Genomic DNA, 61,279 nt, shown 5'->3' with positions numbered 1-61,279 from the left:
ACCAACCCCACCCGACGGAGGAAATTTACTGCTTGTCTTACCAGTCAGGTATGAATTATGGCTCATTCAATTATGTAAACAGTTCAGTGTTTCATAAATTATTGAAATAAGATCTTCTCCGGAAACGTTCTTGATTTGCAGGCATTCTGGGACTCATATGACTCTGCAATACATACAAATCAATCACTTACAGATGTCCAGAGATTTAATTATTTGAAATCACTTCTTAGAGGAGAATCGCTTCATACAGTTACAGGTTTTAGCCTAACTAATGCAAATTACAAGAAAGCAGTCTCACTTTTGCACGAGAGGTACGGGCCACGTGAAAAAATTATCCAAACTTACATGAAAGCCCTTCTAGAATTTCCCGGCCCGAGCATTTTAGGCTCTTCGTCATTTCTTTGACGCAACAGAAACTTATATTAGAGGTCTTGACTTATTGGGACAAAGTGAAGATACTTACGGCTCTTTATAGTACCTGTGATGTTGAATAAACCCAATTACAGATGAAATACAAACCCCTATGAATTATCCAGCTACGGCGGCATTTGTTACTAATAACAAGCCAAATAATCACCGTGGTGTACAGTCACCGAGATTGTGCGTGTTCTGCAAAAAACCTCACCCCAAATGTAAGCTAATTCACAGTAAAGACAAGTTCAGAAAGAATTGACAATGTGAAACGTGATAAATTGTGTTTTAATTGTTTGGGGAAACATAGAGTCGCTGATTGCAAATCCAAGTTAAGTTGTAAGCATTGTTCAGGACGTCATCATACAAGTCTGTGTTCGCAGAAATCCGTAAGCGGAAATGATCAAGAAAAGAAGACAGTAAGCACCAATGAAAAAAAGAAAGCAGTAAAGAATGACGCGTCTATATTACACTCCGCAAACACACATATAGTTGAACCTGTACTTCTAAAGACAGCTATAGCCAGCGTACAGTCAAACTTCACAATCTGTGACGCAAATATTCTTTTCGACGAAGGGGCTCAAAGGTCATTCATCACAGAGAATTTAGCCCAGAAATTAAACATTGTACCCACAGGAACAGAGTCGCACTATTTATCTGGATTTAGAGATAAAATAAAAAAGGTTCGTCATTTACAAACAGCTACCATATCTTTATAAAAACAGATACAGACAATATACCTATTGTTCCAAAAAAAAGCCGTCCCATTGAAAACATACCCTAGAAGAATCTGTGACATCCCGTACTTGAAAGGACTGAAATTAGCTCATACGTTGTACAAAGACGAATCCTTTGACATCACTCTTCTCATAGGAGATGATTATTACTGGCAGATCGGGCAGGATAAAGTGATCAGAGGAAATGGACCTACGGCAGTACAGTCAAAAATAGATTATCTCCTCCACGAACAGTTTGAAAATAGTTCCTCCGATACATACATTATGAATCTCATGACAACACATATCAAGGAAGAGGTAGATCTGGAAAAGTTCTGGAAAGTGGAGAGCTTAGGTATAGATATAACAGAACAGAACAAAGGTTATTGAGAATATTTAAGCAAATACCAGAATTCGTGTATCGGCTACAGTAATGAAGAGAACAAATACATCGCTAAGTTGCCATGGAAACAAAATCACCCCTCTCTCCCGACAAATGAATACATCGCCCGCAGAAGAACACAGAATGTAATATACAGACTCCAGAAGGAACCAATATTGTTACAAGCTTACGGAAAAATAATAGAAGACCAGGAACGCCGTAACTTTATAGAAAAGTTACCATATGACGTCACCACTCCCATAAGTTACACTATATACCCCACCATCCCGTAAAGAAAGATTCATCAACAACGCCTATTAGAATTGTATTTGACTGCAGTTGCAAAATTTCAACTAATTCCGCAAGTTTAAATGCTTGTTTAGAAAGTACACTTCCAGTATTGAAAGACCTGACGTCAATACTTATACACTTCAGAGCAAATCGTCTGCTGTTACTACGGACATTGAGAAAGCCTTCTTGAATATTGGACTTGATGCAGACGACCGTGACGTCACAAGATTCTTTTGGTTGTCAGATCCAGACGATCCTAGCAGTGCCTTGCAGACTTACCGGTTCAAATCAGTGTTATTTGGAGCCACTTGTTCGCCATTCATACTAAATGCAACCATTCTCAAGCATCTCTCTACAGTAAAGTGTGACTTCACAAAACAAATTTCAAAAGATTAATATGTTGATAACATAATATCAAGTGTGCCTGATAAAGAAACCATGATGAACTTCTACAAATGTAGTAGGGAGTTCTTTCAGAAAGCTGGATTCAATAAACGGTCCTGGGCATTAAATTACGAGAATTTACGAGATATTGCGAGAACAGAAGATGTTATTGATGAAGACACAACGACAAAGGTACTTGGAATGCGATGGGATTCTGAGAATGATAAATTTACCTTTCCACACAGAAGTAATATGATAAGTACTTCACATCCCTTGATTAAAAGAGAGTTACTGAAATAGTCTGCTGCTTCCATATACGATCCTCTAGGAATATTGAACACATTTACTGTTCACTTTGTTTACAGTCACTATGGCAACGTAATTTAGAATAATGAGGCGAGATCTTACCTGAAGATGTTACTGCATAAATGACTCGTATAAAATCGGATATTGAACAAGGAATACTAACTATGGAAACAACTAGATACTACTTCTCGGACAGCAACAACACTCATGCACGTAACATTCACATATTCACAGACTCAAGTATGAAGGCCTACGGGGTGCGCATACATCGTTTCCGGGAAGGAGAGTTCATTCGTTATGGCAAAAAAAACAGAGTTGCGCCTATCAAGAAAATGACGATACCAAAACTAGAGTTGATGGCGGCATTATTTGGTGCAAAACTTGCAGATCATATTACAAAGAGCTTGGAATGTGAACATGTGACACTGTGGAGTGATAGCCAAGTAGTTTTAAGCTGGCTTGTGTCTTCAAAACAACCTGACGTTTTTGTGAAAAATAGAATCAAGCAAATCCATGAGTTGACCAGTACATTCAAGTGGCGATATTGTCCCACAGATTCGAATCCGACTGATTTACTATCTAGAGGTGTTACATTCAACAAGTTCCAAGACAACAAACTATGGATGCACGGAACGGAGTGGTTAACGGCAGAAGATACCTTACCAGTATTTCACATGACGCTGTCATCTGTAACAAATAAGAGCAGAAATAGAGAGAAACGATGTGATCCACCAATACTAGAAGAAACAGAGAATGCCTTATGCATATGGTTAAAAGATGCGCAGTGTACATGCTTTCCAGACATCTACCTAAATGACACATTGAACAAAAAATCCAGCATCGTAAAACAACTAGACATATACATTGATGAAAAGAATGTTATACGCTGTGGCGGTCGTATTTCAAATGCACCCTTAGATGTTAACAGTAGGTTTCCTTTTCTGTTACCGAAAGATCAAAGATTGACAGATTTGATCGTTACATCCGCACATAGAAGGCAATTACATTCCGGAACTGAGAGTACAGTTACCTTCCTCCGACAAAAGTTTTGGATTCCTAGTATACGTCAAAAAGTGAAGTCAATAAAACACAAGTGTATTATTTGCAGAAAAAATACTGGCAAACCTTATCATGTCCCCAACGCCCCAACATTGCCGAAAGATATAGTATAGGGAGGACCACCATTTACAGTGACAGGTGTTGACTTTTTCGTGAGCTTTTAATATAAATGTAAAGACGGTTCTATCAGACAGGCATACATTTGTTTATTTACATGTGCTAATACTAGAGAAGTACACCTGGAAATTGTACCGGATATGACGATAGATTCTTTCATGTTAGCCTTTCGTCGATGTATCAGTAGAAAATCAACACAAAAAATCATGATGTCAGATAATGCATCAACTTACATCGCAGCCGCTAACATTTTGAAGACCAACTGTACAGATTATGGCATTACTTGGAAGTTCATACCGCCACGTGCCCCTTTTTACGGAGGCTGGTGGGAAAGATTAATTGGATTGACTAAGACATGCTTAAAGAAGGTACTAGGAAAAACACTTGTGAGCCTGGAAGTTCTACAGACGCTTATTACAGAAGTTGAGTGTATCATTAATGACCGCCCTCTTACATACGTATCATCGGATCCATTAGATGTAGACCCACTATCACCATCCCATCTTCTATATGGTCGAAGAGTTACTTCCCTTACAATTCCAGAAGACAGGCCTACTCTTGTTCGTGATGATCCTACTCACGAATCAGTCAAACGGTTGTCAAACTTTAAATCAATAACATTACAACATTTCTGGACCAGATAGAAGGAGGAATATCTCACATCCCTCAGAGAATACCATAAACTCCACAATTGTAATCAAGACACACCCAGAATAGGAGATGTGATGCTTATCAACAGAACGAAATGGCCTCTGGCAGTAATACAGGACCTTATTACTAGCGGAGATGGCTTGGTGAGAGCTGTTAGAGTTTGGACCAGTAATGGCGTGACTATCAGACCCATTTCTAAATTGTATCCAATGGAGAGGTGTGATGAACATTTATTGTTATTTACCAGTGCTCGCGATTGCAAATTCATACATTGATTGACATTAATAGTGAAGTTTTAAGAACCAGTGATTTGATACTCTATAGACTTATACATTTTTTTTTAAATTGTCATTTATTTCGCGGCCCAGAGTGTTAGATATTACGCGTCTTATTATTATTATTAGACGTCTTATAAACATTGACGCTGTCACGGTACATAGCATTTTATCGCGACGTGACGTTGACGTCACTTTTGTTATATTTTGTACATTTGAATTAAGAGTTGAAAATACAGTCGTTGAAACCAGACGTTCATATTCAGTTGTTAATGTCATCCCGACAAACAGTATATTTTGACCTACTGCCTGACAAATTCAAATATAGGTCTGTAGGTCAAAGAGTAGTCTAGTTTCTGGTCAGGGATGCTATTAATGATCAAAGTCTCTGCGACCTTAGTCTTTGATCTACGGACCGTTAAAACAAAAGAAGTGGTTCCCTAGTCATGATCTAGCTCAACACCAAATCTAAAGATTGTTGGCCATATTCTTTTCTATTTATCTGTCAGACAAGATGTCCATGGTGACTTTAACATAGGTGTCATCAGCAATGACTACGGGCAATATCCCTATTATGTTACATATATCAAGGCTACTTTTCAAGTAATTGATCGGACAATTCAGACGTAACATACATTCATACTTACAGGCCTACCCTAAAGTATGATTTCAATATTAAGTGGGGATGTACAAAATTTGCATTGTATGATACACACCAATCAAAAGATACTCTTTCAGTTCACATAGAGTATAGAAAATATGGCAAAGAAAGTTGAGTATGTAATGATCCAAAGACTAGAGTCCGGCAATATATATAAATACAGACTGCTTTAAGAAAAGTCTGACACTTCAAATGAAAACGTGCAAAAAATTATAATGTCAAAGGTGAATGTAACAAATCAAAATGATAAACATGTAATCTACTAAATTACAGATGGACATTACCTACATCATCATTAAAAGTGTATATAATAAGAGTGAATAATAGATATCATAAAAAAGTTTTTGTGCAGAGTAAACTTTAAAGGGATTGCATTATTGAAATGAGCAGCAAATAAATATTTGATGATTTACAATGAGACAACACGGAGGTACAAAATTCCCAATGGCCCTAACTATAGCAAACTTATTAAATTAAGCTTCGAATACAGTGAAAGATGAATGTAAATAAACTAAAAAACCAATTGAAATAATTTGCGAGAAAAAAATATTATTATAATAACTCTACAATTAATTTATTTCTATTCGAAATTCACAGATGGCTTGTGTTCAACAAAAGGTTGCGATTCAGCAGGTATGATATCTCAATAGTTTATATTCAAGTTTTATGCCGTAATGTTTGCAAATTATAGAAAAGTCCAAATGTTTATAAAATTATCATAGTACATATCTATTCGAACGTATGTTCCAAATTAATGGAAGGTTCAATATATATTGCTGTTGTTTTAATATCATGAATTTTTATCTTAACTCAATTTAAAAAGATTTTCTCAAATCAGAAGAACTTTGAATAAATTTAAACCAAATACAAAATGTTTGTAAAATGCTATAAACTATTGTTTTAATCAAACATTATTCTGTATAATTTAAATGACAAAGTTAAAATGTTTTGGTAATAAGACTCATTTTTATAAATCGTCCAATCTTCATAACTTATATACTGAATATTAGCTTTATACCTACTGAACGATATATAATATCGATTACAGCAGTATACCTGTTATATGTGTGTCGTCATTTTATAGCCGATCGAGTTCTTGAAGCAATGGACACTGATGTAAATCCATGTGACAACTTTTATGACTTTGCATGTGGCAAATGGTCTAAAATGAATTCGATCCCCGAGGGTTCGTCATACTACAGTACACGCAGAGAAAAGAGCGAATCTAACCTATTGATTATTAAATGTAAGTAATCAAAATCCAAACGAAAATTACCTACTGCATATTGTAAAGTGAAAGAATTCTAGTTAAAATGTACCTGAGTCATGATAAAGTTGTGTAAGTAATTTCGATGATCAGAAGCAAATTACTTATGTTATGACTATAAACGGGACAATTATAAAGTACAAGTTTATAAGGCCATGAAATAACCATTATAAAGAAATGTAAGGAAATAATGTTAAGACATAGGAGTGGACGTAACAACGATAATCAAATGCAAGTTATTTTCAAAGTACAAGTTTATATGGTCATGAAAAAATCATAATGAAGAAATTAATGTCATGAATTAGCGGTGGGCATGACAATGGGGAACTGATGTTATCACATAGAGGTGGGCGTGACAATAGGGTACTGATGTCATGACATAGGACATAGCGGTGGACGTAACAATGAGGAACTGATGTCATGACAAAGCAGTGGGCGTAACATTGGGGAACTGATGTCATGACATAGCAGTGAACCGCCTCCGTGGTCGAGGGGTTAGAGTCGATGACTTCTATTCCAGTTACCTCTCTGGCGTGGGTTTGATCCCCGGGAGATGCTTTGGTAGTTAAGCACGGAGGAAGGTAGTCTAGTACTGGTGTAACTCTCCAGGACCAATGGTTAGGAAACTACCCGCCTATATGACTGAAATACTGTTGGGAAAAGGCGTAAAATGAAACAAACAAACAAAACATAGCAGTGGGCGTTACAATGGGGGAACTGATGTTATGACATAGGGCATAGCTGTTAATAATGTGGAACTGAGGTCATGGCAAATCGACGGGCGTAGCAATGGGGAACTGATGTCATGACATAGCGGTTGGTGTAACAATGGGGAGCTGATATCATTATATAGCGGTGGGCGTAACAACGGGGAACTGATGTCATGACTAATCGACGGGCGTAGCAATGGGGAACTGATGTCATGGAATAGCGGTTGGTGTAATAATAGGGAGGTGATATCATAATATAGCGGTGGGCGTAACAACGGGGAACTGATGTCATAATATAGGGTCGGTGTAAAATAGGGAGCTGATATCATAATATAGCAGTGGGCATAACAACGGGGAACTGATGTCATGACAAATCGACGGGCGTAGCAATGGGGAACTGATGTTATGACATAGCGGTTGGGTGTAACAATAGGGAGCTGATATCATACGGTAATATAGCGGTGGGCGTAACAACGGGGAACTGATGTTATGACATAGCAGTTGGTGTAACAATGGAGAACTGATGTTATGACAAAGCATAGGGAGCTGATATCATAATATAGCGGTGGGCGTAACAACGGGGAACTGATGTTATGACATAGCAGTTGGGTTAACAATAAGAATATGATGTCACCGAATAGCGGTGGACGTAACTATTATAATAAATTTCAAGATATTAAAAGTATTATAAAACAATGGTTTTAAACATGATTTTAAAGGGACTCCATTGAGTTACAAAAGCCTAAAATCATAACATTTGAATTGAATTTCTTACATAAATGAGCTGGGGCACTTTAAATATAAAATTATGCAAAGAAACTTAATAAATATACTTTAAAATAAATTAAAAATCATATTGTTATGCTCTTCTTAACCCGATTTGAGTGAAAAGCGTTTAAACGAAGTGCGCGAATGATCTGAAATTTTGCACAAAGATTAGTGGTCTGAACCTACTTCAAACGTTACATTTATCAGGAAAAATATATTCAGTCCCATCATGTCAAAAAACCTCATTGAAGTCCCTTTGAGCTGAAAAATAAAGATTTTTACAATACAGTTGTTTTTATCATTTGTATGTGAACCAGTTTTATGGTAATTTATGTCACCTTTTTAAGAATATAACATTTTGTTTAATATAGTATGATTTGACACAAAACTTTAACGAATTATTCTATTGTTTGAAGCTGTGTTGGAGAAAGAAATAAGTCCTGGTGATATAGATTCTGTTGTTAAAGCAAAGAAATTTTACAAGTCATGCATGGATACAGGTATGTATTAATTTAAGTTTGATAATGAACTACACATATTTTAAATAAAAGGTACAATAGAAAGCAATGATTGTTGATACCAAAATATCAGAAACAGGTGTCAAATTCTATTTAAAGGTGGATGTCTGCAGATGTATTATAACATGTAATGTAGAAAATAAAGAATCTCAAATGCTGTGCTGTACTAAATCAAAATTAAAAAAAACAACAATTACACTTGTAAATTGTAAATGAACCTAGGGTAAAAAACGCTCCAGGAAAAATAAAGAAGGGATAAGTCGAAACAAACTTAACAAATATTTGCAGGATCAGTTTGTTTGAATCTATTGAATCTTATATAGCTTCATTGTTATCGAAAAATATTGTTTTTTTATTTATACAGAATGCTATTAAATATGTTAAATACGTACTTAGGTTATAAATCCGTAATCCTGTCTCATAATTAATCAATTACATTGTAAAATCGGTTTTAAGATAAAATAGAGAAGCTTGGGAATGCTCCTCTACACGAATATATGGAAAGTATGGGTGGATTACCAATGTTGGGGGATGCTCCAGGCGGTAGATGGGATTCAAGTTCTTATTCATTAGAGGATCTTCTTGTTAAATCATTCCACATGACACCTTCTACACCAATGATTCATCTTTCTATAAAGGATACAAACAAGAAAAAAGATCGATTCGAACTCCAAGTAAGTTATAATACAAATAAACTCATTTCAGAAAGGGGGGCGTTTGATGTCTTACGGAATATTTTATTTTGTATAAAGATAGGTATTTTATCCGGAATAAAGTTTGAAGCCTAAGATACTATTATATTGTATTATCTATCTGTCGATAAACGGAACAAAAATAAAATGAAATTACTCACTACAATTGAATTGAACAAAATTTAGCATATATATCACTAAAATGTCACTAAAATCGGATACAGAAGATAATTCTTATTTCTACTTGTGTCCGTGCTGTCTTGTGCCCTGTCCTGTTTTTGTTTGGGGTCCGTCTGGGCTCCTTGCCGCTGATTCTTGTTGCTGGGTCATATGCGGTTGCCTTTCCTTGTTGATCTTGTTTATCATATCTAAAGAAATAGCATTCCATTTTAGTGTGCATTTTTCACCGGTAGATTTTGAATTTTCTGCCTTTACAATAACATTGTTTTACATTTACCATTGCCAAACATGAAAAGGCTTAATCAAACCGAGCATGCAACTTTTTCATTTTTTTTTTTGGACTTCGGGGGCGTTCTTTCAACATTCTATTTTTTGACTTCGGGGGCGGTCTTTCAACATTCTATTTTTTATATTTTGTTCGATATTTCTTTTTTTAGATATATTTAAAGATTTAACAAATCTATATATTTAAACTTTAGATCGATCAGCCGGAAATGGACTGGTTTCTGACAAGTCAAGATTCTGAAATATATCTTAATGGTTACGAGACTTACCTAAAGGAAATGTTTCTAGCTTTAGGTGCTAATGAAAGCATAGCAGCTGTTTACGCAAAGGATATAGTTAATCTTGAAGTTGATATTGCAAAAGTAAGAAGACATTTATCACTTTTGTGTCGATATTTCAATCGCATAAAAAATAATGATAAAAATAGTTTTCAGGATTTTTACACAGTAAACAAATATTAAGTGTTTTTTAAATATGAATTAAATCATTATTTTCAACGTTTCCATTAATTAACATATAAAGGATAAACTAGACACGCTTTTGAATTTGATAATATGATATAAATATTTTTCTAGTTTTTAACAAATATAGGATTACATTGTCATTAGCTGATTTTCATTTTTTTCAATTTGTAAAGATTTTAATACCATTTGGAGAAGGGACCAGTGGCCGTCTTACAGTGAATGAACTTCAAGACTTAGTTCCAACTAAGGTAATATATTCGATATGTTGGTTATCTTATTTCATTTGTGTCACAGTGTGCTTGTGTAAGTTTTCTTATATTATTTTGCTTTTTATTTTTATATTGTGCTGTTGTATTGTTTGTACTGTTGTTCATTTAAAGTCAATTTTGTAATTGAAATTGCATGTGGCCATTTTCCAATTTAAATTTCCTGCTTGATTATGCAAAGTCATGGGACAATATACCGCTTTTCATGGAATGGCACGAACATTGAAGATTCAATGTTAACCGCCATATAAACACATCTGCAGATGTTTCGAAATAAAACTTTTTTGTCTGTTCATATTTATTATTGAATTCTGCTTAAACCGTTGCTAGGGATATGGATGGTAACTTGCACTTTAGTACTGTCCGGGTAATGGCTCAATCATACCGAGCCTGCAACATTTTCAATTTTGCATTGTTGGGCTTTCTAAATGGATTCTGCTTTCCTCTCCTTTACACGTTTTAAGAATGCAAATAAATTGTCTTACCGACATGCGTAGAGATTTGTTCCAGAAAGTGCAAAATTATTGAATGATAGAGGTGGAATAGATCTGTCATAGTCAAGTTGAATTTTGGCATGGTAATGTTATCAGCAAACAGATCTAGCGATGCTATAAAAACCTAAGGGTGAAGACTCATGGTATGGCGCTTTGTCTGATAAGTGTCTGCACAAGTCACACAAATCATGCTTTTGGGGTTTTAAATGGTGCAAAATAGAGAGAAATAGAATCCCTAAAGAAAGTCTAAAACGGACTTGGTTTTTTCTTTGCACAGTTGGATCGATCTTTCAGGTCAGAGACAACTAACATAGTAACTTAGAACTATCAATAGATTATTAAAATGTTTGATATCAAGAAAATGAAAATATCAAGCAGTCAAAATTCTGGACAGACTTGCCCTTTTCTATACTGGTTACAAAGAAAAGTTATTTTTTATCATAAGCTATCTAAACACGGAACATATAAGTTTGCTTTTATTATACTATTAGGTAAACTTAACAAAAGTAATAGAGAGCATCTATCAGTCTGGTGGTTTTTCTCTCGACCGATCTAATAGAATTTGGATATTTTCACCAGAGTATTTTACCCGTCTTGGGAACATAACAACAAAATATCCAGAAAGGTAAGACACTTTCTATTTCTGCTAAGTAAAATACGTTATCTCTTCTGTCCCTTCGGGAGCATTGATTCCGACATATCTATTGTGAAATGTTGAATATCGCTTAGACGGGCGTATTAGGCCACTAAAGTTATGAGTATCTGTAGCCTAACGTCAAACAAATTGCAACACAAGTTTTTTTTTGATTTTTATGTTATCAACATGTATCAATGTACCTTACAATAAAGCCCGGAAAAAATCAATCGGAAACTTGACTTATGGCAGGAAGTTTACGAGTACCTGTCCCAGGGGTAAAATTTATGATTAGATATTGATGTCTTAAAATGTGGCGAGTTTCTTGCCTTTATTTGTTACAAATGTGTAACTGAATCATGACAGCCTGTTTCATGGTATTTGTGAAAATAAATTCGTGTAAAACAATAAAATATTACCCCACCCAGTTGAAAAAATGATACAAAACTTTTGTTATAATATATCCATTGGAAATATTTGGATTACACTGATAAAATATTTACATTTTAGAGAGTTACAAATAAAACATACATTAAAAGCCTATGTAAATAATGAAACGGATATAATTTAAACGTTTTAAAGGTAATTGTAATGGTTGTTACAGCAATTACATTGACATAAATGTAGTCAAGTATTTTTACTTTATAGACAAACATTTAAAAACAATACAGCTAATTTGCTGATTAAGCAAGGCTTTAATCCATCGATTCAATCATTGCACTACGTATTAGATACTTCACATTAAAAATAAGTTCTAATAAAACATGTTACCATGTACTTTAACAAATTTGTACGTTACCAAAATTACAATATTTCATAAACGACACGAAATGAAATGCGACCAATAGAGTTTTGTCACTTAATTCACTGTTCAATTTCGAAATCTTAACATTAATAAATAAATTTCATTTATATTGTTCGATTTCATTGCCTGTAATAACTATTTGCCTGCTGTTTAAACAGCCCACCGCCTACAACCTCCGCATGCTGATGAACATTCAAGCCCGTGCTTCCTACAGGAGCATCGCTGAGTGGCACGGTTTTCACAGTTGCATTTAATAATATTCAACATTCTTTCTGGTGCAGCCGGAAGATCCGTTTTTAGAGGAACTAGTTTATTTCCACTTTGAATCCATCCCCATTGCAGAGGATCAAGATCGTGACCAATCCATGTTTGAACTTGATGGTTAACTCTGTAGCTGTGGTATTTTGCAGCAGCAGTAGTAGGGGGTATAGTTCTCACTTGAACAATGTTTTTACTTTTTGCAAATTTTGTCACAAATCTTTGATATCGCAAATGATCTAACGATTCCGTATTTTTTCCATTTTACACCTTTATTAAAGCCATTACACCCGCGCTAGCAACTTCTTCATGTGTCGCATCTTGTTTCAAGAATATGGAACTTTGTTCTTGTAAACACATATCTGGGGCTAATTTTATCATGACTGTACCCTTACCAATACCAAATAGCCTTGATGTAGTGTCACAATCAGGTTATGCATGTACGAGAATTTTGCATCAGACCAGGAAACTCATTTCGGAGTGAACTCCACCCAACCGCAGCACAATAGATTTTATTTCGCAATTGTTTGATTCTTGACAATATTAAGTGCTTTCCAGTAAAGGGGTTGGTCGAATGTAAGGACTGTTGAAGTGCCGTGATTTCGTGACTGCTTGGCGACAAAATGTTAAGTTGAATCTATGCAAGAAAGGTCTCTTGAGTTCATATCAATCATAGGCATAAACAATATTGTTGATTCACCATAATAACTCCCTTGTTGTATCATCTGCATTGTTCCTGACCACCCTGGTAACTCAACTCTCAATGAACTTGCTACTTTCAGAATAAATTCAAGATCTTCTTCTTCTGCATCTCCGGAAACTTCTTTCAGATGTCTGAACTTGATTTCTTACATGAAACAGTTTGGTTGCTTATAAAACTGTATATCAATTTTCGCTGTTTGTATAACATCTTCACGTGAGACATTAATACGTGGTATCACTTGAGTACACTTAAGTTTTGGTGTTAATGTAGCTTTTATTCCCATTCCGTGAAATGTATGCAATCCATCTATTGTACAAATGTTATGACCCACGTTGTCCGCCATAAACTGTAAAAAATCATTACTCATTGTTTGTATGTTTACACCATGCGTCACTGCTGCACTTCTTTTATATGTACATACTTCCTGATACAACACACTGAAAGTTAAAAAAAAGTATAGATATGTGTTACATGTTTTGCATAAAAGATTTTCTTTAAACCATAAAAAATAGTACCTGGTGCAATTCATTAGAAATGCTAGGTAATTGATAGCAAAAACACCTTTAATTATAGCTTTTGTTCTAATATGGAATATTTACTCAAATACTTGTTTAAAATTTAAAGATCACAAGTACAAATTGACTCATGTTTCATATATGTATGATTTTGACTTAAACTGTTTTATTTTAAGCTACCTAAGTTATTTAAGCAATCAACCATAACCGTAACCCGTAAACCTAACTGTAACGGGCATACTAAATTTAATTTTAAACGTCTTGGTGTTGCTGTCTGTACTATAGATTGTCCAATTGAAGCTATTTTCTTTTTGCCTTGTTTATTGTCAATAACCTTTTGCAGAAAAAGATGCAGACTGTCAGGTAAGTAATTTAAATTTGAAGACAATGATTTAATTAATGTTGCTGGAGGATAAATATCTTCCCTTTTCCATGTTTTTATATCATTTAGAATTAAGCAGCTGATGTTATGATTGCTTCTTTTTCAGACATACATTCATCATGTTTACGCTTATAAAATGAGTGAAGGATAGCATGTGCTTCACTTTTGAATGTCAGTACATCGTGTTTACCATTAACTTCAGCAATAATGATATTGTCTCCAAAATACTGCAAGAAATTTCTTCTTTGTATATACAGAGCTATACGAGTGATTTCTGCACTTCTCATCCATAATGTTCACAAAGTCTACTACAGTTAGTTATTCATTTTCATGCATTTCAAAATATTTCATAATTTCTAAAAATGCTTCAGAACTTGCTGTATTAGATGGCCTTTCTCTATTTTTTCTCAGTTTTTTCACAAGTCAAATGTTGAAACTTTTCAGGAACGTTTTTAAATGTTCGAAAGTTGCTGTTACAACTTTTGTGATAACGAGCTTCAGCTGCTGGGAGGTCATTTACACCTTCAGTTCTTCCAAGAATCTCACTTGCCCAGTCATCGTTTTTTGTTTTACATATGCCCTTAATTGAGTCTTGAAAGTCAAAGGTTTCAACCTTATGTACAGCATCGCCAAAAAGCTTATTTTCGTCCCACATAATACACAGTTATTGTCATATACACATTTACTTCCAGCTATTTTCCTTGTTTTTTGACTTCTTATGACATTGTTCGTGACATCAGAAAGCTTTCTTTTCTTATCATAGTCATAGCAATAATCCTTTCTACAATCTTCTTGCACATACTGTTTATGCCTTACATCTAGTCCGTCATCTACAGAGGGATAAAAAAGAAATATGATAATAAAACAATCATTTATTCTTATTATTATCGTGTGCTAAAACACATATTTGCATGATTTTAAGAAATATTTCTCCACATATGTTTCCGTTTAAAAAAAACTTTTTTTCTTTTTGCAACGTACCTTTTGTTTTACTTTGGGCAATTTAAGTGTCAAATCCTTTTTGTGTAAATTTCGCTAATCGGCGACCATCATTCGTCTTACATAGTACACATAATGCTTTCCTCACTGGAATTGTTGTGTAACATGTTTAAAATATCAACATAGCACATTCACTGAACACATTATATCTTTAAATCATAATAATTACTCGAAAAGTTACAGTGATTGTGAAAAACATATCTCTCTCTTTGAGATCTTCCTCATTTTTTAAGTTTGCCCTCCGTACAATTATTAATCAACTTATTAACGATATCTGAATTATCTATCTTTTAATAAATTACTTTTTAAAATTTTAATAATACCTCATTTCTTTTTTTGAACCCTCCATTATCCCACGAGTATCTTCTATCCAAGAAACGCTGGAAAAAGAGTCAGAGAGAGATTATAATTCCTATGCCGGCAATATTTTATAAGTTTAATATGTAAAATTTAAATATCATTTTGAAAAATGTGATAAATTACGAATAAATATTATTCAAATGATAATATACAGCCCTCAATTTTACCTTTAAAGCTTGATATCCAAGGGTAAATCTACTGACTTGCAATGTGGAATCACATGGTATTTTTTCAATCCAACCTTCGCTATACACATTCAATCTGAAATAAATTAAAAGTTTCACTAAAACAACTCAATAAATAACCATTAACAATTTCATTTTTATACATAAAACAAACAAAATTTGAATAAAATCCATACGTTATTACTAGGAAGATATTTAGGGTTTCGTGCTTTTTTGACCCAAACACGCTTCCGTAGTTTCATTTTTTGCGCATTCCAGGGTAACCTTGACATTTATTTTTTTTTTTTTTTGGGCTTTATTAACATATTGTAACCATAATAGGGTATTCAATGTATGTTCAAATCATAGTATTATGTTGAAAATTAATAAATACATATAGTTTGATCGACAGCTGCGGCAATTTATAAACACGCGAAAATGTATTGCAAACATCGTTATATCACGTATTTGTGTATATTTGGGGCTAAAAGGTGTAAATTGAATAAAAAGAATGTAAAAATACATAAATATAACTCACATAAGCTTATAATAATCCTATCCAGTCCAAAAAATGGTTTCAACTCACTAAATACAAATTTCAAATCGCGCGCTCTCTAAACTTATGTTTACTTCGACACTGGTTACAACATAAAATGCCGTGTATGGTCTACATACAGAGCCACATTAAAAATCGAAATAAACGCATCATTTAAATTGCGTTTTTTACGAAAATCTTTGTTCCGATTTTTTTTCCGGGTGTTTACTTGTTTTGAACAATTCATTTGACAATAGAATTATGTATGTAAAAAAAGCTTGTGTTGCAATTTGTTTGACCCCAAGATTTACTTTGATCTCACTATATGAGAAATTATCAAATAATCAAAATGTGTAAAACATTTTTTGAAACCCTTGTGACATTTATATTACATTTGAAGACATTTGGGCTTCTTTGTAAACTTAACATGGCAATTTTATCACTTGCATGCCTATTTTATTACAACAAAAGGATATCTATTATTCCTATATTAGATTTAAAACAACCTTTTGCTTTAAAACAGAATGTTCTTGATACATTGCTACCTTGTTTTATGGGGTTTTTTTTGACAGAGTAATTGCTAGTTATATTGTGGTTAAGACAGCCCTGAGTCAAGTGCACTTCCTACCAAAAATATATACGGATATTTTGGATAAACTGTATAGGGTATGTACCCCATGAAAAGTATAGTTGAGTATCATTTGTTTGTATTTTGTTTTATCTTTAATAACTTAACGTGTCATTCAAAATATAATGAACATAGTTTTGGTTATCAATTCAGAAATATTCGATATCGTTGAATTTTATCTAGGAATATTAAGCAAGCTACGCTTTATGTTAGTGCGTTATTAAAAATGTACAATATTAGATTGAGAAAACTTAATTTTATCAAAACGTTTAGATTTAAAAGACATAAATTCCGTGAATAATTGTCAACGCTAATAAGGCGACCGGACCGGCACCTTTTTTATGAAAGGTATACACACTTACATTTTAATACATGTTAAACGAAATTATTCATAAAATAAAATTAAATAAAATTTTGCCTTCTTTCTACAATAAATGAAAGATCATAAATTCAATTACCTAATAATTAGGTTTATGTTAATTTCTTTTGAAGCTTTTTCTCGTATTTATCAAATTTTCAATAGCATTTGTTCATATTTTTTCACATTAATACAGGTATTGGGTTTAACATTACGTTCAGAACAGAGATGGTCGTTTTGTGTATCTACATTGACAGACAGGATGCCATATGTATCTGGTAGATTGTTTGTTCGTGAAGCTTTTCTAGAAGAAGAACAGGCTTATGTAAGTTTAAGATTCGAGGTGATATAAGTGTTTACTTCACTTCATGAACTTCAGCGTAAATAGAATCAAACAAATTTTTACAATTCATCATATTTTTATGTTTTAAAGTATTATGTGCATAAGTCATTTTCAAATAATTTTGAAGATAATATAAATGAAAATCATTACTTTTTAAACGCACACAATCCTTCAGTGGTGTGAGAGTCATTTTTATAATATTAGTTATTCTTTAGTTCTAGATTTCATTTTACATATATGTATAACTTAATATATTAATCATAGTTTCCTGTTGTAACGTTAGTTATTAAGTCATCTAAGCTGACAACGTTCATCGTTTCCATCCAAATAAAAATGAATGAAGTGCTCTGAAAGTTTAAGAGTTATTTATGACTTGAATATGACTGAAAGTGTATAAAGCTATATATCTGCTACAAATATTGTTTAAATTTTAGAAAAAGAATACTTCCAAAATGCTTGTATGACAAAGAAATATGGTAATGTATTGTCAAAAAGCAAATGGTGCATGCAAGAAATCATTGCTAAGTGGTTAAAACTTTACTGATATAGCAGCATAATATTTTGTTCCGGAACATTTTATTCTGATTACAAACCATATGCATTCGTGTTAAATACCAAAGACATTTGATGTTTCAACTCTTTTGAGAATCGATCCTTCGACTGTGGAAACAATATAATTTTACTGTGAACAGTGATAAATTTTATAAAAATAGTTCATAAGATATAGCTTTAAATTCAAATAATAAAACTAATATCTGAATGGTTTTGTTATAACTCGGATTAAATCCCAGTATATGGCTTGTATACGATATGCCACTTTAAATGTCTTGATTCTGTGCTCAATATTTTACTTGCACCTGATTGAAAACAAAGACATTCAGACGTGGTTAAGCAGTAATAAATCGAAATATACGACGGATGAGACAACACAAATGAAGAGTTACATTTCATTTCACATTTACCCAAGGATTGTTGTACTTAGATAATTAAGATATTAAAGTAACTTTGAATTGAATATATTTATACCTAGTATTTAAAACAAACTAGCTTTTCTACATCTTTACATTCTTTAGTTTTCATCCACTCGAAAGAAAAGGATTTTCTTGTTGATCTTGTTTTTCATACTTTATGTATATTTTTTTCCAGATGTTAGATGTAGCAAATCGACATAAGAAAGTTTTTATGGAGATACTGAACAGACAATCATGGATTTCAAATAAATTTAAAAAGCAGTTGGTTAAAAAGGTAAATATTGAAATAAAATATTATTTTTTACAAATGGTGATTTTGAATAAAAAAGAAATTGTTTTTAAGATTTCTTCATATAGCTATACGAAAAAAAAGTCAAATAATTACATTGACATTAAAGTCACATTTTATGTTACATGAATGAAACTTTCCTCATTGCGAGAACATAAAAAACTTTATTTTAAAGGTATATTTAACACCGATGCTGAAGATACAATTAAATAATTATTAAAGTATGCCTATTCAAGACTTGCTGCACCAAAACGATTATCGGACCTGGGAAGAAAAATAGGACCAGATTGATAAAAAAACTGTGTTCATCTTAAAAGTGTCAAAAAACAAAAAAATGTAAATAATGACCCCCTTTAAAAATATACTGTAAGTTAAGAGATGGCCGGAAACTCCAGATTCGAGCCTACGAGCAAGGGATTCATTTCCTGGGCCGTTGTGAAAACAATTTTAAAAAACCTTTATCACTATTTCACGTTTGTATTAAGCTTCCAAATGAGACCGACCCCAAGTCTCTAGCCCTTCTCGTTCATGAAATATCTATCAGGAAACGAGCGAATTAGTGCTAAAAATCCTTGGTAGACGAAATTGCGGCACAACGTCCTGGTATGTTCATTCAGGTTCATACATATAAAACAAACACAAAACCACATGTCAACTATCGTATGAATGAATTATACTATTTTACTTTACAGTAGTTATTTAGAATATATTAGACATATATTATGCCTACTTGAAAAATTAAAAAAAATACACATGAAGAAATAGTTAAAACAATATTTTGTTATCTTAAGTTGTGCACCTGATAAAACAATTTCTTTATAAATTATTTACGGAACTTAAATGAACTCGAATGAACTCATGTAATTGCAGGCGGGAGCAATGAAATTCGAAGCTGGTTACCCAAAGCTTGTTGACAATGATCGTGCTCTTAATAAAATTCATAAACATGTAAGTCATATAACCAAAGAAGAATCACTCAACTTTGAAAATGCAATAAAGACTTCATATATAATAAGACAGTACAATATTTTCTTTCTTTTTATTTAATTTAACGTTCTCTTTTGAACCTCTAAGTTGAACGGCGTGTTTGTATGTTTTTGTTGTTGTTTTTACAATAGATAAAAAAATAAGTAAACAGATATTTTCATAGTATACATTTATTATCGGGTTTTTATCAATTTTATTTATTTAGTTATCAAATTTATCATGTTATGATTTCTTTTTCATAATAAAAATTTAAAAAAAAACTTCAACTACAATATCTTCCTTGCGAACCAAAAAAGTATGCAATTTCGAAATTGGTTACTTAGTAACAGTTTTTATCGATTCAGATATACTATGCAAAGATTTGATATTAGAAAACATTTAAAAAGTGTCTTTTTCAATATAAAAAAGCATGTTTTGACCATTCACGAAGTAGATATGTTATGTTTAAAACTCTAAATTGTATATGTGGTCACAATTTGAATATATAGTGATATTAAAAGCAACTGGAAGTTTTTTAAAGGATGTTCCAACTTTGTTTGATGCGTAAAAGGGAACGCAGCTTCCCATTCAAAGTTTATTCATACTTTTATTAAAATCAGACATAATTTTTTTATCATTATTCAGTAAAATAGTATAGATTTCAATAAATTTTTGTGTAACAATACTATACTCAAGGATGATTCATCTGTGTTGTTATATTCAGAAATACAGAAACGAATCTTTCCTGATTGTTATGATTTGATTTTTACAGTCTTTTTCTGTTAATCTGATATAACAGTATACTGCGTACACAATTATATCTTTAAGGAATGATAAAAGAAAATTAATAGAATTACCAGTATTGGTTGGAAAAAAGTCTTTTCATATAGCACTTACATTATTATTTAGAACAAAATATATTACATGTTGAAATTATCAATATTATGACGTGTCTCTTCTTTTTAACAAAAATAGTTTACAGTCTATGATAGTGACCCGTACAAAACTGTTGCAAGCATGGCTGACGCAGAAATGATTCGAGCAGCTGAGTTACTGAAACGAGATTTCGACGACAATGTGTAATTTTTATTTTATATAGATTTTTTATTTTCTTATAATCCTAAAAACAAAATAATGAAATATTATATAAACGCATGCATTTTTTTTTAGAAATGAACACCTCAAACTGCTAATGATAGTGAAATTATTTTGACTGAGACGTTTAATGTTTGACAAGTTTTATTATTATTATACAAATGTAAAGGCAAAAAAGGAACGTCATTTATAGCAAAAAGCCTTTGTAAAATGCAGTACATTACCATATCTATATAATTTAATAATTGTAATATACAGCTGGGAACCATTGATTCATATTCTCAGAGTAAGGTAGAATTGCAGCTTCTTTATAGAGAGAAAACCGGCAGCACGTATTTACTGTATATTTTAGTTACTCATTTGCATACTAAAAGTGTATGTAATGACATGAAGTCTTTGCAGTCTTTTATTAATTAAAGAACAAAATAGTTTTAGCACATTTAAACATGTTCACTAGCATAGCTTGACGTGTTTATCTAAGGCCGTACGTGGCAGATCTGCTCTGAAATAGAAAATAAGAATCCCTAAAGAAAGCCCAAAACTGCAACGTTGAAAATATTGCAGGCTCGGTTTGATTGAGCCTGTTCATGGACGAATTTTAGACTGATTTTACGGAAAGATATACAATTAAGCTCAGGATTACCTTTACTTAAAGAAAATAACATAACTCACTTAACATGTGGAGGTTTGTTCCAAAACGATTTTGTTACCACCCACCCCCCCCCACCCCCAAGAACACTTTATTAAAATTACGTTTATTTTAGACGTGGTAGGAAAATTGTAAAACAATTTTGACGATTACACTCTAAGTAAATTTCACAAAATCATAACAAACATTGCTTGTCTGAAATGGGTTTACTTAATAAGTATCAAGGAGATCAAAGATGCACGCATTATAACTGGGTCTATAAGCTTGTTTTCCTTTCAATATTGCTGTAGACGGATCTTCCTTTTTCTCAATTTTTATTCAACTCATTAAATAAATGTAATTCAGAATCAAAAAAGTGTATTTGCTAAATTAAATAAAGAAAATGCCATTACAGATGATATTTGTAAATATATCGTAAATGATAATGTAACTGTGCAAATCAATTCAAAATTTAGTCAAGTCGTAATTTTTGTCTAATTGCAATTTGTTTACGACACATTGCCAATATCATTTGTACATTTATATGAAGCAAAAAAAGTAAACCATTGCCAATATTATTTACAAAAGACAGTACGATACCCTTAATTGTGCTTGATTGCAAATTTATCATGAGGTCGGGTTTCAAATTAGTTTGAAATACATTAAATTGCACTAGTTCGGCTCGATAACCTCATTGTTATCCTAATCGAGAATTTCAATTTTTATATGCAGTTCATTAAAGGACGGTGTAATGGTCAACATTAATTTATAGGTACCATGAAGAAAGGGTCAAAGGTGTATTTATGTTGCATAAATTAATAAGTTTAATCAGAAGGAAATATAAATCATTCATGTATTACTATTTTATGTATACAGACACTTCACTCTGACTATCATAAGCATCTGAGGATTATTATCCAAATTGTTTTTATTTTGATTAAATCGTTGAACATAAGATCCATTTGTCTGTATTTTATGAAAATATTTTGGTATGCTTATAAATAAATATAATTACGAATGCTATTAAACAGCAAAGAACGAATAAGACCATGAATATACATGTATTTTTGGAAGAAGTCCATGATATTTTGTTATGGCAATAAAATGAATAAATGAAAAGTTATACTTAAAACGACTATGAAAGGACAGCACAATTTCGAATGTGTTCAATACTATTATCTTTAATGTTAAGGTAAAGACGGAAACGATAATTGATAAAATTGGAGATTGCGTCTAAAACTTCATACTTTCCTTTTTTTCAGGTTTATAAATGCTTTCATTTGATATATGTACTTTCTTTTTTCTTTTAGATGGAGCGAAACACCCGTTACTAACAATGCATATTATTCTTTAAGCTTCAATACAGTTGGTAAGTGTGTTCATAGTAATTAAGAGTTTGAAGTTACAAAACTAAAAAGGTTCAGAATAGTTCTAAAGTGTCCAAACAATAAAACGCTCATAAATAATAATTAATTTTAAATAATTAAATATGTAAAAAGAATAAAATGTACCTAAAATATATTTTGCTGCTTTTTTAAGAAGGTTTAGTAATTATTTCGCTCATATACGCACTTGCTTTTGCAAAACTTTAAAACAAAATTGATTCAGGTTAACATATCGGTTAGGATTTTCATAAAGAATAGCAAAGCAAACTTAGACATGCCAATAAAACATTAAACTCTTGAATATACATCCAGAATTAAAGATATATATAAATAAATGAAACATTTAAGAATTGCGCACGGTTACACCTTTCCCTAATTGAGAACCTTGAGAGAAATATGGAAAAAATAGTTATTTATTGATCACATAGCACCCTGAAATTAATACACATCGCACAAAAGAAAAATAGAAAATGTATATCCGACATAAAAACAGTGTAAAGGGGTTACACTTACTTTTGTCAAAGCAGCAGTTTGTTAAATATTATGTGATTTTAATTTTATAGATACTTTTAGTTTTCATTCACAGTACGTGTTTTTGTAAATGTTGCAATTTTTGTCACTTGTTTTTATGTACATAATGGACAGACATTTTCCACAATACACGTGTGTTTAAAATCGTAGAAAGGTGTTTCCAAATTTCTAAAAGTGTTATATACCACTAGTGACGCTGATAAAACTAGTATTTTATAATACTTATCATTTTCTTTGATATTTTACATTTCATCTTGGAGAATGAACGGATGTTGAACACATTTTATCGCCGATTTTGACACACTTGGCTAGAGTTCATACTGTTATAACAACTGATTGTTTTAATGTCATTAAATAGCACTTTCGTAGTTTATTTTTATGTATTTGTTTGAGTTCGTTTGAACAAAATATACATTTACAATCAATAAATACTATATAAATTATAACATCTAAAAGGATTTACAAATCTTTTTATTTATTTATATCAAGTTGTTTATTTACCTACGTAGTCCAAACAGAGTTAAATTAAGAATTGAGAGAGCGGTTCTGATCTTAAGTCACATGTAACCTTTTTTTATCCTGAACGAAAAAAAAGAAATCATGCATATAGCAGAGTGCAATTTATTTCAGTTCTTCTCGCAGGGCATCTGCAACCAAGGACGTATTCACATGACATGCCTGAGTAAGTATAACACTATTTTTAAAGATAATTTTGTTCCATCCCTTGCTGGATGGTAGTTGTTTTATTATTCAATCCATTCTTTTGCTAGGCTAGATTACAGTTGTTTCTTGTTTAATCCCTTACTGCATGTACTGGATTGTACTAGTTTCTTATTCCAGTCTTTCAGTAATTGTTTTTGCTAGTTTTCAATAATGCCCCCACAAACGGAGTTTAGGGAGTTTATAGGAGTTAGCTTGTTTGGTCTGTCTGTCAATAGTCAGCCAATACCTCCACTTGATGGTTTGCGGGCGATATGGGTAATTGAAATCAAATGGGTACATTTGTATATAGTAACTTTATGTTGAAATCCCGTATTTCTTGCATAGCAAACTTGCGTTTCCGTTAGTTTTACCCGTGCAAAACAACAACGTCACTTTAACGTGTTTTAGAATGAAGCTATGTGCTAAAGATGACGTTTTATCGCCGTTGTTATTTAACTTGTAAATTTTTAAGATATTGAAAGAAAATAGTTATGGATGAATGACATTAGTTCAAATGAAAAATATCTTATTTAGGTATACCATTTTAAATAAGATGAATATGTCAGAATATGCAAGAAAAATATATGACATATGTTTGGGACGGATATTACGATCCCAACAGTAACATATTATTGGGAATTGCTTTTGGTCAAGATCAAGGTTACTGTTACTTAAAATAGAAAAATGGTTTCCGGACAATAACAAAAGTTAGAAATGAGATATTGTAGTTAAACTTGCAAACTTGGTTTATAGCAACCTTAAGGTCACTGTCACTATAAATAGAAAAAAGCTTTCCGGACGATTAATACAGTTAGAGATAAAGTTTGGAATAATATTATAGGAAGCTTATTTAAAAACTAAGGTTGGGATTGCTTTAAGAACCTCCCCGAAAAATGGTTTCCGGACAAAAACTAGTGTTAGATATGAAATATTCTGATCAAAGTTGGCAAATAGCAAAAACATATATAAAGACTAGTGTTTGAAATGGTTTTGGATCCCCTATGTTCAAGGTCACTGTTACTTTTTACGAGCTCAACGCAACATAGAAGATAACGCTGCAAAAAATAACAATTTTTATTTAAAGAAAATCAGTTATTTACAATAATTCAAAAAAAAATAAAAGTAAAGTTTAGTTTAAACAATATTTTTATTTCTATTTTACAACATAAATATATACAGTAGGCATATACAATCACACTGATATATTTCGTGGATTGGAAAACAAGTCAAATGTGACTTATGTAAATTCCTTTCCACACATAATGTACTTGCAATAAAATCAGTTATTTACAATAATTCAAAAAAATATGAAAGTAAAGTTTAGTTTAAACAATATTTTATTTCTATTTTACAACATAAATATATACAGTACGCATATACAATCACACTGATATATTTCGTGGATTGGAAAACAAGTCAAATGTGACTTATGTAAATTCCTTTCCACACATAATGTACTTGCAATAAAAAATATGCACATATTTGGTTAGAATAATACAGAAAAGGGAAATCAGATAAATAATAAAAATGATTAAATTTGTTAGAACATTATTATCTACAGTAGTAGAATAAGAAAACTTCTGTTTCAAGATTATTTCATAATATTGGGAGATTACTCCAAACAATTTCTATTACAAAGTTAAATATTGTTTTTAACTAGTATTAAATTTAAGTGAGTTTTTTCAGATGATTTTGTTTAGAATGTTTCGAAGAAAAAAGAGACAAAAATTTTAAAATAAAGTTTTGAATTATGATAAAGAATAGAGAATATATGTCTGCACACAATATTATGGGGAAAATTATAGTAAGTAAAACGTTTGGAAGCTAAGATAAACTGTTGAACTTGAAGAATGATTTTTCGTTCGTGTTAAAGCTCAGGCGCTCGACTCCGTTAAAGTGATTGTTAAGGGGACATGAAAAGGGACGTAAATACATGCTTCTGATAATATCATAACGAGGACATGAAAAGAAAAAGTGATGCACTGTCTCTATTTCGCCACATAGACATAATGGAGACTGGATAATAGACTTTCTATGACGGTCAAAGTTCAGGGAGCTACAATCTAAATGAAGACGTGCGTGCCATATTTGGCCTATACGACTTCCTACATTAAATAAAGGGGAGGCTTTTGTTTTGTTTTTATTAAGGCACCGTTTTAAGGCAGCAACAGAAGATGAATTTCTTGTATCTACAGGTAGTAAGTTCCATTCTCTTATTGCAAAAGGAGGAAAGAATGGGCTATATATTTGTGTTCTTGAGTTTACTTGTCTTAGATTTCTGAGGTGGTAGGACTCGTTGTGTTGTGGTATCAGATCAGAGAGATAGTTTGGAGTAATTCCATTGTACATTTTAAAGAACAAAGCTAGTTTATATTGTTAACGCCTTTCGGCCAGGGTATCCCATTTGAGGTCGTTTAGTAATTTACTTATATTGCATAATTTTGTGGCACCTGTTTCTATTCTTGCTACCTCGTTTTGAACTGCTTCAATTTCATATTTTAACATGTTCGAGGAGTTATCTCATGTCACATCGGCGTACTCAATGATAGGGCAGATAAAAGACATCTACATTATTTCCAAGCTTCAATGATTGATGAGAAATTTCAGTGATCTCATGATGCCTACTCTCTGCCAAGCTTTTCGCAGTATTATAGATATATAGGTATCCCATTTAACATTTTCTGAAAGGGTAACACCAAGATGTGTGTGATTTTGTACACGTTTGAATGGAATTCCATTTATTTGAATTGGGGGATGGTTTACTTGTTTTAATTTACTTGAAAATATCATGGATTCTGTTTTGGACGGATTAAAAGTTACCAGCCAAGCCTTTGACCATTCATGAATTTTTTGAAGGTCGTCATTTAAATGCTTGACTGCGTCTATGGGATTCTCTAGAATGAAGGCTCGTGTCGTCTGCAAAAAGTCGTATGCTCGAATTTACATCGTCAACAATATCGTTTAAATATATGGCGTGTCGTGAAAACAATAGTGTTGCGACAGATGGTCAGAGCTGCGCGATCGGAGTCTGAGGATCTGCTGTTCCTATTTGTAATAGGGGTAGCGAACGCATGGATCTGTCAGACTGGCAGATAGCAGCTGTCTGATCATGTGGTCGCAACCATATGTGTTTTTATGAACGCTATATCAAATTCTGATGACATTAGAAGAATAGCGTATACAACGCGTTGTTTGCGATCAGAGAGATACGAAGTAAAGTTAAACTCTCAATTATCCACAAATCAAATTTAACAAATATTCTAAAGTTTAACTCACAGTTCGAAATTCAATTGTCCACAACTCAAATTTAATGAATGTCCAAGACCACAGCAGAATTTTACAATATGTCCAAAAAACTTCGCTCACAGAATTACAGAATCCAAACTGATATATTACTTTGTTAGCAGTACAATAGCACACAGTCAGTACATCAACGTCACACAATATCACAAATTATCACACACACCTCATCTTTCATCTTTCAACTTTCATCATATATATACTATCAATGAACAATCTAGAATACTAAACTACTTAGAGATTGAATATTCCAGCCATGAAAAGACCTTTCTTAAAAGAAGATGAATGAACAAAATTATTATAAAAGGTAATAATGACAAGAGTAGGTATCGAACCTACGACGTCGAGATTGTTAGTCCTGCGCTCTACCTACTAAGCTATTCAGGAAATAGATACTAAATACTTTTATAATAAAGCATATATACATAACACCTATACTGAATATATTTATAATAAAGTCTATATTAATAACATACTAAAACAGAAAACAACTAGAAACAGAAAACAACTAGAGTTATGAATAAGATATTGTGGTCAAATTTGGTATAAAGCAAGCTTATATGAAGACCAAGCCATGTCCTTCTGTTCAAGGCCAAGGTCACAGTAACTAAAAATAGAAAAATGGTTTCCAGACAAAAACTAGATTTAGGAATGAGATATTACGATCAAACTTGGCATATAGCAAGATTGTATGAAGACCAATGTTAGAGTTGCTGTAGGACCCCCTTGATTATAAATTAAGGTCACTGCTACTAAAAATAGAAAAATAGTAACTGGCAAAAAAACTAGAGTTTGGAATCTGACTTTATAATAAGATTTGATATATATCAAGCCTATATGAAGACCTAGGTTAAGATTGCTTTTTTACCCCTGGGTCAAGGTCACTGTTACTAAAAACGTAAAATGATTCCGGACATAACTAAAGTTAGGAATGAGATATTGTAATGAAACATGTCATAAAGCAAGCTTATATGGAAACAAAAGTTTGAATTACTTATCGACCCCATGGGGTTAAGGTTACTGTTACTAAATATAAAACATGGTTTCAATACAAAAAACTACAGTAAACAATAATATATTGAAATCAAGTAATAGAAAGAGCATCGAAACACGAGACTATCTGCTTTGTACGAGGGGGCGTAGCCCCCGAGTATAAATCAGTTAGCCGAGTGCTGTATTTTTATTCTGTTTTAAAAGGCTGTAATTATTTCCCTGTTAAATCCATTGCAGCTGTATTTTAGTTATTTCTTGTTCCATACTTTGCTTTGTAAGGCTATATTTTTTTTTTGTTAAATCCCTCGCTGCATTTTAGTTATTTCTTGTTCCATCCTTTGCTGGATTGTAGTTGTTCCTTATTTAATCCTTTTATTTGTCTTGCTGGACTGTATTTGATTCTTGTCTTATCCATTACTTGATTACATTTGTTTCTGTTTCTATTTTTGTAGACGTTTTAGATTAAAGATATAAGAATCTACATTAGATACTTAGTATGCAACGTAAGATGACATGGAATTATGGCAATAGAAGACAATGATATGATATGTGTCAATAGCTAATTGCATTTTGAATTGAAGAGTGAAATTAAACATTCTTTTCATCACAATTAGCTGGTTAGTTTGAAAGAAGATTTGGTTCTCATTCAAACAAAGTTGTTTTCACTTTAAATATTTTAATAAAATTGCAAGTCTATGGCCATGACTCTGTGTAAAAAGTTGCTAATTCTTTTCTATTTTTGTTGTACAACAGGTATATGAACTACGGAGGAGCAGGCTATGTGATTGGACATGAAATAACACATGGATTCGACTCCGAAGGTACAATATCTTTATATCTGTTAATTATTTTATTTTTGAATATATTTTAAAAACATTTATAACCCCTGATCGCTTTTGTTCGATCCGCTAATTTTACTTTTGGACAAACGCCGCTTTTTATGAAATGGCGTTATAATATTACATTGGACGTTCAATGTTCACTGCCGGATGAACACATCTGCGGATTTTTCTAAATTCCAAATTATTTCCCCATTGTCATGTATAGATGTTGAATACTACTTAAAATTCATTTATTTTGAAGAGATTTGTGTTCCATTTTAGACAAAAAGGACAAAAATAGATATATTAAACGTCTCAACTAATTGATCGTTATTTGTTGTTATCTTCAAAACAGTCTATTAACTCTGACAAAGTACTTTATGTAATATGTATATAAAAACAACATCTCCAAAAGACATCATTATATCTGGGTTTAAATTATATAAAAATTATGTTGGCAAAGTATTTAATTTTAAGATGATTTATAAATACAAAATTTTGCTTTGACAGGAAGACTTTTTACTAAAGACGGTAAATATGTTTTTGACCTGTGGCCAGCCAAAGACCAAGAAAATTATGTAAATCATGTGAATTGTTTAATAAATCAATTTAACAACTACACAATACCAGGCACCGGTGGAACGAAGGTATTAAGATATTTTTATGAGCGCACTTTAGAAGCAATCTTTTTATGTCTTTGTTCCTATTTATGTTAAATAACACATGCTTACCGTGAATCATGAAAGTAAATAGTCGTCACCATTCGTACTAATATCAATTAGTTTTTCCAAGTTCTGTAGTGTCAGGCTTTAGTTTTTCTGACTTTAGTAAGGACATGAAAATATAAGTTTCCGACAGACAATAAATAGTTTACATTAATTTATATAGTATTATTTCCTACTTTCAATTCCAGCATAATGGTATGTTGACATATAACGAAAATATTGCTGACAATGGAGGGTTAAAGATTGGCTATGAGGTAAATTATTTAAATGGAAAGTACAAATGTAATGAACGTTGGTAGTGGAAGAGCAAAGATTGCCTTTTTACACTAACTGTTACAATAAGTTTATCCTCAAAAATGCCGAAATTTACATTATCTCTCATAAACAGACACAATTAAATCGAGTATGTGATCTTCATTTGGTCTGGACGCAATTTCCCCCATCTCAAGAATTCTAATATTTCTCTGAAATTAATTTCTTTTTTTTTAGAATCATGAAATAAGTCAAAAACTGTTCGAAAAGAAAGTAGAAAAGTTCCGCTAAAATTTGACAAGCGCAGAAATGTAGCTTATAAATATTTTAATAAAATAACATGTTATAGTTTAGTTCTTTCTTTTGGCATATATAGGCTTATCGTAAATGGGTGAAGACCAGCAGAAAAGGCAAAGAAGAAAACAGATTACCTAGGCTGCCTTATACCCCAGACCAACTATTCTTTCTTAATTTTGCACAGGTGATAATCGTTTGTAATGCCAGATATCAATTATTTCATTTTATCAAATTACACTTTATTACAAAACCTTTAATTAATAACGTGTTACGGAAAGAATTTGTTTATTCAAGCGTGTGACATAACTGCTATTTTATTTAAATTGTAAATGCTTATTAAAATAATATGGATTTTGAAATTTCAGACTAAATGTTTCATTGGAACAAGTGACTACAAGAAACATTGGATACAAAACGCTAAACATAGTTTTCCAAGAGTCAGGTTTAAATTTTACTAATTTCTCAAATTATCAAAAAGAAAATGCGAAGATAGATGCTCTTGCTTGATCTACGTTTAACATCAGTGTTGCAAATTGAATAATGCATACGCCCATGCTAAAGTGTCTAAAGATGAGATATATTTCACCTTACATTAATCTTTCATGAATAGTTTCTCTATAAAACCCATTCTGCAAAGTCAAACTTTTGGGTTTATAAAATTTTATTCAAATATTATTGTACAAATTTGAATGCATAAAATTACAAATGATTGTATATGAATGGAAACATCAGCAAACGCTCAGCATATCGTCACCAAAACTTGTTTGCTACGCATATGATGCTGTAAGTGAATTTCTACAAATGTTACACATTTTTTTAAAGCAAGGGTGTTACCTAATGATTATATGAGACTGGAAAAAAACACATTAAAAGCAAGCAGAAAATAGATATACTTATTCGCTAATTGTTTCATTTAAGGGTAACTGGAATGATGCAGAATAGTAAGGACTTCGCAAAGGCATGGAATTGTCCAGTTGGCTCCAAGATGAATCCTGCTGATAAATGCACAATGTTTGAATAATGTGAAGACATCCTTTTCCAGTTTTTACAGACATAGAAAATAAGATAACGCTAGAAAATAAGATAACGCATTAGATGTAAACTTTAGTATTTAAATATGGTATAAAAAAGTCATCTACCAATAAATTACGTTTTTCAAACCATAGAATGTATTAATTTTCAATAGACCTTCAAATAATAAAAAGGAAAGTATTGATTAAAATTGTGTTGTTTTGCAAACCCCGCATCGTAATTAAAACATGTAGTCTTATAGTCTATATTTGTTTATTAATTTTGCTTTGATAAATTAGGAAATAAATATCAATTCTGAGTGCATTGTTGTAGAATAATGCACGGATTGAGTTCAAATGCGTAGTAATATAATCACGAAGGCCGATAGACCTGAGGTTTTAATTACAAAGCATTTGAACGAAAAACGTGCATTATTATAATATAATGCACGAATAATTAATATCTATTTCCATTCTAACACGTCAAGAAAAAACAATGATTATTATATAGCTGGACTATATGTTTGATGGTTAATTCCAATAGAATAGTTCTTTAAAGGCTGTTCTGGACAGTGGGTTGAAAAAAAACTGTACTGTCGTTAAATCTACCTTATGTAGAAACATTTTGAGAATAACAAATTTTGAAAACGTTGATAAAACTTTGTTTGTTTTCTTTATTTCACTCTATATTTTTCAAGCAAAATACAAAGTATAAATAGTGAAATAAATGTGAAATTTAACTCGTTTGCGACATTGAAATAGCGTCCTTGATTTGATTGTTTTGCACGTGCTGTATGGCGCTACATTTTGACGTCACGTAAACAACAGTTTAAACGTCTGTACGGCGTTAACGACTGAATTAAACATATTGGTGTTTAGATTCATTTTCTTAGTAGACCATTTTCTATCATCGAGATAGTTTTCACAACGAAATTCGACAATTCTTTTTATTTATCAGATTTTTCAAACAAAATGGCGCCGTCAATGTGTCGGTTTGAAAGTACACAGGGAGGTAATAAGAACGGCAAGTGCATTGTTGTAGAATAATGCACGCTTCTGGCCTTCTTTGTCTATATAGAAATATTTCCGATAGTGTTAGAATATGCAATAATTCATAATGAATTTGAAAGTGGATGAAAATTCGAACGTTTCAAATACCTGTGTTATATTATGATCTGCAGAATACTTTACATTTTACATTACAATATTTCGGCTGATTAACTTGTGATCTTAAACAGATCAGAGAAAGTAACCCATGATGTCATGTCTATAACAAATGAAATGTAATCTAAATGCTTAAACCATTTTTTAACAATTTTACAAAACATGAAACACACACACACACAGACAAATCATCTGAATACCGAAGTAAACAGTTGAAGAGAGAAAATAATTGCACGTACATGATTTAAAGTAAAATATTATCAATAACTCTTAAATGTATGAAATTGAAAGGCAAGTATTGTATTCATTCAAGAAAGTCTATAACGATTTCACTCATGTAATTTCAAATTACACTCACATTATGATTTCTCCGAAAATAAATAGAAGTACCGGTATGGATTAAATGCATTTTTGTTAACAATGGATATATAAAAAAAGAAAAATATTGTTTGTACATTCTGGTTGTTTAACTGCGACTGAGTGTATAGACTTTAATAAAATTTTGTTTTATGAGAACTTATACACATTGGTAGGAAAGAAATGCTGATAAATGACAAGTATCATTATACCGAAACCTTTGAATGCAACTGCAAGGACGTGTGGCAAATGATGATTTTATAAATGTTAAGTATTCCTGCAACAAAACCAAAATCGGTCACAGGTTTTAGTGTTGCATTACTCGTTCGTCAGTATCAGGTGGTCGGTATAGAAATAATTTATTAACAAACTTAATCATATTAATAAATGTTGTTAATTATATTTACTTAAGTAATTGATTATTACAACTCTGTACTTCGTAAGTTCAGTGTCTATGCATATAAGGTGGAAACAATTAAATATGCCATGTGTCGTAGATAGTCCTCTGTGTTGGGCCTATGTAAAGTTCATCTTAAAATTTGTAGTCGTATAAGTTGCCGACGTTCAAATATATTTGTAGCCGAAGTTCAAATATATATGTAGCATTTGAAACTATCAGTTTATTGTAAGAAAAAGCATTGTAATATTTTGTCAGTCAAAGGCAAATGAAATTTTGAAATAGGACCCATCAAAACGTCTCAATAATAGCCAAGTTTTCAAACCTTGACATTTTGACAACATAATATTTCTAAGTTAAATCGTTTGCATTGTAAAGGGTAAAAGAAGATGAATTAAGCTTTCAAAATTGTATATTATTTTTTTACTTGTTATATGTATTATATTACAAATGTTAAACAGCTAGTTACATTGAAATTCTCATGAGATGAATGAATTTAATATAACTGCGGACTGAAACGATAGTATCTCTTTAGTAAAATGTGACAAGAAATTCCTGCAAACCTGAATCTGATCTTATTCAGCAAGTATACGGCTAAAATATGAATTATTTGATATTGTAGGCCTGATAGATCAATGTAATGATAAAAAGGAAAGAACAAGTTGTTTCTAAGCAAGTATAAAAGTGATTCAACCTCAAATTATTTTTGTAGAATACAACGTATGAATCCTTTTGGACACGCAATTCCAAAACTTTTCAATAGCGGAAAACTGATTAAGATACGTCATGTGCATATTCTTTGAATAAATGATTTTAGAATATTTAATTGCCTAGAAAAGAGTTTTCGTACCTGCATGCACAATTTAATACTTAAATTTCATGGCATCTGTGTTAAATAATTTCATTTTACTTACTTTACTTTTACTTTACTTCTCATTTGTCAGATAACTTGTCAGAATTAACATTTCATATTACTGATTTGCATAAATATCTTGACATGTTGCATAAATTGCATTGTTGCATAATTATAATGCTTGATTGAACTGTTTTTATAGCAAAAATGTAAAACTTTTAAATAGAACTCTTTCACTGTATAATTTTAATTTTATACTATTCTTTTATGTATTTGGCTTGATTTATGATATTAAGAGCTTAAGGATATACTGCATTTATATATGCAGATAATGAATTCACGCGCGTAAACAATACAAATTCTGAAAACATTTAAGGTCATACGAGTGCATTATATTTCATTCGTTCTACGATAGCTTTATCAGCGGTAGCACAATTTGATTGATTGATTTCGTCACTATTTCTTTCATTTTTTTGTTTTTCTATGTTTTCATAATAAATTTGATCACCAGGACATAAAACAAACTGTAAAAGAAACATGTTTGCAACAACGCCTGATGCTTCATTCTGATTGATATTTATATATCAATTAATTTTTTGTCAATATGTGCGTTTTAACTACTTCTACTATTTTTAGAATACTTAAAGGCAGATTACTAGTATCATGGAATTAAGCGTATTTTATTGCATGGTCTTGCGAAAAATATCAGAAATAAGATGCGCTTTAGTTAAATATACCTTAATGTTATTTGCCTAACTGCTGAGAACCTGAATTGTCATCATTTATAAGGAAATATGGTACTAAATATTTCATTGGCGGCAATGTAATTGTGACAAATGCCAGCCTTTGATGAACCTTGGCATTATACCGAAGCCTAAGAGGGTAATTGTGCATAGCTTCAAGGAAATCAAAGTGACTCACAATGATTAAATAAACGAAAAGCTAACATTTCGTGTTACTGATCAAAACCTTATGAGAGGTTTTGAATGTTGCTTAATTATAGGCGACAGATACGCATATCATTGTATTTCCTGCTTAGTCACAATGATTAACTGATTCTCATTTTATTATAAATGAAGTTGATTTGCAGACTAGCACTATGATAGCTAAACGAACAATCTCTTGTTGTTTTATATAAAACAAATTTACATCATATTGTCATAAAGATACGATTTTACTAGCATCTATAGATGCATATAGAATTATAAGAACAATGCTTAAAGTTAAAGATGAAACCCATAAGTTTGTTACTTAGATATAGTACATGTAGTTTATATTCGAAATAATCAATTACTGTTATTTGTGATCATTTTCTAATTTTTTACAATCAATTCTTCATTCATTAAGAGAATAAAATGCAAAATTCAGGATAAAAATTGTCTAATTATATACTTTGATTCATTTAAATACTCTTTTTTAAAATCAGACATATGCAAATAGACCGTGTTCTTATCTGTATGATGGCGAAATAATTTAAAATGAAATTCCACGTGTATACAATGACCCGTGCATACTTATTAAAATGTATAACTTGATATATTTTTTGACTGACTGTAGCATTTTCAATTTTGTCATGTTGAGTTTTACTTCAATACTCATAACAACCAAGGGCACAAAATCAAATTAAGATGGTAACTTTGAAGGAAATGCGAAATATGCAGATTTGCTTTATTTGATCTTGTTCATGCACAGAGGTGATATGTGCAAGCTGCTGTCGTCCACTTCCAGTTACACCGGTTTTGACCAAAACACGTACAAGTGGTGGTATTTTAAATAACGCTGCTCTCGCATTCACTTAGCTGCCAGTATATGTCTAATTTCAATGATTGAACTGCGGAAATAGGTTGTAAATGATAACTACAAGCTAGCAATTGATTTTGTCCGCAAATTATACGGTATTCTATTCTAATTAATTTTATTCTGCGGTGGGAAATCTAATCTATCACGATCTCTGTGAAATCATTGGAACTATTTATATTACAGCTGGGGAAACATGATTAAAATAGTACTTAGTTAACAATAAACCAATTATAAAACATAAGAATATTAAAAATTAACACCAAGAATCCGCTTCAACTATGATGTTTGTAACGTAATACTATTTTTGAAACCTTTACGCTTAACCAGTTATACTAAAGTTAATCGGATTGTTTTAATTGTTAGCTTTTTTTTACAAATATCCAATTGTTTCATATAAATCCTGTCGATTGGTGTTTGCGTCTTGTCTTTTTTCCGATTTAATCTATTATTAAAATGGTAATAAGCATGGTAGTTTCTAAAACTAAATAATCTGCAAATGATTTTTGACAAGATTAATATTATCTCTTTTACATACTTGGCACGTAATCATTATAGATTATATGTTCAGTCAGAGACATTTTAAAACACAACATTAAACTTAACATTAAAAAGGAGTATTGTTATTAAAAAATAATAATAAAAGCAGGTGATTGTAACAAGTAAATTTAAAAGAGACAGGGCAACTCATATTTTTTATCAATATTGATGAGTAAAACATATATATTTAAAAAACTCGAAGTAATAAAGAAAAGGGACTACATCAGAGAAAAAAATATTTCGATCATGTCCTCTTTATCTCCTTATTTTTAGACATTCCAAAATAATTAGAACAAGCAAGTTTATCATCAATTTACAAGATGTACAGCAGAATGATGCAGATTGATCCTCCTATCATAAAATCAAATCAAGCCAAGCAAACATAATCTGTGAAACAAATAATTGCTTCTGATCTAAACTATTTCTGTCTCCACATTTGTCGTTGATATCGACAATATAGACAATATTTTTGTCAAACGTTCAATCATCACCATTATAAATTTCAAGAGACATTTCGATAAGAATGTAAGAACGAACATTTGCTAAAATTAAAAAATACTAATTTCGTAAATAATATAGATTTTCTGTCTCTTTGTAAAGAATATTCTGATCCTTTTCGTTAACTGTTAAACAATCATACCTAAACTTTTTCACATTTTTACTTTGTTCATCTCTTTTTTTTAATTTTCGTAGATGCATTTGGCTTCTAATAGATTTATTACATAATAATATCTTTGATTCTTTGCTACTCAGATGCAAAGAGGTAAAATTTAAGATACAACTAAACGTTGAAAATACTGAAGTGTAGAATACAATCACTGTTTTTGGGGTCGCATTCTTTCCTTCTTTTAAGTTATAACGAGTCCATGTTTACTGGAAATAAATAACAAAACTTTATACAGCTGTCATACAACTTAGACATGCTGACAAAATTTACATTAAACAGGTAATTGACCAGTCATGGCATACTAACCTTATTTTTCAGAAAATTATTTTTGACATTCATTTGTTGAAAAGCGTGTATCTTATTTTATGTTTGAAATCGTTTACGTATATTAATGTGAATGTTACTGTATTTTTAAAGTGCAATGAATACCGCTACCATTCACAAAAGTGTTTTAATTATACATTATAGTATCTCAAAAATGATTTTCTGCTGTTCAAGGATATTCTGTGTTGCATTTTGCATATTTTATCCGGGTTGAGGAATTCTTTGATGATAAAAATGTTCAAATGGTACCAATAAATGTTCCCTACTTGTTTTTTACTCCGATTGTGTTGCATTATGCATAGATTAGACAGCTTTGGAAATCACGGGGGTGGAGCATCTGTAAACAGTATAAATATTATGTGAATTTCCGCTACTCCAGATTTGAAGCATAACACCAGATGTAACTGTTAAATTAGGTAAATCGCAGGGTAAGTTTTCAACTTTTTAAACAGTTTCATAAAAATTTAATCCTTTTTTAAGAAAATCGAAATGTCACTCTACCCTCCTGACTCTCCTCTTTATTACCCATTTTTGTTTGGATTTCTATGAAGTCTTCATCAAGATATTCTTTAAGCACAGGTCTGTAGAGATATTTCGTAAAATCTCTGGGGTTTTTAAGTCCGTTTAGAGACATTTTCTTCATATTCATTGCATGTTTTGGACACACCAGAACCCGCGACGGAAAATATATCTTGATGAGACTGCATAGAAATCCCCCCACTCAAAAAATAAAAAAATAGGTAATATAGAGGAAAGTCAGGAGGGTATGAAATACCATGGAAATACTTTGATGCTAAAAATGTTCATATGGTACCTATAGATTTTTCCTATTTGTTTTCTACTCTGATTAATTTGATTTTGAGATCAGCAAATTAATCAGGTACAATTTTGTTGTTATCAATTGATGATACATTACAGATGGTATGACATTGAAAATCTACATTATGTACCACAGATATTATAAATATGGAAGACAAGTTAAATTACTTTTGATCAGTCATATCGTTATCTTTTTGTCACATTTATGTAAAACATTCTTACAGCCAACATAGATAGTATTTGCCTGGCACTTCTGTATTTTGTACTTTGTCTGTTATCATATACTCCGGCACTCATGAGGCCCATACTAGAAACCAGTTTATATAAAATATAATAAACAAATGCTTATAATATAATTACATCGATGAACTATAAATAATTTGAATAAAATGTAGCAACAACTTAATTCTACAACAAAACATTTCATAGCGTATACATACCTTACCTCATCTTAAGTCAAACTAACCAGTCTTTAGATAATTATTTTCAAAGAAATTGCGATAAACTTTAAAATAGGATAATGAAATTATATATAACTTGATGTTAAAGGCAGTTTAATATTGATCAATATGGGCGTCAATGTCCATAAAACAGAGTACAGCGCGCATAAGCACATCCATGTTTCATTTTCGTCCTGAAAGTCAATTAGATAATGTTCTAAAACGCTTTAATTGCTTTAATTTTTCTTCCAAAGCCAACACCGAATTCTGACAGTTAAAACATGGACAAAAATAACAAATTACATAAAATGTAATGCAAGAAGAATATTTCTTAAACAGATACATTTACTCGTACAAAACACGTAAACGAGAATATGTATACCTCGTCTGATGTTTCATAAAGTTAAGAAATACCCTCTTTCGATATTTATTGCAGTTTTAATTCTGACATTCCTATCTGTAAACACACCATGTAATTACTTCTATCTATACAAGACTAATTGACTTTGTCTTTTGAATAATACTACTTTTAGTTAACGCTTTATTCATTTCTTTTCACTTTGTCTGCTGAAAGAAATGATCTTGTCACTCGAGCTGTCAGAATTGTGTCTATTGGCTGCCTAATAAGCCATAGATATACAATAATTTCTAATTCTCGCAATAATATTTGAACATTGGAAGGCATAAATACAAACACACATACAGAAAGTATAGACCTGCAGATGTGTCGCACGTTATATTCTCATACAAAGTTATGTCAAAATTCATTTACTTAACATCATTTTACAAACATGCTTTCAGTATTATACAACATTATAATATGGCAATTAAATAAAGGATATTAAAAGAGTGTGGGTTAACTATTTTAAGTATTCAACGAGTTTACCGAACAGTGAAAAAGAATCACATTAACATTGACGAGCATACTAGTTATGCCAAGTAACGTCCTCTCTCAATTTGGTAAAACTGCTTATAATAGTTATACTGTGGGTATGATGTGCTACTTTACTACTTAATCTAAAATTTAATAGGATTTGGTTCGACATATTCAACACAATGTTTAATGTGTTGCCTTAGAATTTTTTCCTTGGCGTTCTTGACCATTGAAAATTACTGTGATTCAACTGCCCCAGTCATCGACTCGGATGATCAAACAGACATTGCAGTCTTTTCTAACACAAAATGAAAAACAAATTCGGAATATACAAAACAATACAAACAGAGAAAACTATTATATTCATTCATTCTTCTTCTAATCGCGACCTATTTTCATTTTATTCATTCCAATTATATTAAGGTCTACCGAATTATATATGCCTTAACTTTGATTTATGTTAATAGCCTGGCTTAAATATACCTTTACAAATAATTCCAAAAAAAATCTGATGCTTATTTAGCCATTCTTGTTCAATTTTCAGTGATGTTAAATTCCATTTTTATAGTATCCCTATCATGTTATTAATAAAAGTTGCGATAAAATGAGTCCAATCATTTGACTTTCAAAGAATCACTGCCATTTAGACAAATGCTTCGAGTGTGATCGCCATAGCATTTCCAATTGACACCTTCAAACTGAGTCTGTGTTTTATTTGGCTTTGCTTCCATTTCTGTATCCCCTCGCCAGATGACTTTTTCACGGAGTTGACCAAATTAGTGGTTGGATTGAAATTCTAAAGAGTTAAAATTGAATTAATTCAATGGTAAATTCTACGGCCCTATCTTCAGAGTGTACAAACCCGTTTTAAACTTTCTAACGGAAATGTGAAATATTTTCCAAAATTGGCTTGTTATTGTAAAATAAATGAGAAAATTACATATAATAGAAAAAAAATAAACAGAAGAAAATTTGTGATTTGTGATTAAGGTGCACTGGAGTCGTTTGAAATGATATTTCGATTTACACTGTTGTGGATGTTTTCTAATTCTTAATTCATCACCACGTGTACAAGTGTGCCTTTCCCACCGTGCATATCCAATGACGCAGGAATGTGCAATTATCGTAAAAATAACGCCGAATCTGTGCAACGCTATTGCCAAAACGAATAACACAGTAAGTAAACGAACCAAACTATCTTATTCTAAATCAAATTTAAAGAAATGAATAAGCGCATACGGCTGCTACGACCTTATACTTTAACCAGCATTACACTTTTTCCAGGAATTTGTTTACTCTCTTAGATCATTCGTAAGAAAGACAACCTGATTATCGTTTTGAATGTGACTTTTGTGTTTTGTCAAATAAATATGTACATTTTTCACAATTAAAACATTTTTTTTCATATTCTATATACCTAAGACATTGGTCAGACTACAAGTGTCGTATAACAATAGAAGGAAGCTGGTAAAATAGGATTTAGCTACTTTTAATGAGATAACCGCCGTTGCTTCAGTGTTTCATTCACGAATTCGGCGTTACCTTGTAAAAATGGTCTCAATTACGTTTTATCTGCTAAATTAAGTGTAATATGACACGAGTATATTGGAAAATGTCTCAGGTACACCAAATATTATAAATTATAAATTAATATGTACGTTATTGTATTAAAAGATATCAACGGAACTAAAAATCGCTAAAAATCGCCATCAATACGCTAGTCAGTTCGTCATTTTCACGAATGATCTTGAAAAATAAAAATTTTCATGGAAATATTTTTGATGAGGTTTAAAGTATAATGTCTCATCAACCGTATGCGCTAACTCATTTCTTCCAATTTGGTGTACAATAAAAAATATTGGTTCATTTACTTATCGCGGTGCTTGTTTTAGCCACTAAATTGCACAATTCTGCGTTACTTTTACACAATTTCTGCGTTATTTGCACATTCCTACGTTACTGGATATACACGGTGTTTCCACTACAGTCAATGAACAGGCGCAATCAAATCGAGCGTGCAACATTTTCAATTTCTGTTTCAGGAATTATTTTGTATTGAAAGGTTTAAATTTCTCGTGTAAAAACATTTTCTTTTTCGTGTAACTCGTATATATTATATGACCTAATCCAAAGACTCGGGAGTCCATATTCCAATGACATAAGCAAACAGATCCGTATACATTGTAAATGCAAAAAAAATATTTTATTTCATATTTTATAAAGTCAACAAACTTCACACTATCTGTCAACAAAACGACTGCCATTACTGTCCTTTACATCGATGACGTCACAAGGCAGGTGCACTGACATTTTAGGCACACAAATTTAATTAATGGGTTAACTGGTCTTTATCAAGCAAAATGATAAAATGGTCCAACAACACTTTAACTTGAAGAAAACAATAATGTAACTGTTGTTAGACACAGGTACGAGTATCGGACCTGGGAAGAAATTGATAAAAAAAACCTGTGTTCATCTTAAAAGTGTCAAAAAAACAAAAACAAAATGTAAATAATGACCCCCTTTGAAAATATAATATACGTTAAGAGAAGGCCGGAAACTCCAGATTCGAGCCTACGAGCAAGGGATTCATTTCCCGGGCCGTTGTGAAACAATTGGCCAGACAATTAAAGAAAACTTTTATCACTTTTTCACGTTTGTATTAAGCTTCAAAATGAGACCAATCACAAGTCTCTAGCCCTTCCCGTTCATGAAATATCTATCAGGAAACGAGCGAATTCGTGCTAAAAATCCTTGGTAGACAGAATTGCGGCACAACAATTCGGTACGTAAACATAGACTAATACATGTATGTCAGTTGAGAACGGGTCAAAATCACTTGAATTTACTAAATAATATTACTAAATACATTAAGTTGGAACACTCACAACTGTCAGTAGCATCTGATACACACGAGATTCGAGTTTCAAACATTTACACGGCCTTTCAATCGTTTTCTACGCCATTAGGCATCCTTGTGAGAAACGTTGCGGTTTCGTTGCTATTGGCCAATCAGAAGACTCGTTACAAAATATCGAACAGCTGATTGACAATGGCGTAGAAAGGAATCTAAAGACCGTGGAAAGGTTTGAAATTCGATCAATATTGGTGTGATTATACAGTTAGAAAAATCTTAATTTCAAGATATATTTGATAGCCAGAATTTACATGCTTAATACTACGCGTACAATTTACCAAACTTGAAGTAATATTCAAATAATTTTTCATACACTTTACATAATTTTCAAATATTTTTTATGAACTTTACATTAAGAAAAATTATTTTAGCTTGAAACAATGGATTTTTTAAAATTTTTCCTTCACTTGAAGGGTACAAATAACACACAATATTGAATAACAGAAGTAACTGACTTTTTAGACCAAAGTTTGCTGTGGATCCAACGATATATAAAAATGATTCGCTGTATTGCGCTGAAAAGCATTAAATTTGGTTAAATATGAATAATTCATAAAGTGTGGCAATTAATTGTTAAATCTAATAAATCTCATACATCTAGTTTACTAAATAACATTTTGTGTACCTCTCAAAGGGAATGAGATCGTTTATGAGATGTGTTATGTTTATTTCTGAACGTGAATTGGTCTAAAATGGAAGGTCTGTAATACAAGAAATTATTACGTTAGTACTGTAACAGCTAATCAGACACATAATCAAACCACGAAAGAATAATACACGGATGTTGATGACAAGTGTGAGATGCATGATCCAATAGTGCATATTGTTTATAAAGCAGATAATAAAATGTTCTTGAACAAAATATCATTATTAATTACATAAATATTCATACTTAAAATCAAATTATTGTTTCAATATTATCCAAATGATGTATTTCTATTTATTTTATCAGTACTGTACTAGAAAAAAATGTCTATTTTATAAAACAATACATCTTCAATAATATCTATGAAACTCTTATTTAAGATATACTATGCTCAAATTTAATGTTAGAAAATGGAATGTCTAAAATTCTACACAGTACATGAATATATACTAGTTACATTAAAAACTGGCAGTTGTTTTCAAGAAAAGACCAAGATATTGCGTGATGCTGTAAAATGTTTGTTTCATCAACCAAATTTTATTTCATTAATCTTCAAAATAATTACAAACGACAACATTATGCCATTACAAACATTTGTCTAAATTTACACGATAAATCGTAGATCGCACTACAAAAAATACTTCTGAAGAATTTATTTGGCACCTAGATATATAATTATTTACATATTTAATTATACGTCTTGGGGAGAAAATAAAAGAAACATTTTAACGATAACATGTTAAATTTACGATAAACAACTGTATTTAAACATATCGAAAATTGCTATTTTAGCTTTGAATTTAAACGTGTGAGTAAATCAAAATGCCATTGAAGCCAAATAAATGTGAATAATTTTCAAAGTACAATATAAGACTAGTATTTATTTATCCTTCTCTCTGCATGGAGTTATCCTGGCAAGGATGTATGTCTCCATAACAAAGTTGAACGACTTTCTTGTTGAATGTTTTAATAAATTCAAAACGCCTAGAATTAATTGACCTTGAATTTAATTTGACAAAATAAATATTGTCATCGTGACATTAAAGCTGTAGTTGACGAACTACGACTCATATTAATATTATATCCATAATATTTCGACATATATGTCGAAAAGAAAAAGTAAAGCAAGACAAAGTGGCCTTACAAGATGTGTGAAAGCATTTACAACAAAAACTATTATATCGCTTCAAAAGAAGCCTTTTTGTTTCCATATAATTATGTACTTCACATTTATATAATAAGGATATTCTCATTTATAAAATAAGGAACGGGTTTTAAAAGCATGAAAGTCAACATAGATCTTTTATCATATATATATATATCGTAATTAAAGTCATATATATATTATTTGTATTAGGCAAAAGCTTACATCTATTCTTGTGTTCCATAAATTCAACTTGATTTATTTAATTTGTTTTAAATAGGTGATTCCATTTTAAGTCAGGGAAACATATGTATAAAACAACAATTCTGCGTCGGAATCGAGTTTGAATCTGCAGCGAAGTAGAAAATGGGCATCCATGCAAACAAAACTTGACTACGTTTGTTTCGTTCTCATGAAGTCTAAAACAGCAAACAAAGAAAGATCAACCATTGTCATATTCAATCTTAACAGTTATGAGAAGCTGAATGTGAAGTGTTCACCCTCGGTTTCAACTGTACTCTTTACGGTAACGACTTGTTTTACTTTGCACCTTAATACATACATTAATTTTTGTAAATGTTTTCATTAGTTAAAAAATGTTTTTAAATGATCCTTCAAGCTTAATTCATATGCTGTGAAATTTACAGACAAAAGAAAACAGATGATCAAATAATATTGCATATGTATCATTCTTGACATCTAAATAAACAAACATAATACACTTTTATAGGACATTTAAGAACATAACAAATAAAATATTTAGAAAAGAAGTTTTAAATATATATTCTGATGTTCGTCTCAAATTTGTAACTATACACAAGAAGAAGAAAACCGGTGTTAAACTGCAAATTAACACTGGTTTGGAACTACATGTTGAGCGACTGATGTTTTCTCCCTCCGATAAGATCGTTAACAAAGCCTCACACTAAGTATACAACTCATGTATAAAGGCGTCAGATTGTCGTTATTTTAAACTTAAATGGGTAGGATTTAATCGAGCTATGATGTTAACATAATAAAAAACCAGTCTGACACGTTGAAAATTGTTGAAAAAAAATATATTATTTTTGAATAATAAGGCAAAGCATTAGTTATCAGATATTATCTCTTTTGTTTAATTAGTGTTATATCTTAGCAATATAGGGTGCCAAATAGAACATCCTAATACGACAATCGGCAGCGGAAGAAATCTCCGCTTGAAAAAATAGCGTTAGTGATCTTCTTTCTTTTGCCTTGTAAGAATCAAAATAAAATCGGTTTGAGCGCTGTTTATCGACTATTAAACACATGTTTTGTCGTTTTGATTCGAAAAAAAACACTCGGGCCTACTGTCTTCATGGTCAATTCCTAGGCATCCAAATTCCAAAGCGGTGTTAAAAAGCCGATACACACTCTAGTTTAATACTTCTATAGTATTTCTTAAATTAATTGTAAGATTTAATACAAAATAGTTTTTACATGCTACAAATAACGTATGGCTTTACGTTAAGAGGTTTCAATTACATTTCTTTGATTTTTAATATTTTCTATGGCTTCTATGTCTGTCTTAATCACCGGAAACAATTTATCGATGTAATAACTAGTGCTTGTTAGAAAAAGTCAAAGAATAAATAAACAGTTAAGCCTTAACGGTAAAAAGCACTGGACGATATTCTGCAGTTACCAATATATGACAAATGTGCAACAATTATAATTTAGCCATTCTGGGCGTTCTTAAAATGGATATTTAACTTGTTTTCTCCCTTTTTGGGTTGATAACGGTAATGCATTGTCCGAAATTAGTCGATATTTAGAGTTTTTATAGGGTTCCAAATTCTTTTCAACTGCTGATTGAAATTATAGATCACATTGATAAGAAAGCCTTATTTGAATATGAATAATTCAGACCGATCTTATTAATTTGTTAGACTTGTTTTGTTAACCTGTATGATGGGGATATTTGAAATGCCTGTGTTCTATCATATTAATAATTCGCTGACTTAAATTGGCTTTTAACGATGTATTGTCTTGTTTGATTGACTTTTTATTCCAAACAAAACATTTATTCACCTTTGGATGTCTAATTATCTTCAAACATAACGCTTTTGAAGTAATATGTTATATTAAAATTTAAATGTGAAATATTTGAAATACGATTTTGATTTTTGTATGAAGTTAATCATTGTATCTCTTAGACTAAGAGAATAATTTTATTTTGGCGCGTCGATAAAAAAAACCCATTTACTTAAGAATTTTAAAAAGACATATTTTACATCTGATTCAATAGATAGTTTATAACTTAATAAATACAAAATCTTTTATCTAAGCATTTAAACCTAAAACTTCAGAAAATATTTTCAATCTGCTTTTATTTATGATTTGATTTCCTTTGTTTATCGTCTTTTTCTTCTATTTGATTCAAAACTAAATTTCACATTCCTTTTATCTTATTTTGTTTTAATATGGCAATAGCTGGCAATTTGCCTTTTATTATCTAGATGAGAAGTCTCTGAGCTTGATAATAAGTTATATGAAGATAATTAAAAACAGTTTGTGAAATCGCACTGGCGCATACGATCATTTATTATCTCTCCTGGGACATAAAGGCAGCTAAATAGCCATGATTCTGTTCCGATTAAAGAAATAACAGATATATTTGATGCCTGTATGACGACAATCAATAATGGAACAGATCGAAATTCAAAGATAAAAGACTGTAATAAACAATTGTTAATAATATATATTACGAGATATAACAAAATATATATGCCTGTTTTGTTTGCAATCATTGTGTAATGCTCAAATCTAGGAGGGTCCTTTTATCATGTATAAGAAGGAGAAAATATAATCACTTAATAACGGATTGAAAATACTCGGTTTGATTGAGCCTATTAATGGATAGTTGAAGACATTGCAAGCTACGGTCTACCCCCACGCTCGCGCCGGTTTAAGCAGGTATTAACATTTTTGACATTAACAAATGTGGTCTTACGCGATGATAAAGTTTTTAATTCCATCGCAGACTGAATTATTTGGAAGAATATATAAAATGTTGCTTTTTCTACAATGCTAAAGATCAAGCAAATTTATTCAGAATTATTTCACAAATGTCTTAATATAAAGTGGTGACTTTCTTTGGTTTGCTTCATGATAATATTGTTTATCAAAATGCATTTGAATAGGAACCGACAATGGAACAGTTGCAATTTCTGCTGTTTTAGGGCGTTCTTAAAAGGTCCATTTTGCTTTTAAAATGCTTCAATATTATTATTATTATAATCATATTAATAACTTTATTTTTTGGTGTCTGTTATAGTTTCCAAAAATTCTGTTGCTTGTTGTCGATTGGTACGTTTAAAGTGATGTAGTATATTGTTTGAAATTCAAAATAGTACAATGCACTTTGTTTACATTTTTCTCTTATTTGACATATACTTTCACATATAGCCTACTTTCCTTCGGATGTAAGCAACTAATGAATTGTTAACGTTATCAAACTCATGTTTGCCCTTTATTAAAGAGAAAATGTATTAGTTTCTGAGGTGTAATATCTGTTCTTTAATATGTTCATGTTTATCAAGGTATGTATTACCCGAAATTAGTCGATATTTAAGGGTTTTAGCGGATTCTTAATCATATTACACATGCTGTTGAACTTGATAATACACACATCTGATTACATTGCTTATTTTATTAGGCATTTTTTAAATATAAATAGTTGTAACAGAGGTACTTGTTTTGTTTACCTGTCAAACGGGGATATTTCAAATGCCTGCATTTTATCATGTTGATAATTTGCTTGTTCAACTTGGCTTTTAACAATGCAATTGTCTTGTTTGAGTGATGTTTAATCACAAATTACAACAATTGTTTACTTTTGCATGTGCAATTCTTTTCATACTTGGTTGAATTATAGTATTAGGTTACATGAAGATTCAAATTGAAAATTTCTGAAATTCTTTGGCAGTTATACGGTTTTGTTTGTCGAAAGAAGTTTAAAATTGTTCTTCTTAGATAAATGTAAAACAAATATATAGATAATTTTAAAAAATACCCATTTTAGATCAAAGAAACGGGACTGTGCAAAATAATGAATAACAAACTTTTATCCGAGCAATGAAACCTTCTTCAGTAAAATATACAGATCTTTCTTTGAGCTTTAATTTATGATTTTATTATCTTTGCATTTCGTCTATATCATCTATATAATTTTCAGGAATAACTCACTAAAATTCACATTCTTCATTACTTTTATCGTATTTTCTGTTAATGTGGCACTTGCTGGCATTATGCCTTTTGTAAGTTAGATTAGAAGTCCCTGAACTTGATAATTAGTAACATGAAGAGAATTAAAATCACTTTTTGTGAAATCGTGCTGTTGCAATATCTCTGGCGGGACACAAAGACAGCTCAATAACCATGATTCTTTTCTTTTGATGACAGAAATATCAGAAATATTTCATACTTGTATTAGGACAATCACTTTTAAAATGGATCGAAATTCGGAGATAACAGAAAGGTTTTAGACAATATTAATTTCGTTGCATCCATTGCGTATTTAAAGCTTAGGATTATGACGATCTTCTTAAATAATTATCTCAAGTTTCCAAACCCAGAATATATATAATATGAGAGTTACTAAAATCAAGCAAGTTTATTAGGTAAACAAGAACAGACAAGATTTAATGTAAAATTCTAATGAAGGTTAACTCGTATATATCGATGGGCATTAAAATGCATGTACAGAACCAGCACAAACATCTTCTAAAACAAGCTACTTCATATTGTATTCAGACCTCAACTTCCCTCATAACGGCAGCCTATCCTGAAAAAGCTATTGTCAAAATATTATCAAATAAAACATAGAGAAAATGAAAATGGCGATTTGAACAGGTTAAAGAGAAACGTTTGTCTGTCAAAAGCGTTAAGATATACTTAACGAGTCCTGTGTCAGATTGAACTTAAAGTCCAAATTAAGATTTTCTTTGGGACGGTGGCATTGCATAAGAAAATATCATTTGAAGAAGCTTAAACATTGTCACGTACTTTATCTTCCATATCTTCTGGATGTTAAATTAGAAAATAAATCAATTTTGTACTCTTCAAGCATAATATTGAGAATCATCTTAAATCAGCAATAGAAGTAAACTGTAGTTTTTTTCTGCATGGATGTTGCTTTGCAATGATATATGTCTCTGCACCAATGTCTAAACGATTCCTTATTGCAATATTAAAAGATTCGAAACGCATGAAGTAATATTTCCTTGAATACGTATTGACCAAATGAATGAAATATCAAAGTCTTAGTAAAGAAATAATTCATGTTCTACTATTCAGCCAAAAAGGCAGATTTCGCAAAAAAAAAATTACAGCTATGGAGCTGCATTTATTGTACCTACTGTCATCAAGTAAGACAAAGAACATTTCTGTCAAGTCAGACATTGGGTCGCAAAAGGCAGAGAGTAATTTGTTATAATATCAAATGCAATTGCTTCTGTTAAGAGAAGCCTTTTTATTCAAGATGGCATATGTTTCAGGATTCACTCTTATGCAAAAGAAATGTTTTAATACTTATTGATAAATAGTTGTTGACATATTAATGAAATTTAAAACAAAACTTCAAAAGTTTTATTGTAATAATTATTTGATAAATAGGTTGTATACATACTCACAGCATGAATGTGCTTTATTGGCATTCAGTCCGAAACGTTATTTTTGTCCTTTGAGCTGGTCTCATCTGTACTATTTGTATTGAACAGGAACTAATATTTATTCTTCTGATTGATTCTGAAAACTTAGATTAACTTAAAGTGAAGGGGCCTTATTCTTCACAAACAATTTTGACCCATTATCTAAATAGGAGAGCTTGTTTCTCTTGAAGCCACAGATACTAACAAACGAATACACAAAAATCTTTCGGATTTTCAGGTTCGAAATGCTCTAGATCAAATCCAAATTATTTCTGACAAGCTACGAGATATATCAGGATTCATGTGAAGCGGTTGACATTGTATATGGCTTCAATATCTGTCTAAATCGTCCAGAACAATAAATCAATTTAATTCCTATGTTACTATATATAGTAACAAAATCTAGGGTATTTCAGGGCCATTATGGCAAGATCTAGGTCATTATGCAATTTCGGCCGCCTTGCTACTCGGCATTATTTTTCCATAATTGGCGAGTGAATGAGCGCACGTGCAAAATGACGTAATCAACTCACAGTGACTTTCAAGATGGCTGCTGACGTTGAATGAACTGTAGCCACTTGTACAAAAAACATTCAGTTTAAATGACGTTATCAGTCTCAATCAACAAAGCTTAACATAGAAGATTTATAAACTCAAGAACAGAATACAATAACTCTACCAAAGTCAAAACATAATCCTCAGAATTTCCAAAAATGATTTCAGTTTGACTGTAGAAATAAGATCGGATCGATGACAAATGGAGCTAGACATCAGTCTCGGAGGCACAAAAGTTAATAAAAACTGGCACTATCATTATGTTATTCTCACAAAAAGTAATAGAGTTTTAATCGATATAAACAACAATAAAACAACATTGTCTCATATTTATTTTGTTTTCTCGTGTTTTCAAATGTAATAAGAGGGTTACACTGAATGACATATTTTGTTTACATTGACAACTGTCCGTTTCTTAGAAAAGGCGACAACCAAAAATAGCGGCGATGTCTAAATGCCGTATTTCGGACATAGGTATTAAAGACGTTAATACTTGGCTGCTGCTCGGCATTATGCGATAATGGCCCTCGAGTCCATAATGTCCTTCGGGCCTACGGCCCTCAGGCCATTATGCACATCTTCGGGCCATTATCGCATAATACCGAGCAGCAACCAAGTATTAACCTCTAAATCAAAACTAGTCTTTACTACGGAAGACATAATAAAAAAGGGACATGTTGGTCTCAACGGTATCATTTGATAAATTTTTCTGTTAAATAAGTATTTACCTGACCGGTATTCACTTTCTCAAATTTGATGATGTTATGCTGCGATAGAATCGTCAGTTTTTTCAGTCCGTACACATATGGCGTGGTGTTATAATATAACACATTCCTCTTTTTCTACTGTTTTCTATTTTCTTCATGCCTCTATATAAAATGAAGGGAACATTTTCTTAACCTTGTCGATGAGTATTGCATTCTTCTGTTCCATTTGTACTAAAGCACTTTACGACTATTGAGTGATAATGACTGGATCTATTTCTATAATATGTGTCTCTAACATTTAATTAAAGTCTCATTTAAGAAAATCAGAATCAAAATTGAAATTGTATTGTAACCAAAAACAAAATGATAAACATAAATCTATAGTATAAAAAAGTTTGTAAGTTATTTCCCCTTAAACATTTAACTGACATGAAATAACAAACGGCAGAAAATTCTTAAAAAGTTACTTTAAATTATTTTGCTATTCAATAAAATGATTCTATAATCATATTCTAAAACCATGAAAAGTTTAAGTGACTTTATGTTATGATTCCTTTTAACATTAGATAGTGGTGCGTGCGTAAAGCAACTGCATTTTTAATGTTTTGTTAAACAATGCTCCTGATTTATATCTTTATATTCTTGTTTGTATTATTATTATTATTATTATTATGAGGTCTCATCTGTGAGATTGTCTTTTTTCATATTTTTCTAGGTCATGTTTATGTTCCATTCAATTGTTGTATATGTGGAACTTATCGAGTTACTTAGTTGCACGTTTGTCGAATATCTATTCAACCATATTTAATCACAGAATACGATTAGTAAATGCGTAGTCTGGTATACTACACACCATCCTCGTATACATATCATCCTTATTTGTTCATTTAAGATTATTCTACATGTTTTCTTCTGCAAGAGATAAATTAGATTTCCATTAACTTTATTGTCAAATTTGTACTTTGTAAGCATGTCAAGATATATTAGATGATATCCTCCCAACAGATCATCGCACAATTGGCATAAAACCTCACTTTGTCGATGTTAATTGCCAAGGAACACATTGATCATGTCGAATAAAACGATAATGTATTAGATGGAATTGGTAATGGAGAATTGTGAGAAAAGAATTGCCTTGTTGAATAGTTTCATGAAAGATGTTGAATCTTATTAACTCTAAGTATGATTTATTATCCAATGTAAATGAATAACATAAAAAGTTCTTTCCTTATTTGATTTAGATAGCTTGACGAAATGGGAGACTGCAGTTGAATTAAAAAAATCATAGTTTCCAGTTGAAGGCCATACCATTTGCAGTGATTGTTCATTTATCATATTGTCTGAAAGTATACGAGGACATTTCATATAATTATATATATTTTACCGTTATACAATGTGTATCAAATAAGTGCTATACAAGTTAATACAGATTAGACTCTCCAGTACATGCATATGTACGAGGAACTAGGAAGAGAAAAATTTCACATGAATCTACTCAAGTATTGTATATAGTATTACTACAATTCAAAATGACAGGCAATGAGAACAAATTCAATAAAAACGTGGATCGTACTGCACATTTCGCGCACTGTTTGGCTTTGTAGCGCCTGATATAAAATAAAATTTAGACAAAGTCTTAGATTATATGGATTTTACCCTATCAACTGACACAGAGAGGGACTGGTTTGAATTGGTATCAAAGGTGAGAATCTGTCTGACCGTCACGCAGCAGCTTTATCCAAAAGTTATGTCGCTGAAATAAAAGCGGTTGAAGAAAAAAGCAGCTCAGTATACAGTGAAAAAAGTATCTTATTTAGCATACTGACAGATGTTATAAAGATTTATTTTCTCATGAACTTATGCAACTAATGTACTTTTACGATAAAACGTTATAAAACGCATGTTTGCCCTTTATTGAAGGAACAATTTATCATAAGGCATATTGTAGCGTTAAGGAATGTCTTTTGTTTACTATTTTCAGGTTTATCAAAGTATTACCCGTAATAAGACGATATTTAGCAATTTTTACGGATTCTTATACATTTTGCAAATGCCGTTTGAAATTTAAATTATTTATAAATAATTCTATTTGAAAAAAACATGATCAACAAGATAAACAATGAAAGGCTGCGTTCAATGAACGCAACCCCCACCCGACCCAGTAACAAGAGCCAGCGGCAAGGAGCCCAGGAGGACCCCAAACAAAAACAGGACAGGGCACAAGGCAGAGCACGGACAGGCCAACCACTAAAGTCATACATAAGAATAAATAATTAGTAACTGATAAGGAACTAAAAGAAAAAAAATTAATGATTGAATAATAGGTCTATAAAGTCAAAGGGCACAGGGGAAGGGGACATGAAACCCGGGAAAGGGGGGGGGGGTAAATAAAATAAATTAAAACTAGGGACAAAGGGGAAGATACTTACTGTAGACGAGGAAACAACAAGGGACACAAAAGTGTCACCAAAACAGTATGAAACAACATAGACATACATCTGAGGAACACAGAGGGGCGCCGCCTTGGAACGGTCAGCAGCCGGTTAATGGTGCACCAAACCTCACTCTTAGCCCCATCATGTTCCTATTAACGAGACAGTGTAAATAAAATGAATCCCCGCCAAGTGAAATTCTAACAGTTGTCATGGTTACAAAAGGTGAAATAAGTAGAACATCGAAATGCTCATGTAGGAACATACAAAAGAAAAACCGTATGACCATAACAAAAGTACGTCTCAATGTCTTAAAGGAAGAGCTTGTTTTGTTAACCTGTCAGACTGGGATAGTTCAAATGTCTGTATTTTATCATGTTGATAATTTGCTAGCTTTACTTGGCATTTAACAATACAATTGTCATGTTTGAGTGACGTTGAATCACAAACAACAACAGTTGTTTATCTTTGGATGTCCAATTCTTTTCAGACTTGATTAAATTATAAATATCGTTACATGAAGATTCAAAATGGCAGTTATACGCTTTTGATATTTGCGATAAGTTTGGAATTTTTACTCTTAGATTTATGTAGAAACTTTATCTTCTTGTCCACGCAAATATTAAACTTTTGATTCATTATAATATTTTTTTCTATTACTTGGATATATACATGTATATATATATATATACCGACAATTTCAAAAAAGACGTATTTAAGATAGAAAAGACTGTGCAAAATAATAAATAACAAACCTTTATCTACACATTGAAACCTTCTACATTAGAAATATACAGATGTTTTTAGCTTTTATTCTTGATTTAATGATCTTTGTATTTCGTTTATCACCTATATCATTTTCAGAAAGACCTCGTACTAAGCCTCACATTCTTCATTCCTTGTATCGTTTTTTGTTTTAATGTGGCAATGACTGGCATTATGCCTTTTATAAGTAGAAGTATCTGAGCTTGAAGAGAATTAAATTCACAGTTTGTGAAATCGTATTGTCTCACATGATCATTTAATGTATCTGCTGGAACATTAAGACAGCTCAATAACCATGATTTTGTTTTTGATAACAGAAATATTTTATGCTTGTATGACGACAATCACAAATGAAATGGATTGAAATTCGGAGTTGAATAACATTATAGACAATAGTATATTCCCCCGGTAATACATATTACGAAATTACATAAAAAAACTAAGAATGCTACTTGTTTCTAAAACTTAATTTGATCTCATTTTGACTGCCGATCTTGCGTCTCGAGATGTAAAGTTTGTGGCCGTTGATATTTATCAATTTAATATGTAGGAAGTTTAATTGATAATATCTGTATTTATACATATATTTGTATTAAACCTTAAAGGGACTCCACTGAGGTTTTTTGACATGACGGGACTGGAAATAATTTTTTGAGATTATTACTCCATTTGATGTAGATCTATAATAATAACTTATGTGCAAAATTTCAGATCATTAACTTGCTCCGTTTTTCCAGAATAATTATTATAATAGTGATAAATGACCCAAAATTGAAAAGCGTTTAAACGCTTTTCACTCAAATCGGACTGAGAATAGCACAAACATATGATTTTCAATGTATTTCTTCTATATTTCTTGGTTATACTTTATTAATATTTATGTTTTAAGTGCTTATGTTTATCTATGTAAAAAATTAAAATATCTTGTTTTTAGGGTTATAAACCTCAGTGGAGTTCGTTTAAAGTAAGTAGTGAGACAGTAAAATCACATGTGTGTATTTGACAATGTAAATTTATGCCCTTGTGGCAATATGTAACGTTGTGAAAAATTCATTTTTGGTGAATTGCCTGCAAAGATTTGCTTAAAATGCTTTACTTAAATAATGTGACATTAACAAGTATTTAGTCATTGAGCAAAACTTTGATAATGTTTTTCTTAAACACAAATAAAAAAAACCTTTCTACCTTTTTTTTACTTTTAATAGTATATGTTATTTTGGTTTTGGAGTGATATATGTGGATATATTACCTGTTAAGATTTTATATCACCCGAGCCGTTAGGCGAGGGTGATATTTTATCTTGGCAGGTAATATATCCACATATATCACTCCAAAACCAAAATAATAATTTTATTACCCTTCCCCTGCCGAGTTTAGACGATTTTTAAAAAAATCATTGCTGTTTCAAATGAAACGTCGAAATAAGATTCCCTTTAGGATACCTCTTCGTCACAACATGACGTCACATAAATACATGACGTATTTTTCCCGTACCTTACGAAAGTAAACAAGAGAAAAGGAGTAGTCTATTGAATGCACTTTTTTGTTTTTAATATCAAGTTTTCACAAGGTCATATTTGTTTTCGATACTGATGGTAATATGTATCATTACTTTACTTTGGTAAATATTGATCATTTGACAGTTAACAAGTGCTTTTAAATCGGAATTTACACCGCGTAAAATCGAACCTTACGCGCATCACCTCAGCGCATGTTGTATACAACGTTGGGTACCAAACGGGGAAATTTAGTGTGTATATTACCCGTCTGGCTCGGTTATATCAATTTCTTTCGGGTGATCAATATCCAATCAAAAAGGCGGAAAAAATCTGGAAGGGTAATAAAAAGATAAATGTCTTCAAGTATAAATTCCAGACATAATTTGATCTTCGACCCTTCGAACCTTTAATTCGTTTTGATAGCAACCCTCAAATATACGTTTACAAATCAATAAAACTTGTATTCATTGCAAACAAAAATGTTAATGCTGCATTTATTCGTGTAAAATGTTTAATTCCCTGTGATGTTAAATTTAATGTTTAATTCACAGATAAACATTTGTTAATCACATCACACGTATCCACCACAAGAAAGAAAACTAAATTTATGATAAAAGCTGGCAATTGTTATCATAGTTATCATATGTTGTATTCATTCCAGAAATGACCATGCAAGCTTAAAACACTTGGAAAGACTTATATATACGTAGATTACGGACGCCGATAAATGTTTTTGTTATACATATTGCTCGCGGGATACTTGAATATACAACAAAAATAATTCCTATCATTCGCTGTAATGAATATATCCATGGCTAACCAAGCATGAGTCCATCCTGATCTAAGAAACAAGTGAATGATCAGAGCGTATGCAGTTCATTTTTACTAACTGATTAAGATTTTAATTTTGATTAAAAATCATGTTCATCATTGTTAAACTACGAATAGGCCCAATAATGTTTTATTCAAAGTGTAAATTAATGTGGGATACCGCATAGGGAATTATTTTTAAGAGATGGTTTCTTCAAATAAAATGTATTTCGATAGTGTTGCTTTGATATTATAAAATTTGAGTATTCCGAATTTTTCAGTTGTCTACTGAAACACTTAAAATATTTTTATTGTTCCGACCAATGATGATACAGTTTTATCAACAACTATATCATAGTATAATGCTATTTCTCATTTTTGCCTTATTATTATTATTATTATTATTATTATTATTATTATTATTGATTTAATGTCACTTTGTCTTCTAGCATGTAGTATCATCACAAGTCTTACATACGTTTTTTTGCAACGCTATGTTTGCCTTAATAAACAAAATGCAAAGATTTTGTATAATCAATTGTACTTAACAAGGTCGAAAATTTATTCTTCTGTTCCTTAAAATAACCTTTAACTTTGTCGAATAGATGTGGTTCTGAAATCTTGACAAGAATCTTCATCGAACCAATTTTAGAAGTGAATCGAGAAACAAAAACACAAAAGACAGCTCTGCTTGGTATTTTTCTTGGCTTTATAGCTTGAATAGGTCGGTTACAAGACAAATATTGTTGGTGAAAAAAAATAAAGCAATTGACTCAATCAAACATTTTTTAACGTTCAGCAACAACAAGACCTTTAATAGTAATCAGTATACAATGTATAGTGTGAACTCTCTTAAAATTAACAATTTTTGTACCCTAAGATTAATCAGAAGGACGTGTTTCTCCAGGAGCCGCAAATACAAATAAACGAATATACAAAATGTCCTTTGCATTTTCAAGTTCGAAAAGCTCTAGTTCAAATTCAAATTATTTCTGATGAGCTACGAGAAAAATAAGGATTCATGTAATGCGGTTGACATCGTTTACATTTTCTATGGCTTCAATATCAGCAAAATTGCCCAGAACAATGAATCAATATTAAAACCTTGCGCTTATTACGGAAGACAAATAAGGAACATGTCGGTCTCAATGGTAACGTTTGATAATATTTTCTCTTAAGTATTATCTTCCTAACCGGTATTCATTTTCTGAACTTTGATGATTTTATGCTGCGAAAAAACGTCAGTTGTTTCAGCCTGTATGACCTATTACTATAATATAACACACTCTTGTTCTTTTTTCTGACAAGGAACATTAACATATTCCAATCCTTGTGAATGTGTAGGCTAACTTGTGTAAAAATGACATGAATTATTTCTAGAATATGTGTCTTAAAAATTAAATTTAAGAGTTTTTCAATGGAACAGACTCAAAATTGAAAGTAAATATGTTCACAGCTTCATTTATTTTATATATATAAAAAAGCAAGTGCACTTAAATTGTTGTAGAATCGTTGGTTATTTGGATTGGTTGCATGTTTTTAAAAGTAACGTTTTCTTGACAATGAAGAAAGAAAACGAATACTTCTAAATTTCATTCAGATAACTCCAATTGCTTTGTTTCGTATTAATCATTCTGTAATTCCTTTATATGAGATGGTTTGGATTTTCGCCAAATTAGTACGCTATAAATATGTCAAGATTCTTCCAAACGTTTATAATCTGATATCATCTTCATGTATCAGATGATAGCCTCCACGGATCATCGTGTAATTGGCGTAAATGCGACATCACTGTTGTTAATTGTCCAGGACCACATTGATCATATGGGAATTATAGACGGCAAGAGATAGAGATAAAACCGTGAGAAAAAAAGTTCTTCAATGAGTTTCTTGCCTGCGATTAAAAAAAGTCAAACTGTACTGAAAATTAAGACAATTTAGAGATCTAAATTCTCCTGGTTATTTCTTAATACATAACTGAATGATCATATTAAGCTTGCAATGATTATATAAAAGGTCATAGGCAATATTCTCTTCTATCTTTATCGTTATTCCTTGCTCGGTGTTTGTGCAAAAGATATGCAAATAACTTATTATATATTCCACCAGGCAATGCATGTTCAATATGAATAAAAAAAACACATTTATATCATTTGATATACCTTAGGTTTATTTGACTGTTTACCGCTTTTATCATGTACGTGCATATTTAGTTTTACTACTGATACTTAAACCTGCTGAGTATTTCTATCAACGTGTATAGCATCCACTTGTGAAACTCTTATTAACATTTTTTTACGAAAACAAACATCAGCCAACAGATAGAGCCTGGCCAGACTGTAGGGTAATTGTGCAATTGATAAATAGAGTTTTCCTTCCTTTTCTTGACAACATTCATAACGTGTTTGTAGCAGAATGATAAGCCGAATGTAGTTCTAATGATCTAAATATTTTTTAAAAACTCTTTCGATATTCAATTTACTCCACTTAATCTTCCAAATTGAATCCACTGTAAGAACAGGAGTGCCAATGACAGAAGAGATAAAAGATATAAAATAGAAAAAAATATTACAGGAAGTTACCTATACATCAACTGTCACAAGAACATATTTATCACTTAAGCATCGTGTATGCATGCAATGTTCGAAAGATACTGTGCACGAAAATGTTTTGATCAATTGATAGGTAAAAAATACTTTCATTCACCGAAGTTTGAAAAATAAAAGCAGCCGTATTATCGATATTTCATATGATATAAGAGAAAGATATGTTGTCAATTCCTGTCACTGAGGAACGTTATTCAAAGAATTATCGTGCTCTTATACCTAAAAATCAAATTTCCAAAAGAAAATGGACATACAGTATATCCTTTTTAAAGGTATATAAAAATTTATAAATTTTTTAGAAGTATCACGATCACTAATAAATATTTTGTAGCTTAAATTAGTGTGTTATTGCCTACATAAATACGGAAGCAGAAGCCCTACATGATAATGAGAAGAGTTGGCCCAACATTTTCAATACAGCAAAATCATTGAACAGGGATTCGATATCAGATGACCACTCAAATGGATATACACGGTGTATTAAAAGCGACTCAAAATGTTACATCTTGCAGACAAAGATTTTACACACCTTTCCTTTTTGCATATAAATACTTCATAATGTTTCTGAAAGGTAATTTATTCAATATATGAATTGAAAATTAGGTGCAATAAAGTTAGTTAAACATCACTCTTGTTTTATGTTTACTCTTTGAGAACCTAGGATATGAAGTCAAAGATCAACAAGGAAAGAAATGAAGGCTCATTCAATGAACAACCAAGCAATATTGGACCACAGGCATGGAGTACCATATATTTAAATATTTTATCACATTTGCTTAATAATGTCTTCCAGCAAATACAAAATTAAAAATATACTTATTTCATAACGTGCATGGAAACTACAATATGGACATAAAATTTCCATTATATCAAAAACAGTGTTTTATTTTATACTTATTTTCATTTGTCTATAAAACAACAATAACTAGCAAACAAAACTCTGTATACTATTATAAACGTGCATTGAACCCTTACCACGAAAACACCCGAAAGACCCTTCAATTTTTAAATGAAATTGGCCATATTTCAATTTGGACAGAATCATTTACGATTTTGCTTTTGGGTAAATGTCAAAATATTTTCATTACAAAATGCATTTTTTAAGAATTTCAATATGCTCAAACTAGAGACCGCAAATGTTAATGGAATTCAATGAAATTTCATATTGTGATCAAGGCTGAAACGAAAAAAAAACAGTAAAATTCTGTGTAGGGTTAGCGAGACTGGCGTTTTAGTTTTATATCCATATACTGTTTTGAAATACCAAAATATCATGTTCAAGGGCAGATAACTCGAGAAAGAGGTCGATTGCCCGACTTGTTTTTCGCTCAAAATGTTTCTGTTATCATATTCTAAGACCATGCAAAAAGAAACTAATCATTGTTAAGTAGTAATATGAATTTATCCAAAGCCCTCCTTTTCTTTTTCATGTATATCATCATTTCAGTCGGCTTTAATATGTAAATTGTATTTAATTAAGTCCGCTAGAAGATAATTATTATTACATAGTTCAATTGCTATGGGTATTGTTATTATAAGTGTGTATTTAAGTGACTTGGTCATTTCAAGTTTTATAAACCATTACATGCGTTTGATTTTTTTTTAATAAATCATTCCGTGGTTGCAATGATAATGATGTTTAGAGGAGGCTATGATCATTTTAGGATTTATAAGTAGCGCGTCCAGCAAATGCATTTTTAACGTTTCGTGTAACAGTGCTCCTTATTTACAATCTTGTTTGTTTTGTATAT

At 31.4% G+C, this 61,279-nt stretch overlaps 2 protein-coding genes across 2 annotated transcripts; both read left to right on the top strand.

Annotated features, from left to right (window-relative positions):
* The first annotated feature begins 2,612 nt into the window (after positions 1-2,612).
* On the top strand, positions 2,613-3,662 carry LOC132732862 (uncharacterized). Its single transcript, XM_060719384.1, has one exon. It carries the CDS (start codon positions 2,613-2,615, stop codon positions 3,660-3,662), a length of 1,050 nt encoding a protein of 349 aa, XP_060575367.1.
* A 2,680-nt stretch (positions 3,663-6,342) lies between these two features.
* On the top strand, positions 6,343-30,837 carry LOC132732861 (neprilysin-1-like). The gene is made up of 17 exons (XM_060719383.1): positions 6,343-6,499; positions 8,415-8,498; positions 8,973-9,190; positions 9,868-10,035; positions 10,311-10,385; positions 11,389-11,522; positions 16,825-16,918; positions 17,435-17,563; positions 18,728-18,826; positions 19,712-19,789; positions 20,783-20,886; positions 22,841-22,899; positions 24,077-24,128; positions 29,195-29,262; positions 29,773-29,909; positions 30,176-30,241; positions 30,616-30,837. The coding sequence occupies exons 1-17, from the start codon at positions 6,358-6,360 to the stop codon at positions 30,835-30,837; spliced, it is 1,929 nt and encodes a 642-aa protein (XP_060575366.1). The 5' UTR covers positions 6,343-6,357.
* The last annotated feature ends 30,442 nt before the right edge of the window (positions 30,838-61,279 follow it).

The sequence above is a fragment of the Ruditapes philippinarum genome, unplaced genomic scaffold (genome assembly GCF_026571515.1).
Source record: "Ruditapes philippinarum isolate M1 unplaced genomic scaffold, ASM2657151v2 ctg164_1_1_1_1, whole genome shotgun sequence".
Taxonomy (NCBI): domain Eukaryota; kingdom Metazoa; phylum Mollusca; class Bivalvia; order Venerida; family Veneridae; genus Ruditapes; species Ruditapes philippinarum.
Note: the sequence above shows the minus strand (reverse complement) of the source record. Positions and strands in the feature narration are given on the sequence as shown.

Bases quoted from the DNA above. Each gene is read 5' to 3' on its own strand.
- LOC132732861 (XM_060719383.1), top strand. From the start codon at position 6,358: ATGGACACTGATGTAAATCCATGTGACAACTTTTATGACTTTGCATGT. The intron at 9,191-9,867 runs GTAAGTTATAAT...TTTAAACTTTAG, and splicing joins AAGATCGATTCGAACTCCAA to ATCGATCAGCCGGAAATGGA. The intron at 19,790-20,782 runs GTAAGTCATATA...TAACAAAAATAG, and splicing joins TTAATAAAATTCATAAACAT to TTTACAGTCTATGATAGTGA.
- LOC132732862 (XM_060719384.1), top strand. From the start codon at position 2,613: ATGACTCGTATAAAATCGGATATTGAACAAGGAATACTAACTATGGAA.